The sequence below is a fragment of the Aquarana catesbeiana genome, linkage group LG07 (assembly GCF_042186555.1).
Source record: "Aquarana catesbeiana isolate 2022-GZ linkage group LG07, ASM4218655v1, whole genome shotgun sequence".
NCBI classification, from domain to species: domain Eukaryota; kingdom Metazoa; phylum Chordata; class Amphibia; order Anura; family Ranidae; genus Aquarana; species Aquarana catesbeiana.
The window spans coordinates 7049516-7114466 of NC_133330.1; the positions used below are offsets into that span (position 1 = coordinate 7049516).

The following is a 64951-nucleotide window of genomic DNA, read 5'->3' on the forward strand; positions in this document are numbered from 1 at the left end:
CAGCCCCCTTTACTCTGATACCCCTCACTAAAATCTAGTGGAACCAATTGCCTTCGGAAGTCACCTAATTAGTAAATAGAGTCCACCTGTGTGTCATTTAATCTCAGTATAAATACAGTTGTTTTGTGAAGCCCTCAGAGGTTTGTTAGAGAACCTTGGTGCACAAACAACATCATGAAGGCCAAGGAACACACCGGACAGGTCAGGGATAAAGTTGTGGAGAAGTATAAAGCAGGGTTAGGTTATAAAAAAATCTCCCAAGCTTTGAACATCTTACAGAGCTCTGTTCAATCCATCATTGGAAAATGGAAAGAGTATGGCACAACTGCAAACCTACCAAGACATGGCCGTCCACCTAAACTGACAGGCTGGGCAAGGAGAGCATTAATTAAGGATGGTCTGAAACCCCCCCCCCCAGCTTGGTTGGCTGAATGAACACACAAACCGCGTTAACGTCTATGGGACATGACATTGAAAAATCGAAAGCACTCATTTTAAAGGTTAATATGCAAGTTATTGCCATAAAAAGTGTTTAGGGACCTGGGTCCTGCCCCAGGGGACATGTATCAATGCAAAAAAAAGATTTAAAGACGGCTGTTTTTTCGGGAGCAGTGATTTTAATAATGCTTAAAGTGAAACAATAAAAATGAAATATTCCTTTAAATATCGTACCTGGGGGGTGTCTATAGTATGCCTGTAAAGTGGCGCATTTTTCCCGTGTTTAGAACAGTCCGAGAGCAAAATGAAATTTCTAACGGAAAAAGGGTCATTTAAAACTGATCGCGACTGTAATGAATTGTTGGTCCCGGCAATATAGATAAAACTCATTGAGAAAAACCGTATGGGTTCCCCCCCCCCCAGTCCATTACAAGGCCCTTTGGGTCTGGTATTAATATTAAGGGGAACCCCCGAACCAAATTTAAAAAAAAAAAATTGCGTGGGGTTCCCCCCAAAATCCATACCAGGCCCTTATCTGAGCATGCAACCTGGCAGGCCGCAGGAAAAGAGGGGGATGAGCGAACGCCCCCCTCTGGAACCGTACCAGGCCACATGCCCTCAACATGGGGAGGATGCTTTGGGGTCCCCCCAAAACATCTTGTCCCCATGTTGATGAGGACAAGGGCCTCATCCCCACAACCCTTGCCTGGTGGTTGTGGGGGTCTGCGGGCGGGGGGCTTACAGAATGTGGAAGCCCCCTTTAACAAGGGGACCCCCAGATCCCGCCCCCACCTATGTGAATTGGTAACGAGTACATTGTACCCCTAGATGAATGATCACACAGTAGACTAAAGAGGAGCTCCGAGGAATTCCAGGATACCCGCCTGACAGTGAGAGTTAAACTACAAGTTATGGTAATGAAATCGGAAGGAAGGAAGAAGAGGACACAGTAGGAGGCCTTAATAAAGACCAACTTCTTGGCTCACTTCTTCTTTCATAGCAGCGCCCGTCCTAATCCACTACAGAAGTGAGGCTTGAAATCACTATTACCAAAACCTGTATTAGTATTACCATCCTATGGCTTATCTACATATTTATTACGTTCTCCTATCTGGGCTGGGAGTGTATGGATGGAGAAATTCTCTCTGGGGTGGGAGAAGCTGAGTCTTTGCCCCGGGTGAAAGAATGTCTAGCTTTGTCACTGTCATTTACATTCTGTTTTTTTTTTTCTCATTTCACAAATGTTTTGAAATGTTCTGATTTATAACTTGAGTTGTCAGGAATAAATGCTTTAACCTTTGAACCCACCTGTCATTGTGACTTGTTTTTCATGTAGGTAGATGTAAATCATTTCTGTAGAAGGTTTTGGTAAAAAAAAACACAACACTGAGAGTTGAAGAACCCTGTAAGCCTGACCTCTGATTTCTACTGAAGGTGGGTGACCAATGATGTGTTCATATTATGGGGAGTGGTGGCTTCCCTGTGTTAAACACCTCCCCCACCCCCCTCCAACAGTCAGTGTCAGTGAAATTAAAACCCTCACCCCCTCCGCCCCCATCCCACAGTCAGTGTCAGTGAAATTAAACCCCTCACCCCCTCCACCCCCATCCCACAGTCAGTGTCAGTGAAATTAAACCCCTCACCCCCTCCGCCCCATCCCGCAGTCAGTGTCAGTGAAATTAAACCCCTCACCCCCTCCGCCCCATCCCACAGTCAGTGTCAGTGAAATTAAACCCCTCACCCCCTCCGCCCCCATCCCACAGTCAGTGTCAGTGAAATTAAACCCCTCACCCCCTCCGCCCCATCCCGCAGTCAGTGTCAGTGAAATTAAACCCCTCACCCCCTCCGCCCCCATCCCACAGTCAGTGTCAGTGAAATTAAACCCCTCACCCCCTCCGCCCCCATCCCACAGTCAGTGTCAGTGAAATTAAACCCCTCACCCCCTCCGCCCCATCCCACAGTCAGTGTCAGTGAAATTAAACCCCTCACCCCCTCCGCCCCCATCCCACAGTCAGTGTCAGTGAAATTGAACCCCTCACCCCCTCTATGCATTTTTAAAAAATCTTTAACCACTTCGACTCTCACATCCGTTTACCCCTTATGGACCAGAGCACTTTTCAAATTTATGATATGAGCCTGTTTATTATATATTAATTTTGTCATTACTTAACATAACATAACATAACAATACAAACAAGGCTTGCTTTTTGAGAATACTGTCCTACAACAATAATTTTTTTTTCGCAATCCTTAGACAATTAACCACATAAAGACCAGTTGTACTGCAGCAGGTTGGCTTTCCTGGGTGAATCGCCATCATTGTACGTCGGGCGGTTTAACCGCTTAATGACCTCGCCATAGCCGAATGACGACTACAGTGTGGCTCGATAACTCTGGGAGGACTACATTGACGTGCTCCCAGAATCGCGCTCCCGCGCACCCCTTGGGGCGCTCACCTGGGAATATCCGCGCATCACAGATCACGGTAAATGATGGAGCGATCACTTGTAAACAAACCAGCTTCATGTCCAGTTCCTCTCTCCCCTCTTTGTACCGATCGGTACAGTGTGAGCAGGGAGGGGAGAGATTGAGTGCAGCAGCACTGTGGGCACTATAGATCCAGCCCACAGCGCTGCTGCACCCGATCTCTCCCCTCCCTGCTCGCTCTGTGCCCATTGCAGCCTCATCCATCCATCCATGGTCATCCATCCATCCCTAATCAGCAATACTCATCCATGCTCATCCATCCATCAATACTCAGCAATACTCATCCATCCATCCATACTCAGCAATAGTCATCCATCCATCCATATTCAGCAATACTCATTCATCCATGCTCAGCCATCCATCCCTAATCAGCAATACTCATCCATGCTCATCCATCCCTAATCAGCAATACTCATCCATGCTCAGCCATCCATCCCTAATCAGCAATACTCATCCATGCTCATCCATCCCTAATCAGCAATACTCATCCATGCTCATCCATCCCTAATCAGCAATACTCATCCATGCTCATCCATCCTTAATCAGCAATACTCATCCATGCTCATCCATCCCTAATCAGCAATACTCATCCATGCTCATCCATCCCTAATCAGCAATACTCATCCATGCTCAGCCATCCATCCTTAATCAGCAATACTCATCCATGCTTAGCCATCCATCCCTAATCAGCAATACTCATCCATGCTCATCCATCCCTAATCAGCAATACTCATCCATGCTCATCCATCCCTAATCAGCAATACTCATCCATGCTTAGCCATCCATCCCTAATCAGCAATACTCATCCATGCTCATCCATCCCTAATCAGCAATACTCATCCATGCTCAGCCATCCATCCTTAATCAGCAATACTCATCCATGCTCATCCATCCCTAATCAGCAATACTCATCCATGCTCATCCATCCCTAATCAGCAATACTCATCCATGCTCAGCCATCCATCCCTAATCAGCAATACTCATCCATGCTCAGCCATCCATCCCTAATCAGCAATACTCATCCATGCTCATCCATCCCTAATCAGCAATACTCATCCATGCTCAGCCATCCATCCTTAATCAGCAATACTCATCCATGCTCATCCATCCCTAATCAGCAATACTCATCCATGCTCATCCATCCCTAATCAGCAATACTCATCCATGCTCATCCATCCATCCCTAATCAGCAATACTCATCCATGCTCAGCCATCCCTAATCAGCAATACTCATCCATGCTCAGCCATCCATCCTTAATCAGCAATACTCATCCATGCTCATCCATCCCTAATCAGCAATACTCATCCATGCTCATCCATCCCTAATCAGCAATACTCATCCATGCTCTGCCATCCATCCCTAATCAGCAATACTCATCCATGCTCAGCCATCCATCCCTAATCAGCAATACTCATCCATGCTCAGCCATCCATCCCTAATCAGCAATACTCATCCATGCTCAGCCATCCATCCCTAATCAGCAATACTCATCCATGCTCAGCCATCCATCCCTAATCAGCAATACTCATCCATGCTCAGCCATCCATCCCTAATCAGCAATACTCATCCATGCTCATCCACCCCTAATCAGCAATACTCATCCATGCTCATCCATCCCTAATCAGCAATACTCATTCATGCTCATCCATCCCTAATCAGCAATACTCATCCATGCTCATCCATCCCTAATCAGCAATACTCATCCATGCTCAGCCATCCATCCCTAATCAGCAATACTCATCCATGCTCAGCCATCCATCCCTAATCAGCAATACTCATCCATGCTCAGCCATCCATCCCTAATCAGCAATACTCATCCATGCTCAGCCATCCATCCCTAATCAGCAATATTCATCCATGCTCATCCATCCCTAATCAGCAATACTCATCCATGCTCATCCATCCCTAATCAGCAATACTCATTCATGCTCATCCATCCATCCCTAATCAGCAATACTCATCCATGCTCAGCCATCCATCCCTAATCAGCAATACTCATTCATGCTCAGCCATCCGTCCCTAATCAGCAATACTCATCCATCCATCCATACTCAGCAATACTCATCCATCCATGCTCAGCCATCCATCCCTAATCAGCAATACTCATCCATCCATCCATCCATGCTCAGCCATCCCATCCACCCCCATCCATACTCAGCCATACTCAGCCATACTCATTCGTGCTCAGTCATCCCTTCCATACTCAGCCATTCCCATCCACAGCTCATCCATCCCCATTCATGCTCATCCATGCCACATCAGTTCTCCTCCATGCCACATCCATGCCACTACAGTGCCTCATAAAAGTGTAATAAATATATTTAAATTCGATTTGAAATTTATGCCCCTAGAACACCTGAGGGTGCTCCCTGCATGTTGGGCCTCTGTATGTGGTAATGCTGTGTAAAAGTCTCACACATGTGGTATCGCCATACTCAGGAGGAGTAGTAGAATGTATTTTGTGGTGTAATTTGTGGTATGCATATGCTGTGTGTGAGAAATAACCTGCTAATATGACAATTTTGTGAAAAAAAAGAAAAAAAATCTTGTTTTGCAAAGAATTGTGGGAAAAAACTTAAAAAAAACTCAGTATGCCTCTTACTAAATACCTTGGAATGTCTACTTTCCAAAAAGGGGTCATTTGGGGGTATTTGTACTTTCGTGGCTTGTTAGGGTTTCAAGAAATGAGAAAGGCCATCAGTACTTCAGGTGTGATCAATTTTCAGAGATTGGCACCATAGCTTGTGAACTCTGAAACTTTCACAAAGACCAAATAATATACACCAATTTGGGTTATTTTTACCAAATATATGTAGCAGTATAAATTTTGGCCAAATTTTATGAAGAAAAATTACTAATTTGCAAAATTTTATAACAGAAACAAAGAAAAATGTATTTTTTTACAGAATTTTCGGTCTTTTTTTCTTTTATAGCGCAAAAAATAAAAAATCCAGCGGTGATTAAATACCACCAAAAGAAAGCTCTATTTGTGTGAAAAAAAGAACAAAATGTCATATGGGTACAGTGTTGCATGACTGAGTAATTGTCATTCAAAATGTGAGAGCACCGAAAGCTGAAAATTGGTCTGGCTAGGAATGATTGGGTAAGTGGTTAAGAGCACTAGGGGGCCGCGATGTGCACCAGCCACCCGCGATCGCTCCTGAGAGAAAAAGAACGGGGATCTGTCAATGTAAACAGACAGATCCCCATTCTGACAGGGGAGTGGAGAGAGATCTGCTGTTCCGAGTGATCAGAAACAGCGATCTGTCTCCTCTAGTTACTACACTCCAGCCCCCTCTATGTAGCCTCAGGTGCACTGAAATGAACGGAGAGGAGACAGCGGCTCCTCTCCATTCATAAACTGAAGCATCCTAAACACAGTTTACAATGCTCAGTTATGATTAAACAGACTTATGAATAAACTGACTCTGTTCATTCGCAAAAAGGAAGGAGCCTGTAAATGACAAATCCTGACAGATCAAGGACAAAGGGGTCAGAGGAGCACGGAGGGGGACCGGAGCACGGAGGGGAACCGGAGCACGGAGGGGGATCCGAGCACGGAGGGGGACAGGAGCACGGATGGGGGTCGGAGCACGGAGGGGGATCGGAGCATGGAGGGGGGTTGGAGCACGGAGGGGGGTTGGAGCACGGACGGGGATCGGAGCAAGGAGGGGGACCTGAGCACGGAGGGGGATCGGAGCACAGAGGGGGATCGGAGCACAGAGGGGGGTTGGAGCACCGAGGGGGATCGGAGCACGGAGGGGGACCGGAGCACGGAGGGGGACCAGAGCATGAAGGGGGACCGGAGCACGGAGAGGGCTCGGAGCACGGAGGGGGATCGGAGCACAGAGGGGGGTTGGAGCACGGAGGGGGACCAGAGCACGAAGGGGGGTCGGAGCACGGAGGGGGGTCGGAGCACGGAGGGGGACCGGAGCACGGAGGGGGACCGGAGCACGGAGGGGGACCAGAGCACGGAGGAGGATCGGAGCACGGAGGAGGACCGGAGCACGGAGGGGGGTTGGAGCACGGAGGGGGGTTGGAGCACGAAGGGGGGTTGGAGCACGGAGGGGGATCTGAGCACAGAGGGGGGTTGGAGCATGGAGGGGGACCAGAGCACGGAGGGGGATCGGAGCACGGAGAGAGATCGGAGCACAGAGGGGGGTTGGAGCACGGAGGGGGACCGGAGCATGGAGGGGGATCGGAGCACGGAGTGGGACCAGAGCACGGAGGGGGATCGGAGCACGGAGGGGGATCGGAGCACGGAGGGGGATCGGAGCACAGAGGGGGATCGGAGCACAGAGGGGGATCGGAGCACGGAGGGGGACCAGAGCACGGAGGGAGACCAGAGCACGGAGGGGGACCAGAGCATTAAGGGGGACCGGAGCACGGAGGGGGACCGGAGCACGGAGGGGGGTTGGAGCACGGAGGGGGATCAGAGTACGAAGGGGGGTCGGAGCACAGAGGGGGGTCGGAGCACGGAGGGGGACCGGATTACGGAGGGGGACCGGAGAACGGAGGGGGATCGGAGCACGGAGGGGGACCGGAGCACGGAGGGGGGTCGGAGCACGGAGGGGGATCGGAGCACGGAGAGGGGTTGGAGCACGGAGGGGGGTCGGAGTACGAAGGGGGGGTCGGAGCACGGAGGGGGGGTCGGAGCACGGAGGGGGGTCGGAGCATGGAGGGGGACCGGAGAACGGAGGGGGATCGGAGCACGGAGGGGGACCGGAGCACGGAGGGGGGTCGGAGCACGAAGGGGGACCGGAGCACGAAGGGGGGTCAGAGCACGGAGGGGGATCAGAGCACAGAGAGAGGTTGGAGCACGGAGGGGGGTTGAAGCACGGAGGGGGACCGGAGCATGGAGGGGGACAGAGGGGGATCGGAGCACAGAGGGGGACCGGAGCACGGAAGGGGACCGGAGCACGGAGGGGGACCGAAGCATGGAGGGGGACCGGAGCATGGAGGGGGATCGGAGCACGGAGGGGGGTCGGAGCACGGAGGGGGGTGGGAGCACGGAGGGGGGTGGGAGCACGGAGGGGGACCGGAGCACGGAGGGGGATCGGAGCACGGAGGGGGACTGGAGCACGGAGGGGGGTCGGAGCACGGAGGGGAATCGGAGCACGGAGGGGGACCGGAGCACGGAGGGGGATTGGAGCACAGAGGGGGACCGGAGCACGGAAGGGGACCGGAGCACGGAAGGGGACCGGAGCATGGAGGGGGATCGGAGCACGGAGGGGGACCGGAGCACGGAGGGGGATCAGAGCACGGAGGGGGATCGGAGCACGGAGGGGGACCGGAGCACGGAGGGGGATCAGAGCACGGAGGGGGATCGGAGCACGGAGAGGGATTGTAGGAGGATATGGGGGACAGTCAGGGATGATCAGTGCAGCGGTGGGGGGAGTTACAATCACCGATCTCCCTGTATAGATTTCAATAAAGCAGCTGAAAGCCGAGGGAGAGGAGGAGAAGCGGCTGTCAGCTTCTTTATTAAAATGTATACAGGGAGATCAGTGATTGTAAATCCTCACCCTCCCCCAGCGCCACACCGATTGTCCCTGACTGTCCAGGTATCGGATAAAGCATCGCAGCATTTGCCCGAGTACAAGTACTCGGGGGAAATGCTCGGTATTGGCACCAATACTGATACTAGTATCGGTATCGGTGCAACCCTAAATATATGCTTATTGGGATTTTTTTATCAAAAATATGTAGCAGATTACATATTGGAATAAATTGATGAAGAAATGCGATTTTTTTATTGGATATGTTTTATAGCAGAAAGTAAAAAAATATATTTAAAAAAAAAAATTTTGCTGTTTATAGCGCAAAAAATAAAAACCGCAGAGGTGATCAAATACCACCAAAAGAAAGTTCTATTAGTGTACAGCGACACACGAGCTCGCAATTGTCAGTTAAAATAGTGCAGTGCGTTATTGCAAAAAATGGCCTGGTCATTAAGGGGGGTAAAACCTTCCAGGGCTGAAGTGGTTAATCACAGCTGAATCGCCAGTTACTGGGACAGGGGAAATCCCAGCAGCAGAGCAGAAGGACTGGACACGCCCTGTGTACAGTGATGACATGTTTTTGGGTGTGTCTAGTTCGCCCAGAGTCTGCAACTGGATAACTCTACTTTTTAAATCACATTAAATATATATATATTTGTACACCTCCTAACTTTCTGAGATAGGAACGAGGGACACCTATTAGCGAAAGTATGTAAGAATAGGACACACCCCCTGCCACGCCCCCCCTAAAGGAGAATCATACAAAAAAAAAAGATTGGTTAAACCCACAAGTCATTTTTTACCACTGCTATTCCTTTAAATTGGCTTTTGGAATTTGCAGCAAGTGAGATAAGACAGAGGGAAAGCTATAGACTGGAAGGGGGGGGGTGATAGTCACAGAGGGGGTCATAAAGCTGTAGTATAGTGGGTGAGGAAACCAATATCTAAATTTAGGCCATTGGTTTTTTTTCTGTCAACAAGAAGTATCATTCTTAGCTCAATACAATCACCTCAAGTAAACTGTACATTATTATTATTATTATTATACAGGATTTATATAGCGCCAACAGTTTACGCAGCGCTTTACAATATAAAAGGGAGACAATACAGTTATAATACAATAAAATACAAGAGGATTAAGAGGGCCCTGCTCAGAAGAGCTTACAATCTAATGGGGCAGGTGGTACAAGAGGTTGTAACTGTGGGGAATGAGCTGGTGGAAGTGGTAGGAGATTAGTTGGAGACGTGATAGGCTTTCCTGAAGAGATGAGTTTTCAGGGATCGCCTGAAGGTAGCAAGAGTAGGGGATAGCCGGATAGATGGAGGTAGCGAGTTCCAGAGGATGGGAGAGGCTCTGGAGAAATCTTGGAGACGAGCATGGGAGGAGGAGATGAGAGAGCTTGAAAGCAGGAGGTCATGAAATAGACGCTGTATTGTGTCTTCAAACAATTCCTTATATATATATATATATATATATATATATATATATATATATAAATGTCTCTTCACAATCCACAAGTCACCTGGCTTTAGTTTATGAGATCCTTCCAAACTTTTAGGATAAAAAGATAAAATATAAACAAGTAATGCCGTGTACACACGAGCGGACTTTACGGCATACTTGGTCCGGCGGGAAATTCGATCGTGTGTGGGCTCCAGCGGACTTTTTTTTTCTCAAAAGTTTGACGGACCTAGAAATAAAACATGTTTCAAATCTGTCTGACGGACTCGAGTCCGGTCAAAAAGTCCGCTCGTCTGTATGCTAGTCCGACGGACAAAGAAACAACGCTAGGGTAGCTATTGGCTACTGGCTATCAACTTCCTTGATTTAGTCCGGTTCGTACGTCATCACGTACGAATCCGTCGGACTTTGGTTGATCGTGTGTGGGCAAGTCCGGTCATTTAGAAAGTCCGTCGTAAAGTCCGCCGGACAAAGTCTGCCGTAAAGTCCGGTCGTGTGTATGCGGCATTACACACTCCCAAACCAAATCCCATAGGGAGAGAGTCCAATGGCCCCTTAGAGGCTTGATAAACTATATGAAGATATTAGGGGCTATAGTTCTCTAGTTTCTGACAATCCCCTTAGTGACTCTGGAAAGGAGAAGCTGCGCTATATAAAGATGCGGGTCAGGAATGCGTTGTGTGATCCAAAATATTGAAGTACAGTTCAAACATACAACACCCGAGTGAGCTATATTCTTAGCAGTGCCACCACCTAATAAAAAACACGCTTACCAGATAGTAAGCAAGGAAGAGCGGATGGCTATAGCCCAGCCAAGGCCTTTTCTTGTACGGAAGGAGCGTCCAGGCAGGGGTAGTCACTGAATTTGAGTGCGTGCTCCAATCCCTTTATGCCGTAGATAGCCCTTAGACCTCAATGATAGCAGGGTGATCGGGGTATGGAAGAGAAACAACCATAGCGTAATCTCGCTTAAATAGGGTTTATTTTAAAATAGCATTGCACTTACATTTTAATTGCAGGTAAATCGCGCTAAAAAAAAAACGAGCCGGCCGGCTACAATAGAACTTCCCGTCCTCCTAGGACAACAGTGTGGTGACGTCAGCACGTATCCTCCTCCAGACGCGTTTCGTCATAGGTTGACGTTGTCAATGGGGAACCCTTAGTTACTCTACTTTTTCCACTACGTGTTAGACAGTAGGGATGTACAATAAAACCTCTAGTAAGGACTCTCCCATAAAATAATTTCCTCTGTTACTCTCAGTAGGTTCTGCACTCTGTACTTACAAACTACTTCTGATAACACTTTTTAGTGGGGTCTTTGCAGGAGCATTTGCCAACTTCTGGCCATTCAGAAAACACGTCCATACAGAAGAATGCATGCTGGTAAGATCCTGACTTGGGCATCTGGATATATCTTTTTGTAATCTCTGGAAGGGATGTTCAGCTTTTGGTAACACCTTTAGTAACAGGTAAAACAAGGAGTGGTAGGTTATAAAACAACTGTGGAGAACCCTGGCTCTATCCCACGCTAATTTACTAAGGCAGCCATAACTGCTTGTGACTGATGACACGGTCCATGTGTCAGGTTGGAGGGAAAAGAGTGGCTGGCATAAAAGATCACCTTTTTCCAAAATCCTTTTTCATAAGAAGTTGCATCCCACTGTGGACCACTTGTTCTTCTCGTTCTGGGGACCTAAATATTTAATTATTAATCCCAGCTCTACTGGGCCAGAACTCGGGTGGAATCCGTAAGTGGCACACGCCCAGCAAGGGTCTGGGGCTGCAATGCAGCATCCTTAGTCGCCTGATTTTCTTCCATGTGTGAGTTTTAATGTTAGTTTGGCTACCTCAGCAAGACCCTGGAAGGCTGAAAACAGCCAATCAATTAACTTAGCATGCTTGATTGGTTCACCTGCCAAAGTAAAAACCTTCTGGTCCTTCAAATGGAACCAAAAACTTGTACCACCCCAAAATCTCTCTAATTCTCTACTATCTACAGTATCTCACAAAAGTAAGTACACCCTCACATTTTTGTAAATATTTTCTTCTATCTTTTCGTGTGACAACACTGATGAAATGACACTTTGCTACAATGTAAAGTAGTGAGTGTATAGCTTGCATAACAGTGTAAATTTGCTGTCCCCTCAAAATAACTCAACACACAGCCATTATTTCAATCTTTAATGGAATTGTATAAAATCTTGAGAAGCAGAAATATTAAGACAGAAGTTTTTTATTCTGAACTAAGTGTCAGCTTGTTTACTTCATAGCGTGCATGCTTTAATATTAAATCTGATAAGGGTAGATATAATAATATCGGACTTTTGTTCTGAACTCAACACACAGCCATTAATGTCTAAACCGCTGGCAACAAAAGTCAGTACACCCCTAAGTGAAAATTTCCAAATTGGGCACAATTAGCCATTTTCCCTCCCCAGTGTCACGTGACTCGTTAGTGTTACAAGGTCTCAGGTGTGAATGGGGAGCAGGTGTGTTAAATTAGGTGTTATCGCTCTCACTCTCTCATACTGGTCACTGGAAGTTCAACATGGCACCTCATGGCAAAGAACTCTCTGAGGATCTGAAAAAATAGAATTGTTGCTCTACATAAAGATGACCTAGGCTATAAGAAGGTTGCCAAGATCCTTAAACTGAGCTGCCGCATGGTGGCCAAGACCATACAGTGGTATAACAGGACAGGTTCCTCTCAGAACAGGCCTCGTCATGGTCCACCAAAGAAGTTGAGGTCACGTGCTCAGCATCATATCCAGAGGTTGTCTTTGGGAAATAGACGTATGAGTGCTGCCAGCATTGCTGCAGAGGTTGTAGGGGTGGGGGGGTCAGCCTGTCAGTGCTCAGACCATACGCCGCACACTGCATTAAATTGGTCTGCATGGCTGTCATCCCAGAAGGAAGCCTCTTCTAAAGATGATGCACAAGAAAGCCCACAAACAGTTTGCTAAAGACAAGCAGACTAAGGACATGGATTACTGGAACCATGTCCTGTGGTCTGATGAGACCAAGATAAACTTATTTAGTTCAGATGGTGTGAAGCGTGTGTGGTGGCAACCAGGTGAGGAGTACAAAGACAAGTGTGTCTTGTCTACAGCCAAGCATGGTGGTGGGGGTGTCATGGTCTGGGGCTGCATGACTGCTGCCGGCACTGGGGAGCTACAGTTCATTGAGGGAACCTTGAATGCCAACATGTACTGTGACATACTGAAGCAGAGCATGATCCCCTCCCTTCAGAGACTGGGCTGCAGGGCAGTATTCCAACATGATAACCACCCCAAACACACCTCCAAGACCATCATTGCCTTGCTAAAGAAGCTGAGGGTAAAGGTGATGGACTGGCCAAGCATGTCTCCAGACCTAAACCCTATTGATCATCTGTGGGACATCCTCAAATGGAAGGTGGAGGAGTGCAAGGTCTCTAACATCCACCAGCTCCGTGATGTCATCATGGAGGAGGGGAAGAGGACTCCAGGGGCAACCTGTGAAGCTCTAGTGAACTCCATGCCCAAGAGAGTTAAGGCAGTGCTGGAAAATAATGGTGGCCACACAAAATGGGCCCAATTTGGACATTTTCACTTAGGGGTGTACTCACTTTTGTTGCCAGCGGTTTAGACATTAATGGCTGTGTGTTAAGTTATTTTTAGGGGACAGCAAATTTACACTGTTATACAAGCTGTACACTCACTACTTTACATTGTAGACAAGTGTCATTTCTTCAGTGTTGTCACATGAAAAGATAGAAGAAAATATATACAAAAATCTGAGGGGTATACTTACTTTTGTGAGATACTGTATATACACCCAAATGAGTTACCTATAGAAATGTATTGCGTATATATTATGCAAAAATAAAAAATGCATGCAACACACATCCCCCTATTCCCCCTACACTATCCCTCCCTATATCCAATTTACCTCCCCTGGAAAACCCTCTCAAACCTCTTCCCAAGTATATTCCTAAAAAAAGTATACAGTCTTGCAGTGGTAGCCGAGACACCCCACCCCACACTAACCCCGTGACCTCCCTGTGAGACTACCTTCATGTGCATGCCAAAATGCCCATAAGACCAGCGCCCCACCTTGGAACCACAGTGGGTGGTAAGGTTCGGGGTCATCCAGAGTCATGAGTACAAGAGACCCCATCTGGTTAGTGTGTACAGATCATATCAGCAGGGCCGTCTTACCGAGCGGGCACACCTGGGCACAGCCCAGGGGCCCCAGATGCACATGGGGCCCCCCCATCAGGGCCGGTTGGATCTAGAGCGAAGCTATTGGCAGTGCTAGGGTGGAATTGTATACTGCAGCCCTCAAATGGATCGGGAGCCGTTCTCCCAGTGATCACCCCGGTGGAAGAGAGCATGGAGGAGAGGAGAGCCACAGGATCACAGAGCGGTATAGCATGCTGTTACAGCTTACATTGAAATTGCCTCCACTCTGCTCGCTGTCACACACAGCCCCGCCTCCTCCTAACCCCGCGCCTGTGATAGACAGAATGCAGGTCCAATGCTGGGATGTTCTTTGTATCACAGGTGCGGGGTTAGGAGGAGGCGGGGCTGTGTGTGTCAGCGAGCAGAGCGGAGGCAATTTCATGTAAGCTGTAACAGCATGCTATACCGCTCTGTGATCTTGTGGCTCTCCTCTTCCTCCAGTCATGATCCAGTCCACCCCCCCTCTTCCTCCACCCTGGCGAGGCTGCAATGTTGGGCACAGTGAGGCTGCAATGTTGGGCACAGTGAGGCTGCAATGGGGGCACAGTGAGTCTGCAATAGGGGCACAGTGAGGCTGCAATGGGGGCTCAGTGAGTCTGCAATGGGGGCACAGTGAGTCTGCAATGGGGGCACAGTGAGGCTGCAATGGGGGCTCAGTGAGTCTGCAATGGGGGCACAGTGAGACTGCAATGGGGGCACAGTGAGGCTGCAAGGGGCGCAGTGAGGTTGCAATGTTGGGCACAGTGTGGTTGCAATGAGGGCACAGTGAGGCTGCAAGGGGCACAGTGAGGCTGCAATGGGGGCACAGGGAGGCTGCAATGGGGGCACAGTGAGGCTGCAAGGGGTGCAGTGAGGCTGCAATGGGGGCACAGTGTGGTTGCAATGAGGGCACAGTGAGGCTGCAAGGGGCACAGTGAGGCTGCAATGGAGGCACAGTGAGGCTGCAATGTTGGGCACAGTGAGGTTGCAATGAGGGCACAGTGAGGCTGCAATGGGGGCACAGTGAGGCTGCAATGTTGGCACAGTGAGGCTGCAATGGGGGCATGGTGAGGCTGCAAGGGGCACAGTGAGGCTGCAATGTTGGGCACAGTGAGGCTGCAATGTTGGCACAGTGAGGCTGCGATGTTGGGCACAGTGGGGAATTATACTTTAATTCTTGAGAGTAGGTGAGAAAATTGGGACAGGCTTGTAGGGGCCCCAGTGCATTACTTTGCCCAGGGGCCTATGATGCTGTTAAGTTGGCCCTGCATATCATCTGCAGTAAAATGCGGAGGGTTGGTTACTCTTGACAGGAGAGTGAACAGACCGGACAGACAGAACAAGAGAATTCCTGTTTTTTCACAATATTATTCCCATTCTGCTCAGATTTATTCAGGTTTTAAAAGACACTGGAGCTTCGGCGGCAAGGCAATACAGGGTGCAGGGGAGCTGCCCCCCTAATCCCCATGCAGGGACCCGGACGCATGGATTCCACTGCACTGGAGGATCCTTAGAGAGGCTTTTCCTGACATTGAGGAATTTAAATCCCCTCCTTTATCATCTTATAGAAGGGGTAGAACTATTAGGGACATGATTATCAAATCTTAATTCCAGAGTGATAAAGTGAAGGGAGTACCAAAATTTTTAGGTCCAAAAAAGAAATGGTTCTTTCCCCTGCTTATCCCGTGTTCAATGCTCCAGTGTGATCAAAGGTACATCATTTCCACATCCCCATACAGGGAAAACTGTTGACATTTAACCTAAGTTCACATATGTGCGATCCCAGACATCGCATATGATTCGCACCCACACCGCAGGTGCCGATCGTGTGCAAGTTCAGATGCACAGTTGTATGGCTGAACTCGCATTGGATTTCCATGAACATGGTGCAGGGACTGGAATCAGATCGCCTTGGTGTTCTCACCCATGCGATCTGATTCATGTGCGAGTTGACAGTTCGCACTGCGATCCGAGAACCGATCATTATTAATGACACCCCCCCCCCCCAGTGGATCGCAGAGGGCGGTGTGCACTGCCTGCGGGAGAGATGGAATGTGCTGGAATCGCACTGGTTCCCACATCGCACATATGTGAACCTGGGCTAAACGATTCTACGAATGTCAGAGTGCATATGTGATTTATATCCTTAAATGTCCATGTGGGCTATATTATGTGGGGGAGACCACTCAAAAAATGAAGGATAGGATATCTCAACACAAATCCCCTATTCGTTCCCCACAGTTGGAGTTACCAGTTGCTGAGCATTTTAACCGCTTAAAGACCGCCCACCACATATATATATATATATACTGCCGCAAGGTGGATCTACTGCGTGAAACACTAATTCCTCCCAATGGCGTTCTATCGGGTCGAGGTCAGTCAGGTTCCTCCACCCCAAACTCGCTCGTCCATCATCCATGTCTTTATGGACATTGCTTTGTGCTCTGGTGCGCAGTCATGTTGGAACAGGAAGGGGCCGTCCCCAAACTGCTCCCACAAAGTTGGGAGCATGAAATTGTCCAAAATGTCTTGGTATGCTTAAGAGTTCCCTTCACTGGAACGAAGGGGCCAAGCCCAACCCCTGAATAACAACCCCCCACACCATAATCCCCCCTCCCCCACACCATAATCCCCCCTCCACCAAATGATTTGGACCAGTGCACAGAGCAAGGTCCATAAAGATATGGATGAGCGAGTTTGGGGTGGAGGAACTTGACTGGCCTGATCAGAGTCCTGACCTCAACCTGATAGAACACCTTTTGGGATGAATTAGAGCAGAGACTGCAAGCCAGGCCTTCTCATCCAACATCAGCGCCTGACCTCACAAATGCGCTTCTGGAAGAATGGTCCAACATTCCCATAGACACCCTCCTAAACCTTGTGAACGGCCTTTCGAGAAGAGGTGAAGCTGTTATAGCTGCAAAGGGCAGAGCCAACTAAATATTGAACCCTACGGGCTAAGACTGGGAGGTCATTAAAGGTCATGTGTGTGTAAAGGCAGGTGTCCCAATACTTTTGACAATATAGTGTATATATATATATATATATATATATATATATATATATATATATATATATATATATACACACACACACACACACATACATATTTAGTATTTTTTAAGCCCTGATGAAGGAGGACTGCTTTGGCCCTCCAAACACATTGGCAGTATATGGGGAGTGAGTTTTTATTGAAGGGGTGTCTGTACTGAGGGCTCTTTACCTGGGTGGGGGATGGGGAGTGTCTGTACTGAGGATTCCATACCTAGGGGAAGGGGGAAGGGTGTGTCTTTGTTGAAGGACCTGTACTTGGGTGAGGTATAGGGACGTCTGTACTGAGGGTTCTGTACTGGGGAAGGGGGATTTAGGAATATTAAGGAGGTCAGTCTGTACTGAGGAGTCTTTTTCGGTGGGAGTCTGTACTGAAGGGTCTGTGCTGTGGAATCTGAGCTGGGGGGTGCATCTGTACTGAGGTGTCTGTACTGGGGGGGTGGGCGGGGTTATGCTCAGTGCTGTGGACTTCGTGCTGAGGGGGGGACCATCTGTACTGGGGGGTCGGTCTGTACTGGGGGAAGTCCATCTGTACTGAGGGGTTGGTCTGTACTGAGGGGTCTTTTTTGGTGGGAGTCTGTACTGAAGGGTCTGTGCTGCGGAATCTGAGCTGGGGGGTGCATCTGTACTGAGATATCTGTACTGGGGGGGGGGTGAGGGGGTTATGATCAGTGCTGTGGACTTTGTGCTGAGGGGGGACCATCTGTACCGGGGGGGGTCGGTCTGTACTGGGGGAAGTCCATCTGTACTGAGGGGTCTGTACTGAGGGAAGTCCATCTGTACTGAGGGGTCTGTACTGAGGGAAGTCCATCTGTACTGAGGGGTCTGTACTGAGGGAAGTCCATCTGTACTGAGGGTTCTGTACTGGGGGAAGTCCATCTGTACTGAGGGGTCTGTACTGAGGGAAGTCCATCTGTACTGAGGGGTCTGTACTGAGGGAAGTCCATCTGTACTGAGGGGTCTGTACTGGGGGAAGTCCATCTGTACTGAGGGGTCTGTACTGGGGGAAGTCCATCTGTACTGAGGGGTCTGTACTGGGGAAAGTCCATCTGTACTGAGGGGTCTGTACTGGGAGAAGTCCATCTGTACTGAGGGGTCTGTACTGGGGGAAGTCCATCTGTACTGAGGGGTCTGCACTGGGGGAAGTCCATCTGTACTGAGGGGTCTGTACTGGGGGAAGTCCATCTGTACTGAATGGTCTGTACTGGGAGAAGTTCATCTGTACTGAGGGGTCTGTACTGGGGGAAGTCCATCTGTACTGAGGGGTCTGTACTGGGGGAAGTCCATCTGTACTGAGGGGTCTGTACTGGGAGAAGTCCATCTGTACTGAGGGTTCTGTACTGGGGGAAGTCCATCTGTACTGAGGGGTCTGTACTGAGGGAAGTCCATCTGTACTGAGGGGTCTGTACTGGGAGAAGTCCATCTGTACTGAGGGTTCTGTACTGGGGGAAGTCCATCTGTACTGAGGGGTCTGTACTGGGGGAAGTCCATCTGTACTGAGGGGTCTGTACTGGGGGAAGTCCATCTGTACTGAGGGGTCTGTACTGGGGGAAGTCCATCTGTACTGAGGGGTCTGTACTGGGGGAAGTCCATCTGTACTGAGGGGTCTGTACTGGGAGAAGTCCATCTGTACTGAGGGGTCTGTACTGGGGGAAGTCCATCTGTACTGAGGGGTCTGCACTGGGGGAAGTCCATCTGTACTGAGGGGTCTGCACTGGGGGAAGTCCATCTGTACTGAGGGGTCTGTACTGGGGAAAGTCCATCTGTACTGAGGGGTCTGTACTGGGGGAAGTCCATCTGTACTGAGGGGTCTGTACTGGGAAAAGTCCATCTGTACTGAGGGGTTTGATCTGTAGGTTCTGGTTTGGCTTAACTATACCCCCTTAAGCCCTCCCACTGTTGGCACAATTTGAATACACTCACAACTCAACTCAGTGATCTGTGCAATGCTTTATTTCTTTGCACTTTTTTTTTTAAGGAGGGGTACAAAAATGACTGGACCCAGGTTCCAGGTGTGCTGGGTACACCAATGGCTTCCTGGAGCATTATAATAACTGAATACTATGTGTGGCCCTTTGATGATGTCAGGGGTCATACTTGAGCCCCCCAGTATTACATTGACCAAACTCTCCACCAGAATCAAAGGAAACAAAGGAAACAAGTGAAGAAAATGTTTATTTCCAGGAAGAATACCTTTTTTGTATAAGACACATCAATAATTTTATTAAATGCACTTAGAGTGGATCTGGGATGGTACGGCCATCCCCTCCTGGCATTTTCGTACTGTCCCTAAGTAATCAGCAGTGGAAAAACGTCGGTTTTATCAGCTTTTAGTTAAGTCTCTGACCCTTGACTGAGAGCTGCTAGAAGTGTTTTTGTTTCTGGGTGGTGCCCATAGTTATTAAGAAAGGCAGCGTTCTGAATCTTAGTGTAATATCAGTCTGGACATTGGCAATATCTATAAAGAGGGTAAAAATGGGGAAACTGCAAGTTTGGGAAAGACCCTTATGTGTTTATTATTGATATAAATATTATATAATAAAATATGTTTTATTTAATTAAAAAAAAAAAAAATATATATATATATATATATATATATATATATATATATATATATATATATATATATATATATATATTTATATAATATTATTATTATTATTATAATTGTTATATATATTTTTAATGAACTAAAATATATTATTATTATTATTATTAATATTATTATTATTATTTTATCATAATATATACAATTATATAAACAGATGTCCTAGTATGGAGCCCATTGACATGACAGAGAATACACAACACTGCGTTGATCCCTTTAGGACATTAGGAGGGGTCATTATTCAAACTAAACACTGATCCAAACAATACGTTAGCAAACTGCTAAATATCCAAATATTCTTTTCTGAATGACAGGTTCTCTTTACCATTATACAATTTTTTTTTAATCACTGAATTTTAACAGAACAGTCAACATTAGAAAATAAGTCAAATCAATGAAAATTGAACTAGTTCCATTTTTTTTTTTTTTTTTTTGGGGGGGGGGGGGGACTTCTTGGTCAACAATCCTATGTTGCAGCACTGAGGTCCTGGGTTTAAAGTATAGCTACACTTTAACTTAAACATTCACTATCCTGTCCCCATCTAGTATTTTGGTAGTTATTTTTTTAAATATATTTCTCCATGCTTAGTACACTTTGGCTACTTCCAGTTTCTGCACCTGTGCTGTATTTGTAGGTGGATGTTCCCCCTCCGGTGAGGCCGATGTCCCATGATGCCTTGTGCTGCCTGTGAATTCCGAATTGTAAGCACTGGTGCGCTGACCCCAGCATTGCTGCTCAGGAAGCGTTGTCGCCCCGGGACCAGAATTTTGGAAACTGGTGGGACTGATCGGGCACAAGAGATGAAAACGCAACACCACTGGAGTGGAGAATAAATTACTATTTTATTAATTGTTTAATAATTGTTTTTTCAGTTACACCTTAAATCCCAGTTACTTTGCCAAAAATCCTATTTGTGCTTCCTACCACCTTATAAGAAAAATGACTTACTAAATTGCCATGAACATGACTGCGGTACTTCTATAGACCCTGCAAAGCACTACGTTATATGTCAGCTCTATAAATTAGGAATTAATAAATACATGTATTCTATAGAGACAATCATGCAAACATCTGACAAATCCTTCTTGAAGGGGACTAAATGTAGAAATAAAAAAAATATATATTGTGCCAATGTATTCATATTTTGCTCAATTTTTGCAAAAAAGAATTGTTTTTAATAGGTGTGAAATGCTATTTTCTGATATTTATTTATTTTGAAACATTTTTTTTTATTTAAAACAACTAAATGTATTTATTTATTTATTCATTCTTTGTATTTTAATTATTTGCTTTTCTTATTTATTTGATTTATTTGTTTTACTTCTTTATGTCTGATATTTATTTATTTATTTGATTTAATGTATGTGTTTATTTATTTATTTATTTATTTATTTATTTATTTATTTATATGTCCTATTGGTTGAACTAGGTGTCTTATTTTTTCAGCCTAACTAAAAAAAGTTGTCTTTCCCAGGATGGATCTAACATCTATCTGGTGGTTCCTCTTTGTTCCAATGGAATCAAATGAATAATTTTGGATTTTTTCTGACTCAGTTCTATATATATTACTTCATATAGATGGCCTTTGAGAGGCACCCCCCCCCCCCTCCTAGTTTTGTGGAGAGCAGTCAAACCTAAGCCATTGGGATGAAGGACTTCTATCTGAATTGGTTAACCCCTTCCTGCCTTAAGCCTGGTACACACTAATAGTTTTTTTTTTCTAGGGTTAAAGGAGAGATCTGGGGTCTTATTGACCACAGATGTCTCCGTAAAGAGGACCTGTCATGCCTTATTCCTATTACAAGGGATGTTTACAGTTCTTGTAATAGAAATAAAAGTGATTCAATAAAAATGAAAGGGACAGTGTAAAATTAAAAAAATTTCAACAAAATAAATTGAAAAAAAAAAAATTTTCTCTTGTTAATAAAGCTACCCCCTTTTTTTACTTGCCAATGATAACGTTTCCTTTATGTAAGCTTCATGTTTGTCTTAATGTTTTAAAGTGTCCCATCCCCTCTACTTGCATGCAGAAGGGAGCACATTTATAAGTCGCGCACGCTTATGTAAACAGTGTTCGCACCACACGTGAGATATCACAGTGAATTTTAGTGCGAGAGCAAAAATTCTAGCACTAGACCTTCTCTCTAACTCTAAACTGGCAACCTGTAAAAAAAAAATGTAAATCGTCACCTATGGAGATTTTTAAGTATCATAGCTTGGCGCCATATTCCACAAGCGTGCGCAATTATAAAAAGTGTGGCATGTTAGGTATCTATTTATTTGACATAACATCATCTTTTATATTTTACCAAAATAAATTGAGTTATGTATTGTGGGTTTTTTTGTTTTTTTCTTGCATTTAAATTCATTAAAGTGTATTACTTTAAAAAAAAAATTGCATTTGAAAAATTGTGGCTCTAATTAAAGGGTATTTGTAATCTTTACCCTATTTTACCAAAAAAAAATGTGGTTATATATTGATGATGTTTGATGAATTGTGGCTCTAATAAATGGATATTTATAATCTTCGCTATACTTTACCAAAAAAATGTGGTTATATATTGTGTTTTTATGCTTTAAGTGTATTTTTTTTTCAGATTAAAATGAATTAAAGTGTATTTTTTCCACAAAAAATGTGTTTGAAAAATTGTGGCCCTAATAAAAGGATATTTGTAATCTTTACCGTATTTTACCAAAAAAATGTGGTTATATATTGTGTTTTTATGCTTTAAAATTCATTAAATTGTATTTTTTCCAAAAAAATTGTGTTCGTTGAATTGTGGGGCTAATAAATGGATATTTGTAATCTTTGCTATATTTTACCAAAAAATTGTGGTTATATATTGTGTTTTTATGCTTTAAGTATATTTTTTTCACATTCAAAAATTATTAAAGTGTATTTTTTCCAAAAAAAAATGCGTTTGAAAAATTGTGGCTCTAATGCCACGTACACACGGCCGGACTTGCCAACGGGCTAAACTCCGTTGGCATTTCCGACAGAAAGATTTAGAACATGTTCTATATCTGAGTCCTTCGTAAATGCAGACAGAAAAAGTCAGATGGGGCATACACACGGTCAGAATGTCCGACCCAAAGCTCCCATCGGACTTTTTCTGTCGGGAAGTCCGGCCATGTGTACGCGGCATAATAACAAGATTATTTGTAATCTTTACCAAAAAATGTGGTTATATATTGTGTTTTTATGCTTTAAAATTCAATAAAGTGTATTTTTTCCAAAAAAAAAATGTGTTTGATGAATCGTGGGTCTAATAAATGGATATTTGTAATCTTTACTATATTTTACCAAAAAAAAATGTGGTTATATATTGTGTTTGTATGCTTTAAGTGTATTTTTTTTGCATTCAAATTCATTAAAGAGTATTTTTTCCAAAAAGATTGCGTTTGAAAAATTGCTGTGCAAATACCATATGACATAAAAAATTCCAACCAAGCTATTTTATTGTCTAGGGTCTCTGCTTTAAAAAAATATATATTATGTTGGGGGTTCTGAGTAATTTTCTAGCAAAAAAAAAAAATAATAATAATAAAAGATGATTTTTTTATTTGTATGAGAGAAATGTCAGAACTGGCCAGAGTGGAAAGTAAGGGTAGACCTGGATTGTACTAAAAACCCAACAAGAGTTCTAACCCTTCCTCGATCCATCCTTAAAAAAGGTTTTGGCTTGAAATAAACTTTAAAACACATTTAGTAATAATATTGTCTACAGAACATCAGATCTTAGAACACAAAACTTCAGATACAGCTTTTACATCTGAGAAAATATAAAATAGCAAATGCAGATTCCTATTTCTTAATCGAGATGTTGCGCAACAAAACATGCGGAGGTAGAAGAGGCAACACTTTCAATTATAGAGCAAATTTATACATTGTATCTATGTAGACAAAGTGCAAACTATTCAACTTCTAGCAAGAAGAAGGAACACCATCTGCTATGACCTACACGGCACGGATTGCAGAGATTACATCTTTATAAAAAGTTCTAGAAGTGTGCAATGAAGACTTCATCATGGTCTACACCAACAACTGAGGTCACCAAACGTGGAGGAGCAGAGCCCTAGAGGCCGAAGAAAACCATTTGTGTCTGGTTACTGAAGCGGTCTGTTTGCAAACATTTTACAAAAAAAAACTAGAATCTTGTTATCAACAAGGAAATGAATGGCGTTAAAATGTTTTTTATGTTTGTTTGTTTTTAAAAGTTGAAAAAAAAATCTTTAGCTTCTCTGACGATCTCTTAGATGATACCAAACTGTGCCAGCTCATGTAGCTCTAAGTGGCTGAATGCCTCCCAAGGACAGATGACAGTAATGTCTGCAAAAGAGAAAACATTCTTTTTATAGAATTATATAACATTTTTGTGCTTTTTTTTCCTTATGCATATTGTATTCTAATTCTTAACATTTATGTAAGTCATGCAATCATATAACATGTTACACCCTAAATATGGGTGGGGCTTTAGTATCACTAAAGAGATTTTAAATAAGGAGACTGGGTGGATTTATGATTTGAGGACTTTACAACCAAATGGTTTAAACACTGATATTGATTTACATGCTTTATCTTCAGCTTCTGAATCTGCTCTGTGTCTCATTCTTGGCATGAGAGTTTGTAAAGCTTGTTTTGGGTATTGGTAGTCTTATTATCATCAATTCTCAAAATTAAAAATGAATAAATGAAAAAAGAAATATAAAATAAACGACAAGAAAGAAAATTGCTCAAAAAAACCTGGGATTTTTAAGATGCCAGTCAAAAATATTCCAACAGAATAAAATTCATGAACTTGATTCATTCATAATAAATTGTAAAACGTTTTTCAAGATAAACATTATTCATTTACAATTCTTGATCAGAATATCCACACTTGAAATTACTGTAGACATTTCAAGTGTGGATATTCTGATCAAGAATTGTCAATGAATAATGTTTGTATTTTTTCTTGGAATTTTTTTATGAATACATCAAAGTTATGAATTTTATTCTGTTGTAATATTTATGACTGACACCTTGAAAATCACAGCTCTTTGAGCAATTTTCTTTCTTCTGGAATATTTATCTGGGGGTATGGTGCCTTGAGCTCTTCTCTGACCTGTATTCTTGTGTGAATGAAATAAAATAAATAGGTATTTGTAATCTTTATGCTAGTTTTTTTTATATTATTATATTTTTTATATTATTATTATTATTATTATTATTATTATTATTATTATTATTATTATTATTATTATTATTATTATTTCAAAATACAAAAATGAATAAATCAAAGAAAATTAAAAAAGTCAAATAAAAATATAATAAATTAAATAAAAAATGAAATAAAAAATGTATAAAATAAAATAAAATGATGATGTGCCTCTCAATTTCTCAATAAAAGACTATAATTAATTGTGTGCATGCAACATTTTGTGATTTTCTCATGTTCCTTGTTTTAACACATGTGCAGTGATCTATTTCAATTTTTGTCTGCTGCCACCATAATAGAAGATGCCTCACATGCAATCAAGGCTTTTTCAGTATACGCATTGTCTACTCCAACATGGCAGAAGCAGACACAGGTGTTGTACAGAATATTGAATATATGTCTAATGCGAATGTGTATAATGTGTATGGATGAGCTGCCCATTTCACCATAACATTTTTCTGATTTTATGTTTTTGTTGCATTTGATAATTTTTTTGTGTGTTTTCTTTTTGTGGCCACTTACAGTGTAACTGCATAATCATTTTTTATCCCTTGAATCAGGTAAGAGCGGAGAACAGAATGCCAATAATATTGTTTTCAATATTAATTTTAAGCTGATATTTATGTATTTATTATTTAAATATTAAATAGGGAGAACAGCAGTGAGTAAACAAAAGTAAATGAAAGAGAAAGTATATAAGAAGTCCTAAAACCAAAGTATACAAATTGTTCTTTTCCAGAAACATCCCATGGATCATTAGGAAAAAAAAAAACAACATTCGTAAAGCATTCATAATAATAAATAAATTATAATTTAGCTCTATAGCAAATTAATTAAGATGCAGAAGGGAGCAATATGTTACCATTGCCAAATCACCGGATTGCAGTGAAGCTCCAGTGTTTTAAAAAAACAAAAAATTATATGTGAGTATATATATATATAATTTTAATATTAATATTAACATTTGTTTTGTTAAGGGTTGCGTGGAGACACCTTAATTTGATCATTTTTGTAGAGCTCCAAGGTCATTTGAATTCTGATTTACTAATGTGCTTATCTATGATGGAAACCCACCTCCTCCAAATTCATAATTTTTAAGGTTTTTGATCAAATGCACTTATTAAATTCAAAAAGAGATATAATCACATCTATGGCGTACCTGTTCCAAGTCCCTCCATTCCAGGTATGTCGTCACCAAATCTAAAAAAAAATATATATATACAGATGTAGAAATGTTTTTTTTTGTATTATTCATTTAATAATGATGATGATTATATTATTTGTTATTATTATTTTTTTATGTATTTATTATTATTTATTTATTATAAACACTGGTGGGAGTGTTAGTTTCTAAAATAGAAAGTGACAGGCTTCAAATTTATGTCCCGGGTCCTTCCAAGATATCTTTTTTGTAGACTACTCAAATAAAATTATTCATTACTGAAGTTTGATTACTTGTTTCTCCTACATCCATATAAAGTGCTTTATTAAAATTAAATTAAATTAATTAAATTAAAATAATGTTTACAGTTTCAAATAAGCATATATCAATTATCACATGCCTTGAGGCGCCATGTTTATGTGTATACCATATCTATATACTGGTTGGGAGTCATTACTGCAACAAGTGGAAATTGTGGCTGAAAAGATCACAGATCAGAATCTATTCTGATACTTTTTGTATCACTTCCTGGATGCTACTTATTAGAACAAAATTATCACAATACTTGAAAACAATAACATTTGGAACTTGTGTTGAATAGCAAGGCGAGGAGATTTGTATGAAAAGGTTCAAAATGAACAGTCGACTTACTGAAGGACTAATGTTTTACATCACCCATTTATTAAGTGCAGTGTAATGTAATCATTATATATATATATTTTATATTTTTTTATATTTATTTATTTTTTAAATACTTACGTTAACTAAAATAATAAACTTAAATACGAATAATTTCAAATATTAAACTGACTTAACTAGACATGGGCAGCTCATTTTGTTACGAATTTCCGAATTACAATAGTAACAAATTTAACTACAACCAAAATAAAGAAATGTAATTCGGCCGAAATTCTAATCAAATTTGATAAAATTTGAAAAATAATAACAAAATAGAATAGAAAATAAAGGAATAGAAAAGAGTAGAAAAGAATAGAATAGAGTAGAATAGAACAGAATAGAATAGAAAAAAAGAATAGAATAAAATATACTAGAATAGAAAATAAAGGGATATTAAACAATAGAATAGTTTAGAATAGAAAATAATAGAATAAAATAGAGTAAAACAGAACTAAATATTATAAAATAGAAAAGAATGAAATAAAAAGACAGAAATTAAAGAAATATAAAAGAATAGAATAGAGTAAAACAGAACATAAAAGATTAGAATAAAATATAAAACAATAGAAAATAGAGCAATATAATATTAAAGAATAGAATAGAAAAATAAAAGAATAGAAGAGAAAAGAATAGAAAAAACAATAGAACTGAATAGATTAGATTAAAATAGAAAAGAATAAAAAAATAGAATAAAAGAAAATAGAAAGAAAATAACTGTCTTTCCAAAATCTGAATTTCAAATCGAATAAATTCAAATTTGAATTGAATAGATTAGAATAGAATAAAGTATAATATAATATAAAATAAAGGAATAGAATATAAAAGAGTGGAATAAAAAAAGAAAAGAAAATAATAGAATAAAATATAATAAAAAGGATAAAACCGTCTTCCGAAATAAAACATTTTGAATAAAATCAAATTTGAATAGAATAGAGTAAAACAGAAAATAAAAGAATAGAATATAATACAATAGAAAATAATAGAATAGAATAGAAAATAAAAGAATAGAAGAGAAAAGAATAGAAAAAAAACAATAGAATAGAATAGATTAGAATAGAAAAGCATAAAAAAAAAGAATAAAAAGAATAGAATAAAATAACCATCTTCCGAAATCTGAATTTCGAATAGAATAAATTCTAGAATTGAATAGATTAGAATAGAATAAAAAATAATATAAAATAAAGGGATAGAATATAGAAGAATAGAATAAAAGAATAGAATAGAAAAGAAAAGAATAGAATAAAATAAAATTAAATATAATAAAAAGAATAAAACTGTCTTCTGAAATGTAAATTTCAAATAATATAAAATCAAATTTGAATAAAATAGAATGGAAAATAAATAATAAATAATAGAATAAAATAAAATTAAATAGAAAGAACGTAACCATCTTCCTAAATTTGAATATTGAATAGAGTAAATTTGAATGCGAATTAGAATTTGATTAGAATCCGAGGTCAGTCGAATTAAATTCAATTCGGCTGAACTTGAAAAATTTGACTAGAATTTGAAAGCGAATAAATTAAATACCAAAAGCGAATCAAACAAATCTAAATAAGATTTTTTTTTTTAAATGAATCGAAATGAAACAAAACAATTTTTTTTTTTTTTTTTTAAGGAAAATTTTGAAGCTGTCCATTTACCCTCTGACACCCTTCTTCGGCGGCTTGCTCTTGAACTGACGTGTCTGTCTCTGCTTGAATTTTGGAGGTCCCTTGCGAGGTGTGGTGGGTCCACCTTGGACATTACCGGGAGCCAGGGCGCTGGTGGCGGGTGAGCTAGAGTTCATAGTCACCAATAGCGGGTTCCACTCTCAGACGGCTGGATCTAAAGAAAATATATTGTGTGTTATCATTTGTACTAAAGATATGATAAAGATAAATGTTGAAGAATGGGGCAGCGTTGGAAGAATAGAATAATAATACCCATTAAATAATAAGTTTACTGTCCTTTTTTGTAATCTCTGGTATGTAACTGGTGGTTGCAATCTTATATTTATCCGATGTTAAAATGTATCTAGACAGTTTTTTTTTTTTTTTTTTGGTTTTTTTTTAGAGCAGAGAAGGTCTCAAATCCCTGTTTTTTATTTTTGTCCCATTTGTAACAAAAAGTTCTAACCCTTCCCCACTTTATCCAAACTTTTAAAAAATGTTGGCGTGACATGAGGGCATCATAAATGACAATCATATGGCAAATCTAAACGCTATGGAGCTCTAAGGTAAGACAATTAATGCCGGCTACAGACTTAGAATTTTGTTCGAAAATGTTCCTTTTAACCACTTGCCAACCATATAACTTACATATACGGTGGCAAGGCGGCTCTGCTGCGCAGGATCACATACCTAGTACAAGATCCTGCACTTCTGGGTCTGGGGTGCACATGTGCACCACTGGTGACCCACTCTCGCCGTGGTTCTACACAGCAGAAGCTGATCTGCGGGTACCACAAACTCGATGTCCAACGGCACATCGAGTTTGCAATCATTAGACAAGGGGCAGCCCGTCCATTGTGGGTGCATGAGCGCCGCCCCCCCTATTCATGCCGCGCCACCCTCCCTATCCATGCGCCCAGCCCCTTTCGGGGTGTGCGGATGCATGAATTCCTATGGTGGAGATGGTCAGGGGGTGTATTTTTTGAAGCACTGATTAATAGGTTTCAAAATAGGGTGGGTTTGCAGAATACAAACTGGCCAAAATTGATGAAGAAATTCGATTTTTTAAAATTTTTTATTGGATATGTTTTATAGCAGAAAGTAAAAAATAATGTTTTTTGTTTTTTAATTGTCAGTTTTTTTGTTTAAACCGCAAAAAATAAAAATGACAGAAGTGATCAAATACCACCAAAAGAAAGATCTATTTGTGGGAAAAAGGGACATACATTTTATTTTGGGTACAACGTCGCACGACCGTGCAATTGTCAGTTAAAGTAACGCAGTGCCATATCACAAAAAATGTGATTGAGAAGGGGTGTGTACCAGAGACAGGCTGTGATTGGGAGGGGGTGTGTACCAGAGACAGGCTGTGATTGGGAGGTTGTGTGTACCAGAGACAGGCTGTGATTGGGAGGGGGTGTGTACCAGAGACAGGCTGTGATTGGGAGGGGGGTGTGTACCAGAGACAGGCTGTGATTGGGAGGGGGTGTGTACCAGAGACAGGCTGTGATTGGGAGGGGGTGTGTACCAGAGACAGGCTGTGATTGGGAGGGGGTGTGTACCAGAGACAGGCTGTGATTGGGAGGGGGTGTGTACCAGAGACAGGCTGTGATTGGGAGGGGGTGTGTGCCAGAGATAGGCTGTGATTGGGAGGGGGTGTGTGCCAGAGATAGGCTGTGATTGGGAGGGGGTGTGTGCCAGAGATAGGCTGTGATTGGGAGGGGGTGTGTACCAGAGACAGGCTGTGATTGGGAAGGGGTGTGTACCAGAGAAAGGCTGTGATTGGGAGGGGGTGTGTATCAGAGACAGGCTGTGATTGGGAGGGGGTGTGTATCAGAGACGGGTTGTGATTTGGAGGGGGTGGGTGCCAGAGATAGGCTGTGATTGGGAGGGGGGGTGTGCCAGAGATAGGCTGTGATTGGGAGGGGTTGTGTACCAGAGACAGGCTGTGATTGGGAGGGGGTGTGTACCAGTGACAGGCTGTGATTGGGAGGGGGGTGTGCCAGAGATAGGCTGTGATTGGGAGGGGGTGTGTACCAGAGACAGGCTGTGATTGGGAGGGGGTGTGTGTCAGAGACAGGCTGTGATTGGGAGGGGGTGTGTGTCAGAGGCAGGCTGTGATTGGGAGGGGTGTGTACCAGAGACAGGTTGTGATTGAGAGGGGTGTGTGCCAGAGATAGGCTGTGATTGGAGGGGTGTGTACCAGAGACAGGCTGTGATTGGGAGGGGTGTGTACCAGAGACAGGCTGTGATTGGGAGGGGTGTGTATCAGAGACAGGCTGTGATTGGGAGGGGGTGTGTCAGAGGCAAGCTATGATTGGGAGAGGGTGTGTGCCAGAGGCAGGCTGTGATTGGGAGGGGTGTGTATCAGAGACAGGCTGTGATTGGTGAGGGGGTGTGTCCGAGGCAAGCTATGATTGGGACGGGGTGTGTGCCAGAGGCAGGCTGTGATTTGGAGGGGGTGTGTTCGAGGCAGGCTGTGATTGGTAAGGGGGCATGGTGGCTGAACAAGTAGCCAGCCAAAGGATGAACACTGATGACTCAGTTCAGCTTCTGTACTTTGTGTAGTCAGTTTAGAACAAGGAAGAAAGGTGACTGGCGGTATCAACCAGGAACTTCCGATGGAAGAAATACATAAAAATGATAGAGACTATGATTTATGAAATACACATACAGTATGTGAAAACACGCACAATAAATAAAGACTTGGGTATTATACACTTTAACACAGCTTTACAGAATATTCACCAAATATGCAGCAACATTCATGAAGAAGTTTTTCCCTATTTGGTGCACAACTGTCTTCTGACCACTAGATGTCTCTTTGGTGCCACAATAATACATTCCTATTTGCCGCAACGACTCATTTTAGAGATCCAAATAATAAACTGACTTTATGGAGTCATTTGTATTTTTTTTTGTGGTCACCAACATAAGTAATATTAAGATTAAATATTTAATTTAAAAAGTGAATGATAGTAAGTGCAGCATATTGTCCCTCATGATCAGTAACAATGTGGTCGGCTTGGTCAGAATAGAAAAAGTCTGGAGGTTGTTCCATCGATGCTTTTAAATGGATTTCTGGCATTTTGTAGGAACTGTAATGTATTAGGAAAGAGATCCCAGTGAGAGATATAATCTTGGTTAAGAACTATTTATATAAACAATAAATACTTTATCAAGATCTGCCAGAGGGATTTTCTTCCCAATATGTTTTAGTTCTTGCCGGTTGATGGGTGCTTCTTTGACACTTCTGACCTCCAAACGTTTTCCACTCGCCATGCTCAACCAGGGTTCCTTTGGTGCTATTAAGTGTTCCTTCAGCTGTAGCCAACTGACCTCCCTTCTGCCTGCATAGTCTCAGGTCCAAAGCCACTTGCAGACCCAGTGGCATGACACCAATTATTCTTTTTAGCTGTCTGTAAGACCCCGTACATACTATTAGATTTTCTGCAGTTTTTTGTCTTAAGATTTACCAAAACCATGTAATACAAAGGTCTGCCTGATTGCATTCAAATTGAAACTCTAATGCTCCGTACACACGGTCGGATTTTCCGACGGAAAATGTGTGATAGGACCTTGTTGTCGGAAATTCCGACCGTGTGTAGGCTCCATCACATATTTTCCATCGGATTTTCCGACACACAAAGTTTGAGAGCAGGCTATAAAATTTTCCGACAACAAAATCCGTTGTTGGAATTTCCGATCGTGTGTACACAAATCCGACGCACAAAGTGCCACGCATGCTCAGAATAAATAAAGAGATGAAAGCTATTGGATACTGCCCCGTTTATAGTCCCGACATACGTGTTTTACGTCACCGCGTTCAGAATGATCGGATTTTCCGACAACTTTGTGTGACCGTGTGTATGCAAGACAAGTTTGAGCCAACATCCGTCGGAAAAAATCCTAGGATTTTGTTGTTGGAATGTCCGATCAATGTCCGACCGTGTGTACGGAGCATTAAAGTTCGGCCTCATATTATATGGTTTTGGTAAATCTGAAGGCAAAAATCAGCAGAAAATCGAATAGTGTGTATGGGGTCTAAAAGTAATATTCTGAACATCAGTGTAAGGGGCATTCCTCCATCAAGGATCCATCTTCCTACCAACCACCGATGTAAGGAGAATTTCTTTGAATCACTCATTTAAGGAACATTCTTCCCACTGATCACCAATGTAAGGAACATTCTTCCCACTGATCACCAATGTAAGGAACATTCTTTTCACTGATCACCAATGTAAGGAACATTCTTCTCACTGATCACCAATGTAAGGAACATTCTTCTCACTGATCACCAATGTAAGGAACATTCTTCTCACTGATCACCAATGTAAGGAACATTCTTCTCACTGATCACCAATGTAAGGAACGTTCTTCCCACTGATCACCAATGTAAGGAACATTCTTTTCACTGATCACCAATGTAAGGAACATTCTTCTCACTGATCACCAATGTAAGGAACATTCTTCTCACTGATCACCAATGTAAGGAACATTCTTCTCACTGATCACCAATGTAAGGGACATTCTTCCCACTGATCACCAATGTAAGGAACATTCTTCTCACTGATCACCCATGTAAGGAACATTCTTCTCACTGATCACCAATGTAAGGAACATTCTTCTCACTGATCACCAATGTAAGGAACATTCTTCTCACTGATCACCAATGTAAGGATCATTCTTCTTACTGATCACCAATGTAAGGAACATTCTTCTCAGTGATCACCAATGTAAGGAACATTCTTCTCACTGATCACCAATGTAAGGAACATTCTTCTCACTGATCACCCATGTAAGGAACATTCTTCTCACTGATCACCAATGTAAGGAACATTCTTCTCACTGATCACCAATGTAAGGAACATTCTTCTCACTGATCACCAATGTAAGGACCATTCTTCTCACTGATCACCAATGTAAGGAACATTCTTCCCACTGATCACCAATGTAAGGAACATTCTTCCCACTGATCACCAATGTAAGGAACATTCTTCCCACTGATCACCAATGTAAGGAACATTCTTCTCACTGATCACCAATGTAAGGAACATTCTTCTCACTGATCACCAATGTAAGGAACATTCTTCTCACTGATCACCAATGTAAGGAACATTCTTCCCACTGATCACCAATGTAAGGAACATTCTTCCCACTGATCACCAATGTAAGGAACATTCTTCTCACTGATCACCAATGTAAGGAACATTCTTCTCACTGATCACCAATGTAAGGAACATTCTTCTCACTGATCACAAATGTAAGGAACATTCTTCTCACTGATCACCAATGTAAGGAACATTCTTCTCACTGATCACTAGGGATGAGCTTCGAGTTCGAGTCGAACTCATGTTCGACTCGAACATTGGCTGTTCGCAAGTTCACCGAACAGCGAACAATTTGGGGTGTTCGCGGCAAATTCGAATGCCGCGGAACACCCTTTAAAAGTCTATGGGAGAAATCAAAAGTGCTAATTTTAAAGGCTAATATGCAAGTTATTGTCATAAAAAGTGTTTGGGGACCTGGGTCCTGCCCCAGGGGACATGGATCAATGCAAAAAAAAGTTTTAAAAACGGCCGTTTTTTCAGGAGCAGTGATTTTAATAATACTTAAAGTCAATCAATAAAAGTGTAATATCCCTTTAAATTTCGTACCTGGGGGGTGTCTATAGTGTGCCTGTAAAGGGGCGCATGTTTCCTGTGTTTAGAACAGTCTGACAGCAAAATGACATTTTGAAGGAAAAAACTCATTTAAAACTACCCGCGGCTATTGCATTGCCGACAATACACATAGAAGTTCATTGATAAAAACGGCATGGGAATTCCACAAAGGGGAACCCCGAACCAAAATTAAAAAAAAAAAATGACGTGGGGGTCCCCCTAAATTCCATACCAGGCCCTTCAGGTCTGGTATGGATATTAAGGGGAACCCCGGCCAAAATTAAAAAAAAAAAATGACGTGGGGTTCCCCCTAAATTCCATACCAGACCCTTCAGGTCTGGTATGGATTTTAAGGGGAACCCCGCGCCAAAAAAAAAAAAAAAAAAACGGCGTGGGGTCCCCCCAAAAATCCGTACCAGACCCTTATCCGAGCACGCAACCTGGCAGGCCGCAGGAAAAGAGGGGGGGACGAGAGTGCGGCCCCCCCTCCCTCCTGAACCGTACCAGGCCACATGCCCTCAACATTGGGAGGGTGCTTTGGGGTAGCCCCCCAAAACACCTTGTCCCCATGTTGATGAGGACAAGGGCCTCATCCCCACAACCCTGGCCGGTGGTTGTGGGGGTCTGCGGGCGGGGGGCTTATCGGAATCTGGAAGCCCCCTTTAACAAGGTGACCCCCAGATCCCGGCCCCCCCCCTGTGTGAAATGGTAAGGGGGTACATAAGTACCCCTACCATTTCACGAAAAAAGTGTCAAAAATGTTAAAAATGACAAGAGACAGTTTTTGACAATTCCTTTATTTAAATGCTTCTTCTTTCTTCTATCTTGCTTCATCTTCTGGTTCTTCTGGCTCTTCTGGTTCTTCTGGTTCTTCCTCCGGCGTTCTCGTCCAGCATCTCCTCCGCGGCGTCTTCTGTCTTCTTCTCCTCGGGCCGCTCCGCACCCATGGCATGGGGGGGAGGCTCCCGCTCTTCTCTTCTTCTCTTCTTCTTTTCTTCTTTTCTTCTTTTCTTCTCTTCTTCTCTTCTTCTTCATTTTCTTCTCCGGGCCGCTCCGCAATCCATGCTGACATGGAGGGAGGCTCCCGCTGTGTGACGGCGCTCCTCGTCTGACAGTTCTTAAATAACGGGGGGCGGGGTCACCCGGTGACCCCGCCCCCCTCTGACGCACGGTGACTTGACGGGACTTCCCTGTGACGTCACGGGGAATGCCACAGGGAAGTCCCGTCAAGTCACTGTGCGTCAGAGGGGGGCGGGGTCACCGGGTGGCCCCGCCCCCCCGTTATTTAAGAACTGTCAGACGAGGAGCGCCATCACACAGCGGGAGCCTCCCTCCATGTCAGCATGGATTGCGGAGCGGCCCGGAGAAGAAAATGAAGAAGAAGAGAAGAAAAGAAGAAAAGAAGAAAAGAAGAAGAGAAGAAGAGAAGAGCGGGAGCCTCCCCCCCATGCCATGGGTGCGGAGCGGCCCGAGGAGAAGAAGACAGAAGACGCCGCGGAGGAGATGCTGGACGAGAACGCCGGAGGAAGAACCAGAAGAACCAGAAGAGCCAGAAGAACCAGAAGATGAAGCAAGATAGAAGAAAGAAGAAGCATTTAAATAAAGGAATTGTCAAAAACTGTTTCTTGTCATTTTTAACATTTTTGACACTTTTTTCGTGAAATGGTAGGGGTACTTATGTACCCCCTTACCATTTCACACAGGGGGGGGGCGGGATCTGGGGGTCACCTTGTTAAAGGGGGCTTCCAGATTCCGATAAGCCCCCCGCCCGCAGACCCCCACAACCACCGGCCAGGGTTGTGGGGATGAGGCCCTTGTCCTCATCAACATGGGGACAAGGTGTTTTGGGGGGCTACCCCAAAGCACCCTCCCAATGTTGAGGGCATGTGGCCTGGTACGGTTCAGGAGGGAGGGGGGGCCGCACTCTTGTCCCCCCCTCTTTTCCTGCGGCCTGCCAGGTTGCGTGCTCGGATAAGGGTCTGGTATGGATTTTTGGGGGGACCCCACGCCGTTTTTTTTTTTTGGCGCGGGGTTCCCCTTAAAATCCATACCAGACCTGAAGGGTCTGGTATGGAATTTAGGGGGAACCCCACGTCATTTTTTTTTTTAAATTTTGGCCGGGGTTCCCCTTAATATCCATACCAGACCTGAAGGGCCTGGTATGGAATTTAGGGGGACCCCCACGTCATTTTTTTTTTTTAATTTTGGTTCGGGGTTCCCCTTTGGGGAATTCCCATGCCGTTTTTATCAATGAACTTCTATGTGTATTGTCGGCAATGCAATAGCCGCGGGTAGTTTTAAATGAGTTTTTTCCTTCAAAATGTCATTTTGCTGTCAGACTGTTCTAAACACAGGAAACATGCGCCCCTTTACAGGCACACTATAGACACCCCCCAGGTACGAAATTTAAAGGGATATTACACTTTTATTGTTTGACTTTAAGCATTATTAAAATCACTGCTCCTGAAAAAACGGCCGTTTTTAAAACTTTTTTTTGCATTGATCCATGTCCCCTGGGGCAGGACCCAGGTCCCCAAACACTTTTTATGACAATAACTTGCATATAAGCCTTGAAAATTAGCACTTTTGATTATTCATGTTCGTGTCCCATAGACTTTAACGGTGTTCGCATGTTCGAACGAACTTTTTTCCTGTTCGCATGTTCTGGTGCGAACCGAACAGGGGGGTGTTCGGCTCATCCCTACTGATCACCAATGTAAGGAGCATTCTTCCCACTGATCACCAATGTAAGGAACATTCTTCTCACTGTTAACCAATGTAAGGGACATTCTTCTCACTGATCACCAATGTAAGGAACATTCTTCCCGCTGATCACCAATGTAAGGGACATGCTTCCCACTGATCACCAATGTAAGGGACATTCTTCTCACCGATCACCAATGTAAGGGACATGCTTCCCACTGATCACCAATGTAAGGAACATTCTTCTCACTGATCACCAATGTAAGGGACATGCTTCCCACTGATCACCAATGTAAGGAACATTCTTCTCACTGATCACCAATGTAAGGGACATGCTTCCCACTGATCACCAATGTAAGGGACATTCTTCTCACTGATCACCAATGTAAGGGACATGCTTCCCACTGATCACCAATGTAAGGAACATTCTTCCCACTGATCACCAATGTAAGGAACATTCTTCTCACTGATCACCAATGTAAGGAACACTCTTCTCACTAATCACCAATGTAAGGAGCATTCTTCCCACTGATCACCAATGTAAGGAACATGCTTCCCACCAATCCCCAGTGTAAGGAACATTCTTCTCACTGATCACCAATGTAAGGAACATTCTTCTCACTGATCACCAATGTAAGGAACATTCTTCTCACTGATCACCAATGTAAGGAACATTCTTCCCACCAATCACCAATGTAAGGGACATTCTTCCCACCAATGTAAGGAACATTCTTCTCGCTGATCACCAATGTAAGGGACATTCTTCCCACTGATCACCAATGTAAGGAACATTCTTCTCACTGATCACCCATGTAAGGAACATTCTTCTCACTGATCACCAATGTAAGGAACATTCTTCTCACTGATCACCAATGTAAGGAACATTCTTCTCACTGATCACCAATGTAAGGAGCATTCTTCTCAGTGATCACCAATGTAAGGAACATTCTTCTTACTGATCACCAATGTAAGGAACATTCTTCTCAGTGATCACCAATGTAAGGACCATTCTTCTCACTGATCACTAGGGATGAGCCGAACACCCCCCGGTTCGGTTCGCACCAGAACCTGCGAACGGACCGAAAGTTCGCACGAACGTTAGAACCCCATTGACGTCTATGGGACTCGAACGTTCGAAATCAAAAGTGCTCATTTTAAAGGCTAATTTGCATGGTATTGTCCTAAAAAGGGTTTGGGGACCCGGGTCCTACCCCAGGGGACATGTATCAATGCAAAAAAAAGTTTTAAAAACGGCCGTTTTTTCGGGAGCAGTGATTTTAATGATGCTTAAAGTAAAAAAAAAAAAAGTGAAATATTCCTTTAAATATCGTACCTGAGGGGTGTCTATAGTATGCCTGTAAAGTGACGCGTGTTTCCCGTGTTTAGAACAGTCCCTGCACCAAATGTCATTTTTTAAAGGAAAAAATCTCATTTAAAACTGCTTGCGGGTTTAATGTAATGTCGGGTCCTGGCAATATGGATGAAAATCAGTGAGACAAACGGCATGGGTACCCCCCAGTCCATTACCAGGCCCTTTGGGTCTTGTATGGATATTAAGGGGAACTCCGCACCCAAATTAAAATAAGGAAAGGTGTGGGGCCACCAGGCCCTATATACTCTGAACAGCAGTATACAGGCTGTAGGTTTGTTGTTAAGTAGAATCTCTTTGTAATTTAGAACGAGTACATTTTTAACGTTTAGCTCCAGCCAAAAAATCTTTTTTAAGCTTTTTGGAAAACATAGGGAAGGGTTATCACCCCTGTGACATTTGTTTTGCTGTCTTTCCTCCTCTTCAGAAGATTTCACCTCACTTTTTGTCCCAATGGATTGGAAAGCATCAGTGGAAAGGAGAAATGTTTTTCCCATATTAACTCTTACAGGAGAGAATTTCCCTTCCTAGGGGTAGATTTCATCTTACTTCCTGTTGTCTCCTTCCGTTTGCAAGTAGGAGTCGTTTGTAAGTTAGTTGTTTGAAAGTAGGGTCCTGCCCTATATACTCAGCAGAAATTTGGGCCTTAGGTGTTGCTGTGGCCACAACACTGTAAGCCCTCACAGGGCTCTGCTGTGAAATATTAGATCAAGAATTGTAATTACATGCCCCTGTTGAACAGGAGCTGAAAAATTAGGCCTTAGGCACTGGTGCTGATGCCACAACACTGCAACCCCTCACAGACACTCTAGTTGGAATGCAGGAACGAGCCCTGCTGCAAAGTATTGCATCAAAAATTGTAATTACATGCCCCTGTTAAACAAGGGCTGAAAAATTGGTCCTTAGGCACTGGTGCTGGTGCCACAACACTGCAACCCCTCACAGACACTCTAGTTGGAATGCAGGAACGAGCCCTGCTGCAAAGTATTACATCAAAAATCGTAATTACACGCCCCTGTTAAACAGGGGCTGAAAAATTGTGCCTTAGGCACTGGTGGTGGCACCCAGAACCAAAAATGTTCTTACAAGCTATCAGCGTGATGATTGAGGAGGAAGAGGATAATTACTCAGGGATAGTCACTCAACATCAGCATAGGTAGTCTTTGAAGGGATCTGAGATTTCAAAAAAAATTATTCGGTTACATCAGCATCAGGTGTTTGGTAGCTGGTGGTGATCCAAGACTCATTCATTTTTATGAAGGTCAGTCGATCGACCGAGTCAGTGGACAGACGCACCCTGTGATCGGTTACCACGCCTCTAGCAGCACTGAATGTGCGTTCCGAAAGAACGCTGGATGCAGGACAGGCCAGTAGCTCAATTGCATACTGTGCAAGCTCTGGCCAGTGATCCATCCTCAAGACCCAGTAACCCAGAGGATTTTCGGTGGGAAAGGTGTCCAAGTCTGATCTTGCCCCTAGGTATTCCTGCACCATGTAAAACAGACGCTGGCGATGGTTGCTGGAACCGATCATACCTTGGGGCTGCGGACCAAAAAATTGTCTGAACGCATCGGTCAGACGGCCACCTTCTCCACCGCTCCTTCTTTGACTGACCGAAGCCTCAGCAACACGTTGTCCAGAAACAGGAGTTTGTAACCTCCCAGTCTCTGGGAACGCGTTGCACAGACCTTTCTGCAAGGCCTCCCGAAGATGTTTCATCCTCTGCTCCCTCTGCGATGGCAAGATAAGGTCCGCAACCTTACCCTTGTAACGTGGATCAAGGAGGGTTGCCAGCCAGTATTGGTCCTTCTCCTTGATACCACGAATACGAGGATCCTTACGCAGGCTTTGCAGGATCAGGGAGGCCATGCAGCGTAGGTTTGCTGAGGCATTCGGTCCGGAGTCCTCTGGGTCACTAAGGACGACATGGTCCGCAGCCACCTCCTCCCAGCCACGTACAAGTCCATGTGTTTCTTGGGACTGATCCCTTAAAGACTGCTGCTGATGCTGAGTGCCAGGCTCCACCTCCATACTGACACAATCTTCCTCCTCCTCCTCCTCTTCCTCCTCGTCCTCTTCCTGTGTGATCGTCGGGCACACAGGAACACTGTCTGGATAAAGGGGGCCTTGAAAGCTAAGGAAGTCCTCCTCTTCCTGCCTCTGTTCTGCCTCAAGTGCCCTGTCCATTATTCCACGCAGCGTGTGCTCCAACAGGTGGACAAGGGGGACAGTGTCACTGATGCATGCACTGTCACTGCTCACCATCCTCATGGCCTCCTCAAATGGTGACAGGACAGTGCATGCATCCCTGATCATGGCCCACTGGCGTGGGGAAAAAAAACCAAGCTCCCCTGACCCTGTCCTGGTGCCATAGTCGCACAGGTACTCATTGATGGCCCTCTGCCACAGCAACACCTAAGGCCCAAATTTCTGCTGAGTATATAGGGCAGGACCCTACTTTCAAACATCTAACTTACAAACGACTCCTACTTGCAAACGGAAGGAGACAACAGGAAGTGAGATGAAATCTACCCCTAGGAAGGGAAATTCTCTCCTGTAAGAGTTAATATGGGAAAACAATTTCTCCTTTCCACTGATGCTTTCCAATCCTTGTTCCACAAAAAAACCCAAATTTTCAAAAAACATTTTTCATTGGGACAAAAAAGTGAGGTGAAATCTTCTGAAGAGGAGGAAAGACAGCAAAACAAATGTCACAGGGGTGATAACCCTTCCCTATGTTTTCCAAAAAGCTTAGAAAAGATTTTTTGGCTGGAGCTAAACACGTTAAAAATGTTCAAAATTACAAACAGATTCTACTTAACAACAAACCTACAGTCCCTGTCTTGTTTGCACCGCCTGTATACTGCTGTTCAGAGTATATAGGGCCTGGTGGCCCCACACCTTTCCTTATTTTAATTTGGGTGCGGGGTTCCCCTTAATATCCATACAAGACCCAAAGGGCCTGGTAATGGACTGGGGGGTACCCATGCCGTTTGTCTCACTGATTTTCATCCATATTGCCAGGACCCGACATGACATTAAACCCGCAAGCAGTTTTAAATGAGATTTTTTCCTTTAAAAATGACATTTGGTGCAGGGACTGTTCTAAACATGGGAAACACGCGTCACTTTACAGGCATACTATAGACACCCCCCAGGTACGATATTTAAAGGAATATTTCACTTTTTTTTTTTTTACTTTAAGCATCATTAAAATCACTGCTCCCGAAAAAACGGCCGTTTTTAAAAGTTTTTTTTGCATTGATACATGTCCCCTGGGGTAGGACCCGGGTCCCCAAACCCTTTTTAGGACAATACCATGCAAATTAGCCTTTAAAATGAGCACTTTTGATTTCGAACGTTCGAGTCCCATAGACGTCAATGGGGTTCTAACGTTCGTGCGAACTTTCGGTCCGTTCGCGGGTTCTGGTGCGAACCGAACCGGGGGGTGTTCGGCTCATCCCTAACTGTAAATAGTCTAGAAGATAACAGGAACGGATCTAGCTAAACTGAATACAGTGTATATATATATATATATATATATATATATGCAACACCTGGGATGCATATATATACACAATACACTTTAAGTGCAGCTAACTGACTGACTGTCCTGCCTAATCTAGCTAACTCAAATGAAATGACACTGTCTCTCTCTCTCTCTAAGCACACCGGAACACACTGCACAGGGCCGCCGTGCAGGGGGCCTTATATAGTGTGGGGCGTGTACTAAATCCCCTGAGCCATAATTGGCCAAAGCCTCCTTGGCTTTGGCCAATTATGGCTCTCTGTTAAGGCGGCGCTGTGATTGGCCAAGCATGCGGGTCATAGTGCATGCTTGGCCAATCATCAGCAAGCAATGCACTGCGATGCCGCAGTGAATTATGGGCCGTGACGCGCCACACGAATTTGGCGCGAACGGCCCATATCGTTCGCAATTCGGCGAACGATCGAACAGCCGATGTTCGAGTCGAACATGGGTTCGACTCGAACACGAAGCTCATCCCTACTGATCACCAATGTAAGGAACATTCTTCTCACTGATCACCAATGTAAGGAACATTCTTCTCACTGATCACCAATGTAAGGAACATTCTTCCCACCAATCACCAATGTAAGGGACATTCTTCCCATCAATGTAAGGAACATTCTTCTCGCTGATCACCAATGTAAGGGACATTCTTCCCACTGATCACCAATGTAAGGAACATTCTTCTCACTGATCACCCATGTAAGGAACATTCTTCTCACTGATCACCAATGTAAGGAACATTCTTCTCACTGATCACCAATGTAAGGAACATTCTTCTCACTGATCACCCATGTAAGGAACATTCTTCCCACTGACCACCAATGTAAGGAACATTCTTCCCACTGACCACCAATGTAAGGAACATTCTTCCCACTGATCACCAATGTAAGGAACATTCTTCCCACTGATCACCAATGTAAGGAACATTCTTCTCACTGATCACCAATGTAAGGAACATTCTTCTCACTGATCACCAATGTAAGGAACATTCTTCTCACTGATCACCAATGTAAGGAACATTCTTCCCACTGATCACCAATGTAAGGAACATTCTTCCCACCAATGTAAGGAACGTTCTTCTCACTGATCACCAATGTAAGGAACATTCTTCTCACTGATCACCAATGTAAGGAGCATTCTTCTCACTGATCACCAATGTAAGGAACATTCTTCTCACTGATCACCAATGTAAGGAACATTCTTCTCACTGATCACCAATGTAAGGAACATTCTTCTCACTGATCACCAATGTAAGGAACATTCTTCCCACTGATCACCAATGTAAGGAACATTCTTCTCACTGATCACCAATGTAAGGAACATTCTTCTCACTGATCACCAATGTAAGGAACATTCTTCTCACTGATCACCAATGTAAGGAACATTCTTCTCACTGATCACCAATGTAAGGAACATTCTTCCCACTGATCACCAATGTAAGGAACATTCTTCTCACTGAGTGTTCTGTTTTTGCTATTCTGAACTCCCCTATATAAGATATAAGTGTAGGGTAGGCTGTGATATTAGATGTAGGGAGGGCTGTGATATAGATACTGTATATGGTGGTTTGCATTCAATGTATACAATATAATAAGCTCCTTTGGCTCAATACTGCTCTGGGAAGTTCTACATACATGACATCAGTGTTCTGGTCACAGGAAGGTCATGTATGTTTTCTGACTCATTAAATAAGAATTTTCTAGAACTCTCCAGAACATTTGGGATTTGCTCTCAGGTAATCCCCCTCTCTCTATAATTAAAAACCTTTTACCTGATCCCATTTATTCCCTGAGATCTGATCATCAAAGGTCACAAGGGCTTTGTAAGATAAATGTAACTACATAATCTGTCCCAGCTGACATACGCTCTCTAATTGGATAAAGAAACAACAGTACGTTCCTTGAAAGCCGGGATTAAAGCTGTGTGCTAAGGGCTCATTTATATCTATGCTGTGCGGGAATGTGCATGGTCCTGCAATGTGGCACAACGAAGGTTACTTGTGATGCCGTTCATTTTTTGTAGATCCTCAACACACTAAGACAACACACATGCATCACATGCATTGGCATGTTGTGGCGCCACTCATTTTGAATAATATCCGAATTCACAGTAACGTTTGGCCACACATCATAGTGCATTCAGTGCTTTGCTTTAAAAATTTCATAGCAAGTCCAAATTTTGGGACATTTTCGTGCAGGGCATCCCATTATTTTCAACAGGCTGCCTTAATGTAACTCATGTTAAGGCGTGGCCTAATGCACATTTACACAAAAGTAAAAAGGACCCTAAAAGTTTTATATGTTTTTGCCACCAAAATACCGGACAACGTGACATCCCTAGACAGCTACATTTACATATCTGGATGACAGTTCCAATCATAGGTTGCGGTCGGCCTATTGCATTAGGGTGCGCACCCCAAAGCTCCAACACACATTCTGCATGTGTTTGACATATTTACGGGCCTCTTCCCCACTCTCCATCCTGAAATTATGGGAGGAAGGGGGAGCCAGGGAGCACACAGGGGGTTCCGGGAAACAGAAATAAGAGGGACAGAAACAAGAGGGGTTGCACTGATTGGTACCGATCTCCTGTATTTTCCTCCTGTGGCAGCTGAATGTCGACAAGGGGGAGAGGGGGAGAAGCCTACTTTCAGCTGCTGCAGGAGGAAAATACAGATCGGTTCCACTAAAAAAGAAGAGGGACAGGAACAAAAGGGGTGGCGGGGGTGGCATTGATTGGTACCGATCCCCTGTATTTTCCTCCTGTGGCAGTCGACGAGAGGGAGAGGGGGAGAAGCCTACTTTCAGCTGCTGCAAGAGGAAAATACAGATCGGTTCCACTAAATTTCACCCCTGCCGCTTTTCCTGTCCAGGTTCTGAGGGTCAGCAAGGAAGGATTGCGGTTCAATGGGCGAGCAGGTGACAGGTTGCCAACCCCAGGATTAGGGTGTGCCCAGGCACACCCGGCACACCCGTTGTGCACGCCTATGGTTCCAATAATCATCTGTCCCATACCTGTCCCCTTGATCTATAGTACATGATCTGTAGGGGCGAATATAGTGGCGGTAGAGAGATGAGACTCTCTCCTCCTCATAAATAAAAAAAAGGGTAGGGGAAGGTCACAGATTCACTTATATAATGAGAAATTTGCCAAGAGCATTCAATATTACAGAAAGGATTAGAGAGGATTAGGGGATAGGTTTTTAACGGTAAGGTATAATAGGTGCAGGGGGGGGTGTTTTTTGTTATTTTTTGGGGGGGGGGTTGAAGGTGTAATATTTCCATTCTCCTTAAATTTATCTGAGAACTTTTTGGCCTTCAGAGAGGTGTGTGTTATAAGATAGATCCATTTTTGTGTTTGTGCCTTTGTATTTTTCTTGAGTGTTTTGTACATGTGTCTTTGGAATGATATGAAAGGTTTTATATGTGTATAACAACAATTTTGAAAAAAAAAAGCAATATTTTTTAGTTTTTGCTATAATAAATATCCCCAAATATATATATAAAATTTCTCCCTCAGTTTAGGCCGATACGTATTCTTCTACATATTTTTGGTAAAAAAAAAAAAAAAAATTGCAATAAGCGTAAATAGATTGGTTTGCGCAAAAGTTATCGTGTCTACAAAATAGTGGATAGATTTATGGCTTATATATTAATATTGTTTTTTTATTAGTAATGGCGGCGATCTGCAATTTTTATGATGACTGCGATATTGCAGCAGACACGTCGGACAATTTTGACACATTTTTGGGACCATTGACATTTATACAGCGATCAATGCTACAAAAAACGCACTGATTACTGTGTAAATATCACTGGCAGAGAAGGGGTTAACACTAGGGGGCGATCAAGGGGTTAACTGTGTTCCCTCAGCATGTTCTAACTGTAGGGGGGGAGGGGCTCACTAGAACATGACAGCGATGACAGGGAGCAGTAGATCTCTGTCATGTTGCTAGGCAGAACAGGCAGATGCCTTGTTTACATTGTTCTGCCTCTCTCTGTCACGATCGCGGACCACTGGCGTGCTCCCGCGGCGGGCGCGTGCCCACTAGCCGTGGCTGACGCAGCGACATACGGGTACATTGCTTTGCGCATCCGTGCCACTTTGCCGACATATATCGGCGTGAGCTGGTCGGCAAGTGGTTAATCAGTACAGTTGTCATCCGAAAATACAACATAAATACAGTGGAGTGAATTGAGCAGCTCTTTTAGGGCGCTTTGTAGGCGTTATTTTTAGCGATATAGCGCCTGCAAAGCACCTTAGTGTGAAAGTAGCCAAAGTGGGGGAGTGGGGGGGTTTCGAAACTTTCCCTTTAGCTAATTTTTCCCTTTTTTTTGTGCGTTTTCATGCTTTTTTGAGCTTTTTTTTTTGCATGTTTTTGGGCACGTAAGTGTCTTTTCTGCTGGAAAGCTCTTTTTCGAGTTTGGTGGAGTTTTTTCCTGAACTCCTGAAAGAGCCATAGGGATAGATTTTATTAAAACCGAAGAGTGCAAAAACTGGTGCAACTCTGCATAGGAGCCAATCAGCTTGCATGTTTTATTGGCAAAGCTTAATTGAAGAAGCTGAAGTTAGAAGCCGATTGGCTCCCATGCACAGATGCTCCAGATTCTGAGTGCTCCGGTTATAGTAAATCTCCCCCATAGTGTGCATAGACACATTGAGGGAGATTTACTAAAACCAGAGCACTTAGAATCTGGGGCAGCTGTATATGGGAGCCAATCGGCTTCTAACTTTAGTTTGTTCATTTTAGCTTTGGCAATCAAACCTGGAAGCTGATTGGTTCCTATGCAGAGCTGCACCAGATTTTGCACCCTCCGGTTTTAATAAAATAACCCCCATTGGATAATATGGAGGGCAGTTTCCAGGCAGAAAAAAAAAAAAGAGCTCAAAAGCCCGTAGAAGCCGCTTCTTTGAGATGTAGGGTGCATCAGCCCCACTCTCCAGTTTTAGTAATGCATATAAATTACTAAAAAATATATTGAAATTTTCAATTTTTCGTGGCATGGTTCATGCTGTTCAGTGATTTTCAACCATCATTTAAAGTTTATGAATAAACCAAACGAATTAAAAAAATATTTTTTTTTTCAGTCAAGAGCTAGACCTGTAATGCAGATCACTGTGTGGTGCAGGGCCGGGACAAGGGGGGGGGGCATCAGGGGCGGCTGCCCTGCACACTGTGGTATCATGTGAGCTTCAGGGGCACCACAAGGAGATTGGGGGGAGGGGGTTTGTATTAGGAGGGGAGATTTGGTAGGGGCAGCAGGAGGTAAGAATTGTTCTAGGAGGGGAATTATAGGGAGGTGTGCTAGGAGTGGTGATTTGGGGGGATTTGTGTTGGGAGGGGGGATATGGGGGTTTGTGCTAGAAAAGGTAATATGGTGGAGAATTTGTGCTAGGAGGGGAAATTTTCTTGGAAGGGGGATTTGTGCTAGTAAGGATGATTGGGAGGCATTTGTGCTAGAATAGGGGATTGGGGGATGGGAATTTCTGCTGGGAGGGGGGATTTGAGGAGTAGAGGATTTGTGCTATGCTAGGAAGGGGGATTTTTTTCTGGGGGGGGGCGGGGATTGTGATGGGAGCATATGTGGAATGAGAGGATTTGAGCTAAGCATGCAGATTAGCGCTTAATTTTTTTTGAGGGGGAAGGGATATTTGCTGACATAATGTTCATACAATTTGGGGGGGGGGGGGGGTGCAATTTGGCATGTTCACCATAGGCTCTAGATAACCTTGTCCAGGCACCGGTGTGGTGGAAGGTAGAAAGCAGAAAAAAATATTACCAATAAGGGTCCTTTCACACTGGGCAGATCTGTTTGACGGACTCCGTTTGCTTGGCTGGGATCGATCTTCTGATCGGATGACCACTCACTGTGCTGAGATGGACCTATCAGAGTCCCCCCTCTTCTCTATGGGGAGATCGGATAAAAATGGACCGCCTGTCTGTTTTCATCCGATCCTCCAGACTGTTGGAAAATAGGACCGCCATCCGTCTGGATTTGGCGGACAGGATCGGATCAGAAAGCAGCGGGTATCAGCGGACGGTGACATTCGCTGCCCCATAGGGGTGACCAATAAGGTCCTCCTGAAAAACTGACAGGCGGACCTGATCAGAAAGCCTGTGTGAAAGGGGCCTAAGTGTTTATAAACAGGAATATATCAATTCAAGCACGTTGTTCTGAGCCTACCCTGATAAATCTATTATTAAAAACAAATAACAGTTGCTACAGCTAATCCTCTAGTACAACTTGTTACAAATTATATCAAATGTTTCTACTAGAAAGGTGCAAATATTCATCTTATAAGTAAAACAAAAACGTCTGATCTCCTTAGAGAACAATCTCAGCCTATTGTGAATTATACATCTGTAAGGATATCAGTGGCATCACTAGGGTTGGTGTCACCTGGTGCGGTAAAAGATGGCATCACCCCTCCTCCACCAACTTTAGTCACCCCTTAGTACAGACCCCCCTCCTTCAGTAGACCCCCCTCCACTAAGTATAGACCCCCCCACCATCAGTACAGACCCCCTTCACCAATTATAGTCCTCCCTCGGTACAGACCCCCCCGCCACTAAGTATAGACCCCCCCAGGACAAAGCACCCCCTCCATTAGTAAAGACCCCCAAAGGACCAAGCACCCCCCTCCATTAGTACAGGCTCCTCCAGGACAATCCACCCCCCTCCATTAGTACAGACCCCCCAGGACAAAGCACCCCCCACCATTAGTACAGACCCCCCCAGGACAAAGCACCCCCCTCCATTAGTACAGACCCCATCGGGACAAAGCACCCCCCTCCATTTAAAATAGCTGTGTCCAGCAGCAAAAACCAACCTGATCATCAAGCCCCCCCCCCCCACCTGTCACAACAACACCCCCCCTACCCACCCATTACCGCATAAGCTCGGGCAGCTTAGGTACACGGAACACCCGGGCGGCAGCTGTAGAGGAGAAGACAGTGTGCAGCTGCGCCGCCCGGGTGACGGTGGAGAAAAGAGACATTGAATTTAATCTAAAGAAAAAAAAACGATACACATATAAACATTTTGTAGCGGGGTGCCTGACAAGTAAATGATGGGATATATGTTCCTCCACGGATTTTTAGATTTGCAATCTAAGGTAATGCCAGCAAAGACTTTCAGGGTAAAGAAGGATAGTTCCCTCCATACCCTGTATTGGTAAAGTCCGTTCCGGGGCTGGTTTTATTGGGAGTCTGGTAGAGCTCCGGGTGGGACAGACTCCGAAGTCCATGGACCGCAGTATAATATTTTCTTTTCATGTCTTGATTAAGTCAGCTGGCCCTAGATCTCAGGGGAAAGTATGTGTGTCTCCATGTGAGGAGATAACTATGAGCTTGGCTGCTTATCTCCGATTTTGGATATAAGAATTTGCGTTTAGAAGGATGCTTACATTAAACCAAGGACTGGTCAGACTACGGACACTGTAAGGCTCGGTAGAGCAGCAGTTTATTTTTGTTTGATGGCAAAATGCCCTTTTTCTTCTGTTTGGGAATATCTTGTGGATTAAACATGATGGTTTTCCTAAAGAAGCTGTGAGTTTGTCCCTGCCTTGAGTCTGATCCCCCTACAATATATATTTTATATATATAGTATATTAAATATCTAGCATATACTATATACAGTACATATAAATAGTGATATATCTCGCTGTAGGCTAAGAAGGTTAGAGAATATGAATAAGAATTAATAGAAGAATATGAGGGTTTAAGTGGAGCCATGATGTACATTTTTCATCGTCTAGGTGTTGCTAAAGCCTCCCCCCAACCCTCTTTTCTTCTGAGAACCCCTTTTTACTCACCTTGCTTTAATGCCGGAGAGAATTCCAAAACAGGCAGATTGCAGGCTGCTTGATTGTCTCTCACACGCAGATAACCTGATGAGTGTCAGTACTAAAAACGCTCCCAACAGCCACTGGTCCAGTTCAGATCCTCCTTGATTGCTAATATGCTAAACAGAGAGAAAGAGAAAAGCTGCTCAACACAGAGCGCATGAGGCAGGTCCACCCTTTCCACATGTGAGGGACTCTCAAGAATCAAGCTGCTGAGGATTACAGAGGACCTCAGATTAAGGCGAATTAAGAGGGATTTTTGAGTTTAGCACAGCTGCAATGTTTTCTGGAGTTTGCCTTTATTGCCAGTGGCTGCTCTAACATGGGGATTCTAGAACTTGCAAGTCTGAGATCTTTAGTGAGTATTTATTACATACAATTTATGTAGTCCCACAATTTACACAGTGCTTTACATATTCAGTATATTGCACATTCACATCAGTCTAGGGTTGCCACCTCATCCCACACATTGTTCTGAATAAGATGGTAATTAAACTTGATGCCTTATCTGTATTATATTAGCCTCAGAACCTGTGTATTTTAGATGTGTTCAGGTTTAAAGGGATGAGGTGGCAACCCTACATCAGTCCATGCCCTCAAGGAGCTTACAATCTAAGGTGTATGCCAATACAGGAAGATATTGAGGTGAGTATCAAAATTTAGAGGCAGCTTTCTGTTAACTGTGGTGTCCCTGGACCCAGATTGCCCTGCAGTAGTCTAAAGCAGTGGTTCCCAATCTGTGGGACCACAGCCTCCCCTCTCCTGGGCCAACAGCCATCTGTAGATCCCTTAACTTCCCACAGTGCCTCCTAACCTTCCATAGTGGCCCACAGTGCTGCCCAAACTTCCACAGTGCCTCATAGCTCCCATGGTGCCTCTCAACCTCCCATAAAGGCCCACAATGCTCCCTAACTTCCTACAGTGCCATTCAGACTCCCACAGTGTGTCTTAGCTCTCATACTGCCTCCCAAACTTCCATAGTGGCTCCAGCCGTCTATAATGCCACCCAAATTCCCACAGTGCTTCTTAGCTCCTGTAGAGCCTCCCGGCTTTCCACAGTGACCCACAGGGCTCCCCAGCCTCCTACAGTGCTGCCGAGACTCCCACAGTGCCTCTTAGCCTCTGTAGTGCCTCACAATTTTCCATAGTGGCCCACAGTGCTCCCCAATCTCCTACAGTGTTGACCAGACTCCCACAGTGCCTCCCAACCTTCTATAGTGGCCCACAGTGCTCCCCAGCCTCTTACAGTCCCACCCAGACTCCCAAAGTGACCCACAGTTCTTCCGAACCTCCTACAGTGCCGCCTAGACTGCCACAGTGCCTCCTAACTCCTATAGTGGCCCACAGTGCTCCCCAACCTCCTACAGAGCCCCCGCTTTCTGTAGAGCCTCCAGCCCTCCATAGTGCTTTTTAGCTTACAACAGTGTATCACAATGCCCCCTTCCTCAGTGCCTCTGAGCCCTCTCCAGGCATCTCATGCCATACTGGGCCACCAAGTCTGAGTCCTCTAACGCACTCCACAAGCCCGCCTTCAACAATTTTAATAAGTTTCGTATTCCCATACTTTTATTGTGCAAGGATAAATTGTATTCTTTACAGTTGGGACATGAAAGGTTTTGGAAGAAATTACTAGACCCTACTTTTAGAAAGGATGAGAACCTTTGGTCTAGAGCAGTGTTTCTCAACTCCAGTCCTCAAGGCGCCCAACAGGTCACGTTTTCAGGATTTCCATTATTTTGCATAGGTGATTTGATCAGTTGCACTGCCTTAGTAATTACCACAGCCTTTTCAAATCTGAGGGAAATCCTGAAAACATGACCTGTTGGGGCGCCTTGAGGACTGGAGTTGAGAAACACTGGTCTAGAGTACATTAAAAGGATGAGTGTCACAAAACACAAATGAGTTCAGTAAGATTTTATTTTTTCAACACAAGAGGTCAAAAAACCAACACACTTCAGGCTCAAACCTCTCCCTTCATCAGGGCTTGAATGCTTATAGTAAATGTTCACAGATACTGGACAATTGTTGGAAAGTCAGTGGATTATGAGATGGACAACCTGGGAACCCCAAGCACTATCCTATTACCTGTTGACTTTGTAACTATTCTCAATTACCATTGAACTATTAGCATTCAAACCCTGATAAAGGGGGAGGTTTGAGCCCCTGAGGTGTGTTGGTTTTCTACCCCTCATCATGAAAAACAAACTCATTTGCGTTTTATGGTGCTCTCATCCCTTTAGCCCATCTGAGGATGAATAACTCTAGTGCGGTGCAATGAACTGAACACGTCTGTACCTGGCTACAGAGCATGGAAGGTCACCTACCCTCCCGCTCCACAGGTGGAATGAACACAAAAAAATCTTTAAATATTGATAGTGCTTACTTTAAAATCAAATTAGCTTGCAAAAGCCATGGAAAAAAGTATATTGCAATCATTTTATTGATAGAGCGATAAAAACAGGAAGTGGCAGACTCTGATATGAAAGTAGACACTAACCCAATCACTGAAAACGAATCTAAGCTTTAGAATGTTCATGACATTTATTCGGCAGTTACTTGCAAGATTACATTTTATAATTCATGTTTTATAATGTTTAGGGGGTACTCAGACCCGGATCTAGTGCTGGGCTGTGACCCCCCCCCCCCAGATTTTAGTTGTAACCCCCCCAGATGTCAGAGTACATCAACTAATCCGTAAGACTTTATGGAGATAGTTGATGTAAAGTGGACTCTAATAGGGGCACTCTGATGGGGGCAGTTGATGTGAGGGGGCATTTGATGTAAGGGGGCACTCTGATGTGGCAATTGATGTAGGGGGGCACTCTGATGTGGCAATTGATGTAAGGGGGCACTCTTGAATCTTAAAGTGGCTGCCGTACACCTACAGCAATTCGAGCAGCCATGCCAACCTGCCACTGTAGAATGATGAAATGATGATGGCTGTTCGGCAAGCAGTTAGTGTGACAGTGCTGAAAAATTGGCCTGGACAGGAAGGTGATAAAAGTGCCCGGTATTGAAGTTAATAAAGACCCCTTTCTGATCCAGTGTGACTGTGTGCGCCCCCCCCCCCCCCCCCCCCGTTTCCATAAAGACATGGTTTGACCAGTTTGGTGTGGAGAAACTCTAGAAACCTGCACAGGGGTGGATCGCTGATGGTGAGCCTGACCCCACAAATGGGAACAAATTCCCACAGACACCCTTTTAAATCTTGTGGAAAGCCTTCCCAGAAGAGTGGAGGATGAAGGGAGCAGCTCCATATTAATGGCCATAGGGCAAACTCTATAGTAATGGGCATGGTTTGTAGGATGAGATGTCCAGCTCCACAAAGACATGGCTAGGTGAAGACCCTTTTCTGTCCCAGCATGACCCAACGTGTACAAAGTCAGCTCCATAAAGACATGGTTTGACCAGTTTGGAGGAACCTAAGAGTCCTGACCTCATCCCTACTGAACACCTTTGGGATAATCTGTAAAAACGACTGAAAGTCAAGTCTTTTTGGTGCCCAACGTGGAGCAGGACCTCTCATATAACGTCAGTACCTGACCTTTACAAATGGGCACAGATTCCCACAGACACTCTCCCAGATCTTGTGTAAAGTCTTTCCAGAAGAGTAGAGGATGTTATAGCCACAAGGGGGGGACAACTCCATATTAATGGCATAAGGAAATGATTACAGATGACTGCACTTCCAAAAATCCTTTTATTGAAGCTCCATATGACAGGTGGTTGACAGATGGAGCCGGGGACAAAGAGGTAGATGCATTTCGCGCAAATGTTAGCGCTGAGTCATTTCGTTCCGTATTAATGGCCATGGCTTTGGAATGGGAGCAGCTCATAGAGGTGTGATGATCAGGAGTCCACAGGCTTTTGGCTATACGGTGTGTATTGCCGATGTATACAAACAGTGTGAAGGGAAGTGGTTTGTAGATGACAAACAGAAAAGTGATCAGGAGCAACAAAACAATACGGAAGGTCTAAGGCAGAATTTAAGGCTAGTCAGCAAAAACATCTAAGTTGTTTCAACTACTTAGGTTCAAAGCAAGAGTTTAACTTGTATATATCTCCAAATATATGTGGAAGCCACACTGCCGTACCGAGGCTCCTCTAATAAGTGCGGTCCCCAACAATAAATTATCAAGTAGTTCTATGAACTATGATATATCCACTCAATGACCGCCCGCATTGTAGCGTGGATGAGCGGCTGCTGTAGGCTAAGCGACGTACTGGTATGTCCCTGCCTACTTCGGGGGGGGGCGGCTCCCGATGTGATTGTACACAGCAGGAGCCTGTCAGCAAGTCCCGGCCAATGATTCATGGCTGGGACCTGCTGATCAGCTGTGTCCAATCACAGCCCAGAACTCCTAGATAGACAATCAACACAGGGCTCTGTACAGATGGAACGATCTGTCAGTTTCTCATCCTTGCTACAGCAGGGATGGGAAATGAAGAGATCAGTTAGTAAAAGCCGCACACTATACACATTACACATTGGTAGGCTTACATTTAACCCCTTGATTTCCCTAGATGTTAACCCCTTCCCAGCCAGTGTCATTAGTACAAAGACAGTGTATTTTTAGCACTGATCACTGTAATAATAGCACTGGTGATGTCGATGGAAGTTAGTTCCCTCCTAAGTGTCAGATTGTCCGCCACACTATTGCAGTCCCATTATAAGTCGCTGGTCACCTCCATCAGTAATATATATAAAAAAAAAAAAACATTCCAGTACACAGTATACATCTCATAGTTTGTAGACACTAACTTTCACGCAAACAATTCAATATACACTTACTGAGATTTTTTTTTTTTTTTTTTTAAAGACATGTAACAGAATAAATATTGGCTAAAATTTTTTGAAGAAATACATTTTTTTTATTTATTTTTTTGGTTATGTTCTGTAGCCAAAAGTTAAAAATGACAGAAGCCCAACATTACATTTGCAAGGCAGATTCAACAATGACATCTGATCTGTCTGAAACTTGCAAAAAGGAGGAAGGAGCACAGGGGAAAGGCAAATTACACAATAATATGAAAGGTCTCTGGCACTTTCAAACTGGGAAGCAAAAAAAAAAAAGGAACTGTTTTAGTGTTTTAGCTCCTCAGGTTACAATGCCGACAGGACTGCAAGTGTGCCACCAGTGTGCATTAGTCTGTATATTGCTCTGCCCATGAGCACCTCTCCATTTTATCTGCTGGTTTCCAACAGATCAGAGCAGCTGTGGAATAAACAAAGTTATTCTCTTACCTGTGCTAATGGGTGAATAATAGATGTTTATAATATGTGTGTAATAGATATAAATACATATATAAATAAATAGTAGGGACTGCTCCATTGTAAAGTCAAAAAACCATAAATGTAAAAAAAATGTAATAAACCGCGCACCCTATTCCTTTAACAAAACATATATAGATAAAGTGCAGTTATAATACACGACCACTAGGTGTCCCTAGCAGAATTACAAACCTAGTGAACGTTCAAATTAGCAATATTAACATAATACCAGCCGATATCTCCAGTATGTACACAAATATATAAATTAATTTAGACTTTTAGTGCGATGTCCAATACACTGTGAATAGAGCAATGTCCACAACAACTTCCATCAAATGATTTCCAATGGTGCATAGAGATCAATTGATCCACCAATAGGTGACTAAAGATCTTCCTCCACACAGCCTACTCCTTGGATCTGTATGACTCCCATTACAGGAGTCGCTTACAGCAGATTGGCGCAGATAAGATCCCGATGCTCTTCACCACGATTCAGCAAAGGAAGCTTTCACAATTGGGATCAAACGCCACCAAACCTCCAGATATCGGTAAGAAAGGGACAATCTCCCATGGTGAAGTACCTAAATTTATTTAAAAACGCTAAAAATGTCACATGGTACAAGTGCATATAAATGTAAAAGCGTGGAAGCAGGGACGCCAATTTGCGCTCCACCTGCATTCCACTGTGGGCGGAAGTGACGTATCACGGTAGACCACATCCAACGCGTTTCGTCGGCATGTCTCTAGAACCATAGGTCATAGGAGTGGTGGGTTAGAACTGCTGCTACCTACCCCCCAAATTTGGGGTCTCTGAAGCTCGAAGCTCAATCATGGGGTTTTTCTTAGTTTTTTTTGTTTTTTTTTTAATGTTCATGGCAGGGGAAGCGCTACCCTGACTGTATGTCCCTGTGCTGGAGTATGCACTGGAGCACAGCCTAACCTGAGCCAGCAGGCTCTTTAAGTGTTTCTTGCCTTCTCGCTATCTTTACTCTCATATCAAAGTCCCAGTGCCTCTTGGATGCCCTTTTTTTTAAAATGGAATTCACCAAGATATTGCAGAGGTGGACATTAAACAAAATACAAGAGGCCAGAGAGCAAGGCATGAGGTCATTCCTAGCAGCGCGATTGGTAGCAATCCTTTACTAGGAGTATCGATGGATTGCTACACATATGGAAGAAATGGCTCCCTATATAGTAGCATGGTAGTAACGCTTGCTTGCATATATTTGGAGCAATAGGGGGAGATTTACTAAAACTGCTGAAGCTGTGCAGAGTAACCAATCGGCTTCAACGTTTTACTGTCGGAGTATAATTGAGCAAGCTGAGGTTAGAAGCTGATTGGTTATCATTCACAGCTGCACCAAATTCCGAGTGCCCCAGTTTTAGAAAATCTCCCCCAATGTGTGGATATTGGGACCTAATCGCTCCTACATGCTACTTGTGTACCTCACTCTATAGGGAGCCATTTGCTCCATGTATCAATTATTTGATCGCTACATCTTACAAAGAATCTCTAGCAACTTTAGTAGTGAACAGACACAAAAACCAAGAGGCACTGGGGTTTGATTTACTAAGGCGGTAGAGAATGCTTACTTGTACTGCATATGCAAAGGGAATTAATAAATGAGATTTTTGGTTGTACATGATTGAAATGAATGCAGCCCCAGCTTAACTAAGCTCAGTAAATGTCATTGTGAAAAGTCAACGTCTCTACCTTCAAAATTAGGGCTGCGGAAATTAACGATTAATTCCTCGATTAATCGTTAATTTTTTTGATCAAAATTCTTTTGATCACCTCTCCGCCGGCTTCCAGGTCTTCAGGGAGTTCCGTCAGAGATCCGGTGACGTCACGGACATCGACGTCACCGGACTCCTCCCCCCTTCCCCAAGTGCCTCCGTCTGCTAACGAAGGCCTGATAAACCAGAGCTGGTTTGTCAGGACCTGAGGCAGGTGTCCTACCTGGAGAAATGGCTGAAGTCACGAGCCGTGGCTCTACATTCTGCAGGGAGAGCGGTCTAGAGCTCCGGGTGGAGTGTGGACAAGGAGATGAAGGTCCAAGTCCAGGAGGTGGAGGAGAGGTGAGCAAGATCTAACGTTGTACGGTGCTGAAAATGATTCAGGGATCTTATCCATGTACAGTGATCTTAATGCAGCAAAATTTGACCCTTCAATAATCCCTTGGTCATCTTAAAGTGTATCTAAAGTGTATCTTAAAGTGTATCTAAAGGCCAAATAGTTGGATCCTCTTGGTGGGGAAATCAACAAAGAAAAAGGAGGAAATGGCTAAATATTTTTAAAAAGGAGACAGAATCTTTTTTTAGGTTTATAAGTGATGGATGGAAAAAATACCATGACATCACTAACACGAAGAGTGGGTACAACACTTGTGGGGCGGAGCAGCGGCAGTAAACACTTAGATTCCAGTTACAGTAGCAGAACTGTATTGAAGTTCAATAAAACACAACTACCCAATGAAACTAACAAGTGTCAGGTGATTGTATATAGAGTTACAATGCAAGGAGATCAGCTAAAAGTAGTTGGATCTGTATGTGCGTTATAATTAATCGATTAAAAAAAAATCGATTAATCGAACACTAAAATTTTAATCAGTGACAGCCCTATTCAAAATACATCAACTTCAACACCAACTTCCGCCATAGACTGTCAGTGCCATAGTGTAAAGCAGTGGTCTCCAAATGGCGGCCCTTTTCTTGACTTTATCCATCTCTTGGGGCAGTAACCGTGTAGCATAGTTCCTTCCACTGACAATGGAGCACTTCTCCCCCCATTGACCCCAAGGATGGGGCACTATTCCTCCCATTCATACCAATGATGGCGCACGATTCCTGCCCCCCCACCAATGATGGGGCACGATTCCTCCCCCCCACCAATGATGGGACACGATTCCTTCCCCCCCACCAATGATGGGGCATGATTCCTCCCCCCCCACCACCAATGATGGGGCACGATTCCTCCCCCCCAATACCGATGATAATGCATTGTTTACTCTTTGTTTATAAAGTTTGGAGACCCCTGGTGTAAAGAACTGAGAGGCTATGGACCATGTGATGGACCCCTTCCTCTTCCATGATGGCTGGAATCTGTACCTCCTGCTATCTTGACCTTGGATCCAGGTGGTGGTTTGGATGTGTTCACAGCAAGGAAGCGCGATCCCACCACTACCAACCAATTGTGATGGACCCCCGTACTCAAGATGAGTCTTCCCGCCGTAAATGCTTCCTCTGTCCGGGACCACGCGATCCAAGATCCCTCAGAGCACCCAGTTATTGGAGTGAAAAAACAGACTCTCTATTCAAACACTCGGGAACAATCCCCCCCCCCCTCCTCCCTTTGATTCAGGGTGGGGTAAACTGTCCAATCAGCAATCGGGGACACACAGACATTGAAACATTTGAACACTAGAGCAGCTTATCAGCAATGAGGGCTGTTGGAGGGATTCCCCTCCTCCTCCCCTCTCTGCCCTGCCCCGGTTTACATGCCAGGAACACCAGTACAAACATCCCATAATACACTTCTTCTAAGACAGACACAACAGAGCAATGGGACACCCAGAAAATAGTCCATGAACAGCATAAGACCACACACAATATTTACATATATACAACATTCCAGTGTGGCTGTACAAGCGAGTCTGACTAGCACAGATCAGACTGGGGTTCCCGGTCACCCTGGGCCCCTAATGGACACAGGGTGATTTACACATAGGAGGGGCCGGGGAGCTGGACACGGAGTTTCCAGAGCCCTCCAAGGTAAGCTGAGCCCCCCACCCAAAGTGACTCCCGTCACAGACCATGAAAGACAAAAGACCCCCTAATACATTGGGGTGGATTATAGAAGTAGCTCATGTTCAGTTTCTTTTACTTTGTAAAGTAAAATTTCACTCATTAAAATTCACGATATTGAAAGAGGTGAAGCTAAGTGAAAATTCACTTTGCAAAGAATTCCCAATCATGTGCAGGAAACCATATTATATATAATTTTATTTTTTCTCCTTGAACTTGATTAAAAGATTGAAGTGAGCACAATAGTATCTCATTCACTAAGCTAAGTGAAAATCCACTTTGAAAACCACACATGCCCCACTGAGTTGGGGGTCTTTTATCTGCTGTGGTCTTCATAACCTCTCTCTGTCCTCTACACTAAGGCATTGGCAGCTAGTGCTTCTCCTCTGCATTCATACAATGCACCAATGGAGCTGTGTGGGTCTATATCAAATCTCATCACCCCCCCCCCATAACAATTTGGGCTCCTATTTAAAAAAAAAAGCAAAATTCACATCAGCAACTATGTCTGATTGTAGACCAGGAGCCACACACCGCTCCACAATTCACCACAAGCTGGAGGCCACTACATAATAATCATTTCTTTACAAGACAGAGCAACATGTAACCCAATCATCTGCTCATAGACATGTTAGGCATTCCAAGGAAGGAAGAGAATAGGTGTATTGGTGGAACGCTGAGTCTTAAAGTCTAAAGGGTAAGACTTTGGATCCAAACTGTAGCGGAAGCTCTCCGGCCACCATGGTATCATTGGGGATCCCTGGAGTAGTATAAGAAGTGTGGAAAGAATGGAAAAGATAGATATAAAATACCTCCAGTACATCTTTATTCCACAGAGGTCAAAAGAAAAAGTCAATGCAGTTTGGAGGCGGGTTGGGGGTAAACCCATTACTGTAGGAAGTATTGAGGCCCTGAAATGCTCTGGATTTTTCTTTGACCTCTTGTCATGCGAAATATAAATATGCATGACTAATTTATTTCTGTGGAACATTCATTCCACCCTCACTTCTAAAAGAAGGAAAGAACTAGAAATTTCAGTGGAGAAAGGAAAGAAAGGAAGGAGACATTTCAGCAAAGGAAGGAAACTATGGAAAGGAGGAACTAGAAGTTTTGATGGAGGAAAGGAAGGAAGGAAAAATGGAAGGAGACACTTCAGCAAAGGACAGACAGAAGAAAGGAAGGAACTAGAAGTTCAGTGGAGGAAGGTAAGGAAAGGGGGAAGGAGACACTTCAGGGAAGGAAAGGACTGAAAGAAGCAAGGAAGGAACTAGAAATTCTGTGGTAAGGACAGCAAATATTTCTATGTATATTACATTACCAGGAAGACTTCTTGATAACTCTTCACTTGAGTCAGTCAATCAACTGAACACCCCAATTGACAGCAGTCCGTATGATTGGAGCCCTAACTGAGTTCCTGTACATGAACAGATCCCAGGCTTGTCACATCCCATAGGTGATTTATAAAAAACTTTCCATAAACATATTCTATAGAAAGGAAAATCCAGTAAGGTTCTTGAGCGGTGCTGCACCTGACGCTAAAGATGATTCCACATTGGACCTCTCAGATTCTTTTGAGCCCAATTCCTTCACTTTAACATCATTTATTTCACAAACACCCTGGGGGTGATACTCACAGTTCTGCACTTGGCCTCTCCCAGGGTTCGATCACAGCTCCCACTCATCCTCTAGAAGTACTCTGAGAAGATTAAGCAGATTAGGTGAAGATTATCTCTGCTAAACTATTAAGAATCCCCAGGCTTTGCTGACCTCTGACAGATGGAGCAGCGGGCAGGTGACCAAACAAAGGCCAGAACTCCAGCCACCATGATGGAGCTCACACCTCCCCAACATCAACTCCATGTGTCTACGTATGTCACCAAATTCCAGGACAATAAATATCCCAATCATGACCTATATGTGTTACTAAACTGCAACAGAGAAAAATCAGGTTCCTTGTGGTGGGTTTTTTTTTTTTAGACCAGGCTGTGTGAATCTCAGGACCAGGTAGATGGAAATACAGATCCTTTGACAGGCATAATGGTTCCTTCATATATATTTTATATGTTCTGTTTGCCTGGGGTTAAGTTTTAAGTGCCGATCTTAACTGTTGGAGGTTATTTCATTTGAACATTTTAACATTCTTTTCCTGTAGTGAGAATACAATGTATCTTTATATCCATTCAGATGAGAGAGAGCACAGGGGAGGATTTTACAGCAAGTGATCACAGTGATGGCCAACTATGGGATATCACAGTGATCAGGAGCTGGTCTTCCCAGGCCTGAACGTTAGTACAAGACCGGGAACTGTTGGTGATAGTGAGGTCTCTATTCTAAGGGTGAGCTATGCATAGCTCCCAATTGTCCCTGATTTGGAGGGACTGTCCCTGATTTGGAGCAACGTCCCTCTGTCCCTTCTCATTTGTCCCTCATTTTGATCTGATCTATATAGTTGTATATAAAATGCACTTTTTATCTTTCAAAAAGTGTTTCCCAGGGCTAAACCTTTCATGTAAATTCTAAATTGCTGCATTTGTAAATTTTAAAAGCCAATATAAAAGGAATAGTAGTGGTAAAAAAAAGCCCTTGCGGATTTAAGTAACCTTTTGTTTTTGGTTAATTCTCCTTTAAGGGGGCGTGGCAGGGGGCATGTCCTATGCCTACATACTTTTGCTAGTAGGTGTCCCTCATTCCCATCTCAAAATGTTGGGAGGTGTGGCTATGGAGTGTACTTCCAGCACAATCACAGGTACACATACAGTATATGGGGCTCCACAGAAGAAAACCACCTCCGTGATGCTGCAAGTATGTGTGAGGCCGGTGGCAATTTAATGAAAGGTGGATCCGTGGTCTCCCAGCTCTTGAAATTGCATAACATTGTCAAATAGCAGTCTTGCAGATACTATTTATATATTTATATTATTCATGTATTTTATATTGTGGTCTTGGTGGATTATTAGCTCAGTGGTTGTAGCAATTTTGGTAAGACCCTGCCGGTCCGAACTTCATTTTATGGCCTGTTGGCCCACTTTTATTAAACAGACGAAGGAAAAGGTTCAACAGAAAACTTGCCAGAAAATCGAAATGACGCCAAGCCACCTGACTCCCTCTTCAGCAGCACTGCTGCTCTTTTCCCTGGTCCCTCAGATGTCTCACCCAGCTCTTCTGGCTCCCTGGGCTCCCCCAGCCTTTAGTGACAGCACCCTGCTGCACATACCCAATCCCTGGCCTCTCACTAGGGGAACTCCTGACACCCCAAGCCCTCTCATTTCTCTGAGACCTCCAGATTCCCTATTTCCCTTGGACTTGCCTATTCATCGCAGTTTTCCCAGTCCCTGAGACTCTCTCCTAGCCTCCTCGACCTTCTCAGTCCTGTGGGTAAGGAATCTATCCTCCAGCATGGAGTGCTGTTAATTGAGTGAAGCATCTCCCCTAATGGGAGCCCACACCTGTCCCCTGATGGGTAAAAGAAACTGGGGGGGTGCTGGGTGGTCCTCTTTTCTCCACACTGAGAATTGATATGTCAGAGCCCCACACTCTTCATTCATATGAAGCCCGTGTTGAACCTACTTTTACATGGCGGCAGGGCCCCACACTGTCGCAATATAATACTTATTTATACAAGACTTTCATGCACTCTCGGACTGTGTGATTTTAAAACAAGGCAAAGAAAAATCACACTTCGAAGTAAAAAAATTGTTTTGCACACAACATTTCCAAGTCTGCAGAGCCCGGAGTTGTTCCTTTTAATGGAAGTCAAATGATCAGCATCTGAAAGTATGAAAGATCAATATTTGGCACTGAGGCGGATTGGAGGAAATGTCAGATGATATGTGGTTGAGGGAAGTTTTTCTGGGGCCCTCAGATCTCCAGGGACAGTCTAATTCCCTCCCCCCTCTTAAAACTACACCTTGAGATGAACAAGATAGTTACCACCGCTCTAGGTGACCGGGTTCAAGCTTCCTGTTCTCCGCTGTGTGGATGATTGTGAGAGCCCCAGGTGCCGGCAATTGCTATTCCAATGGTATGTGTGTGATGGAAAAATCTGGACAGCCGCACTCCGGATTGGAAAAGTGAAAAATAAAATCCTCTTTATTGAAAAAGTAATAACATGATTAAAATCCGTACATGGCTTTGTTGGGATAATGCAGCATAACCGCTAACGCGTTTCACGCTCCCATAGAGCGCTTACTCACAGCTATGAGTAAGCGCTCTATGGGAGCGTGAAACGCGTTAGCGGTTATGCTGCATTATCCCAACAAAGCCATGTACGGATTTTAATCATGTTATTACTTTTTCAATAAAGAGGATTTTATTTTTCACTTTTCCAATCCGGAGTGCGGCTGTCCAGATTTTTCCATCACACACATACCATTAAAACTACACCTTGTTGTAGCGTTGTTGGGCTACACTGCAAAGCTCCTGGGACCCTCCTCAGAGACAGGTCTGATCCCCCATAGCTATGATGTGGCATTGTTGGGGCCACATGCAAAGCTCCTAGGTCCCTCCTCAGAGACAGGTCTGATCCCCCATAGCTATGATGTGGCATTGTTGGGGCCACATGCAAAGCTCCTGGGACCCTCCTCAGAGACAGGTCTGATTCCCCATAGGTATCATGTAGCATTGTTGGGGCCACACTGCAAAGCTCCTGGGACCCTCAGACCTCCTCAGACAGTCTGATTTCCCCCATAGCTACGCCCTATGATGTGGCGTTATTGGTCTGCACTGCAGCTGTTCCACATTCTGGTATATTTCAGTAACTTCCTCACAATAGGTTGCTACACAGCAAATATCTCTCCATCACCACAAGCTTCCTGCATGGGGCACAGAGAGTTACAACAGCAACATGCAGAGATGGTGAGATTGGTGTGAGCCCTCTGGGCATAGTGGTGTACAATAAACTTTCTACAAGTCGCCTTTATACCAAATTGTCAGATAAAGCCCCTCCTATGCAGTAGACATTGCTTCTTTGGAATTCCATGGCGGCATATTGTGTGTTCCATGGTTTCTGGTAATAGTTAAGCCAACCTGAACTCTTGTTGCATAGCTACGTAGATTGTATGTCAGGTTAAAAAAAGACCATCTACAACCAAAAAAAAATAGAATACTTCCATTTACAGTGCACTGAAAAAGTATTCATACCCCCTAATTTTCCACATTTTGTCATGTTACAACTATTTTATTGGGATTTTATGTGATAGACCAACACAAAGTGGCACATAATTGTGAAGTGGAAAGAAAATGATAAATGATATAAATAAATATGTGAAAAGTGTGTGTGGGGGGGGGTATTTGTATGGCGCCCCCCCCCCCCGAGTCAATACTTTGTAGAACCTCCTTTCTCTGCAATTACAGCTGCAAGTCTTTTTGGGGATGTCTCTACCAGCTTTGCACATCTAGAGAGGACATTTCTGCCCATTCTTCTTTGTAAAATATCTCAAGCTCTGTCAGATTGGATGGAGAGCGTCTGTGAACAGCAATTTTCAAGTCTTGCCACAGATTCTCAATGGGATTTAGGTCTGGACTGTGACTGGGCCATTCTAACACATGAATATGCTTTGATCTAAACCATTCCATTGTAGCTCTGGCTGGATGTTTCGGGTCGTTGTCCTGCTGGAAGGTGAACCTCCGCCCCAGTCTCAAGTCTTTTGTAGACTCTAACAGGTTTTCTTCTAAGATTGTCCTGTATTTGTCTCCATCCATCTTCCCATCAACTCTGACCAGCTTCCCTCTCCCTGCTGAAGAAAAGTATTCCCACCACATGATGCTGCCACCACCATGTTTCACGGTGGGGATGGTGTGTTCAGAGTGATGTGTAGTGTTAGTTTTCCCCACACATAGCGTTTTGTTTTTAGGCCAAAAAGTTGAATTTTGGTCTCATCTGACCAGATCACCTTCTTCCACATGTTTGCTGTGTCCTCCACATGGCTTCTCACAAACTACAAACAGGACTTCTTATGACTTTCTTTCACCAATGTCTTTCTTCTTGTCACTCTTCCATAAAGGGCAGATTTGTGGAGAACACGACTAATAGTTGTCCTGTGGACAGATTCTCCCACCTGAGCTGTGGATCTCTGCAGCTCCTCCAGAGTTACCATGGACCTCTTGGCTCTTCTCTGATGAATGCTCTCCTTGCCCGGCCGGTCAGTTTAGGTGGACGGCCATGTCTTGGTAGGTTTGCAGTTGTGCCATACTCTTTCCATTTTCCGATGATGGATTGAACAGAGCTCCATGAGATGTTCAAAGCTTGGAAGATTATTTTATAACCTAACCCTGCTTTATACTTCTCCACAACTTTATCCCTGACCTGTCTGGTGTGTTCCTT

The 64951-nt window shown here is 43.7% G+C and overlaps 1 protein-coding gene across 3 annotated transcripts; it reads right to left on the reverse strand.

Annotated features, from left to right (window-relative positions):
- Positions 1–23289: 23289 nt before the first annotated feature.
- Positions 23290–60362, reverse strand: PDE6H (phosphodiesterase 6H). Of its 3 annotated transcripts, none has more exons than XM_073591303.1 (4): positions 59948–60249; positions 28433–28616; positions 26109–26149; positions 23290–24081 (listed from the first exon to the last, which is right to left on the reverse strand). In XM_073591303.1, the coding sequence occupies exons 2-4, from the start codon at positions 28576–28578 to the stop codon at positions 24005–24007; spliced, it is 264 nt and encodes an 87-aa protein (XP_073447404.1). In that variant the 5' UTR covers positions 28579–28616; positions 59948–60249; the 3' UTR covers positions 23290–24004. The 3 variants fall into 3 exon arrangements, with proteins under 3 accessions (XP_073447404.1, XP_073447403.1, XP_073447402.1); XM_073591302.1 differs by lacking the exon at positions 59948–60249 and adding an exon at positions 60264–60362 and having other exon boundaries at positions 23291–24081; XM_073591301.1 differs by lacking the exon at positions 59948–60249 and adding an exon at positions 49524–49672 and having other exon boundaries at positions 23292–24081.
- Between the last annotated feature and the right edge of the window lie 4589 nt (positions 60363–64951).

What these genes read in the sequence shown, in the direction of transcription:
- PDE6H (XM_073591303.1), bottom strand. Translation starts at nt 28,578, where the DNA reads ATGAACTCTAGCTCACCCGCCACCAGCGCCCTGGCTCCCGGTAATGTC. An exon ending in CCGAAGAAGGGTGTCAGAGG is followed by an intron (nt 26,150 to 28,432) that starts GTAAATGGACAG and finishes ATTTTTTTTTAG; the next exon opens with ATTTGGTGACGACATACCTG. An exon ending in AATGGAGGGACTTGGAACAG is followed by an intron (nt 24,082 to 26,108) that starts GTACGCCATAGA and finishes TCTCTTTTGCAG; the next exon opens with ACATTACTGTCATCTGTCCT.